Source organism: Peromyscus leucopus, chromosome 17, assembly GCF_004664715.2.
Source record: "Peromyscus leucopus breed LL Stock chromosome 17, UCI_PerLeu_2.1, whole genome shotgun sequence".
NCBI classification, from domain to species: domain Eukaryota; kingdom Metazoa; phylum Chordata; class Mammalia; order Rodentia; family Cricetidae; genus Peromyscus; species Peromyscus leucopus.
This window is the reverse complement of record NC_051077.1, coordinates 18082378-18137982: the sequence shown is the minus strand read 5'-3', so window position 1 is coordinate 18137982 and position 55605 is coordinate 18082378. Positions and strand designations below refer to the sequence as shown.

General features: G+C 46.9%; 2 protein-coding genes across 3 annotated transcripts; both read right to left on the bottom strand.

The window, feature by feature from the left end:
• Nucleotides 1-4065: 4065 nt before the first annotated feature.
• Rnf122 (ring finger protein 122) lies at nt 4066-22533 on the bottom strand. 2 transcript variants are annotated; one of them, XM_028877200.2, is made up of 6 exons: nt 22452-22533; nt 14537-14693; nt 8618-8663; nt 8328-8369; nt 5410-5492; nt 4066-5165 (listed from the first exon to the last, which is right to left on the bottom strand). In XM_028877200.2, exons 1-6 carry the CDS (start codon nt 22474-22476, stop codon nt 5051-5053), a joined length of 468 nt encoding a protein of 155 aa, XP_028733033.1. In that variant the 5' UTR covers nt 22477-22533; the 3' UTR covers nt 4066-5050. The 2 variants fall into 2 exon arrangements, with proteins under 2 accessions (XP_028733033.1, XP_028733036.1); XM_028877203.2 differs by having other exon boundaries at nt 5410-5489.
• Nucleotides 22534-40557: 18024 nt separating this feature from the next.
• Dusp26 (dual specificity phosphatase 26) lies at nt 40558-47998 on the bottom strand. Its single transcript, XM_037211675.1, is given in 6 exon segments — nt 40558-41421; nt 43632-43846; nt 45508-45658; nt 45661-45866; nt 47314-47452; nt 47717-47998. Coding segments are annotated over 4 exon segments (633 nt in total). The 5' UTR covers nt 45728-45866; nt 47314-47452; nt 47717-47998; the 3' UTR covers nt 40558-41221.
• Nucleotides 47999-55605: the final 7607 nt, after the last annotated feature.

Genomic DNA, 55605 nt, shown 5'->3' with positions numbered 1-55605 from the left:
ACACCAACTGTTACCACCACAAAGCCTTTCAACACCATGCCTTTGCACAAGGGTGGGCTGCATGCATCTCTCAAACCATGCAGGCAGAAATCATTTCCTCCTTTGCCATGCGTCTTGTTGGGCATCTGATCACAGCAATGAGAACCTGATAGAAACGCAGACAGGATGTGCTCTCACCATCTCAGAAAGGAAATGGGCGTGGCTTACAGCAAAAGCGGCTTGCGAAAGGCCCCCGGTGCTTGCTTGTTCTTTGGTCTTCATACCTCCAGATAGGATTCTTCAGTTTCTTGCTCTCTGGGTTTTTTTTTTTTTATTTAGGGGGCACTGGAGACAGACTCTAGGGCCTTGCTCATGCTAAGTAAGTGCTCCCTGGCCAAGGACACCCCCAAACCCTCCTCAGGAGTTTTAAAGCCATCCCTGGCGGTTTATAGACATAAAACCTGAGTCAACCCAACAGAGATTTAAATGTTGAAAGGAGCAAAGAAAACGATCCCGTGCATTTAATTTATTATTGCATTTTGGACTTGAGTTCCAAGAGTTTCTCTGCTTATCAGCCTCTTCATGCTTGGTTTTTGTTTGTTTGTTTGTTTTTATGTTCCAGTCATCACAAATGTTATATATGTTTTTGAGGATATCAACACCTTCTTGAGACACAATGCTTATTCATTGAACATTTAGAACTCGGAGACAGTCTCTGTGGGCATTCACACCATCATTTAGACATAAACGCTTAGCAATTCCTGTTTTTTTTGTTTGTTTTCCATTCATGGTAACAGCAGCTCATCTGGAGAATTCTACGATGAGATGGTATTCTTAGTACTATTAGACAATAGGCATAGATGAAGAAAAGTGTGCTACTTTGTAAGAGGTCATGACTGAGAACACTCAGTAGCCAAATGTCCCCCATGTCTCCTGGTGCTGATGCCGCTCCCCCTACCCCCAGGTATTCCTCCACAGAGCACAAATGATGGTCTCTTGATGAGCTGTCACAGAGGGAAAGAACCAAAGCACAAAGGTGACATTTGATGTCTTCCCATCAGAAAGGAAACAGCGCCTGGCTTTTAATGTCTTACATTGGATCAGTTGCAATCCAGTCCTAGGGAGTGGACCACTAAACAGCTTAATATGTTGCAAGTTTGGACACACATGTATAACTGGTCACTTTGTCCTTGTTTCCAACTCGATCACATTTGTCCCTCTGACTGAGAGTGACACATTGAGGGTGGTGAAGATGTTAGGATGATGCTCAAAGAGGAGACAATGGAATGGAGGGCAGATGTTGGGTAAGGAGGAAAAATGTCAAAACTGAGGAATAAAAGACTGGTTGGGGTTGGGTAGGAATTACCATGAGGAAAGGAAAGGCAGTACTTTTCTTTTAAACCAGGGTCTGTCTATATAGTCCAGCTATATATTTGGCTACTTACATGGCTGTTCTGGAACTATGTAGGCAGGCTGACTCTGAACTCAGAGATCTGCCCGCCTCTGCCTCTCAGGTGCTAGGATTAAATGCATGTGTCACTATGTCCTGCCCAAGGTGGCATGCTTTTAAACTCACCTACTGTCCCAATCTTCCATTGAATTTCAAATTCTGCCCTAAAAGAGCTCATTACTTCATTTCAGTGACCCATTTTGTAAGTGATGGTTTTATTTAAGACTTAAGTCAGCCACCATGGAATTAAAACACACAAGCCCCCAAATTAAAAAACAAACAAAAACCATAAATTGCAAGATCCTGCTATGCTCCTAATAATGGCGAGGGTATTGATCATGGGACTATGAGGTTTTTGTCTTCTCTGGCTGCATCAGGCTCGACAGCACCTTGTCCTTTGAAAGTCTTCAGCATCATCTGCTTTTGAAATGGTGTGGGCGATGCAGCTGGCATTGAACTTGGATCCATGCTGTCTGGGTTTTGCGTGTTAGCCTTGACACTTAAGTGTTTAATTATGGGGGCACTGCTTGTTTTTAACATCCTAATCCTAAATTCAGTGTGTTCAGAATGTATGCAGAAAAGCAAGCAAAATATCTTTTCTTGGTGGAAAAAAAAAAGCAAAATGAAAACCTTAGGTCACTGAAGCTGGTGTGTATGGTCACGACACAACTTCCTTTGATCATCTCCCTTTCAGATACACTCAGGGTAGAAGTTCTTTGTTGATATAAATAGGACTGGGCATGTTGCAGCTGCCTATGACTTTGCCGGACTCAGAGGAGAAAATAATCAGCTTAGTTCTCAGGTGGTGCTTAGTGGTTTGTGATTTTAAGTTTTATCTACATAAACCTGAGGGGGCTTACTGTATATCAAATCCTTTGTTACTGGCCTCCACCCAGTACTTATCCTCCCCACCCCCTGCTTCCCACCCCACTGTCCTTCCCCACATTAACTTCATACAGAATGTACTCTCTGGTTCCCAATAGTCTGGTGAATCATGGTAAATGGCCACATTACAACTCTCAAGGTTGGGCATCATGTCCTGGAACATACTCCTGCTGTTGCTCTCTCAGCTGAGTAAAGATCCCTGCCATATGCTCTACCCAAACATAATGCTCACACAAAATCCCCAAGGTCAGGATTTTCCTGTTAAGCGGTCGATCTGGGTAGCAGGTGTTCTAGAAAGGCTGAACTAAGTAACAAGGCTTCACCAGTGACTGTGTGAATTGGGGATAGATTCTCTGTGCTCAGCCGCTGACAATCCAGTCAGCTAAACAGTATCGTTTTCCCTTCTGTGCACTTGGGAAATACATACTACCGTACTGTACCTCAACGTAACTGAATGGAAGCGCTGGGAGTAAAGGTATCCCTCCCCACATCATTTTGACCTCAGAATAATGATTTAAAATCTGTGAAATGTGCATTATGCTAACGTATCCGGATGCTAACACTGACGAATCCTCCTGACCGCAAGGAGAGACGGTGAAGTAGGAGATGCAAAGCCAACATGGTCACTTTCCCCACCATATTCCCGCTTCCACCAGTGGCAGGATGGGAAGAGGGGCTGAAACGGGCTGAGAAAATAAATCTTATTTCTCAATACTTACACACTAACAGTGCTAGAAGAGGGTATGGTGACTCAGTGGAGGGATCAGGTCCCGTAAGGCTGGCACCACAAGCAACGGCTACTTAATGTGAAGAATAAGGGCACCTTCCTGCAGAGGACCCCATACTCAGGTACCCAGGTACACCTTGGTACTGTTCAGTCTCCACAAGACCATGGCTGGGTAAGAGGGTACAACACCCACTCTAGGTGGCTGGAACCTGATGGATAGCTCCTGTAATTTGGTATCAAAACCCTATACTGGGCTCAGCAAATGGTTTTCCTGTTCATAGCACCCAAGGAATATTGCCTGCTTGACTGGCATTGACCTATGCTACCAAGCAGCGGCAACCAAGGTGTAGCTACTTTATACTTAGGAAGGGCATTCCCAACATCATCCCATTCTGTATGCACTCACTGTGATGCAGCAGCCTCTTGGGGAAAGGACATAGCTAGACGATCAGGATGTACACAGGGCCCTAAGTTGCTACCATGTAGAATTCTAGGTGTTGTGTAGGAGGCTATGCTATGCCAGTCAGGGTGTGAGGGACAAGAAGTAGTAAACAGATGGGGCATTGGGTAGCTACGTGGACCTTTGAGGTTGCAAGGTCATGAGCAGTCAATTTACAGGTAGAATCCTATCAGTTCCAAGTCTTAGTTGGTGAATGGCACTTGAAAATATTGACTTTAAAGTGTTTCTAAACCTTCTGATGATTTTGATCCTGGCTTCATCGGGTCTTATTTCACACTGGTGTTCAACAGGTAATCCTTTGTCTTTTTCATTGCTGGAAACTGAACCCAGGTCCAGGTCCTTGAGCATGCTAACCAAGCATGCCATCACTGAGCTACATGCCCAGTCCATTTTTTTTAAAAAAAGATTAGAAACCGTGCTACATGCCCAGTCTTCAGTTCTTCCTTCCTTTTTTTTTTTTTTTAAAGATTAGAAATGTCAAGTACCGTCTGACTTAGGAAGGAGGAGGAAGCAGGTGAAGAGGTCTGTTGCCTCCCCTGGCACAGGCCACAACCACAAGCCAAATTTGATTAGAGAAACATGTTATTAAATTTAATTTTCTTTAAATACATAACCTTTGCCCACTCTCAGACACCGGGCTGAGGAAGGGGAGACTCCACCTCCCATCACTCCACCCCCTCCATCCCCGGGTGGGGGGCGCAGCATGTGTAAAGCCTGAGACAGTGATGATGAAGTACAAGAGAATACTATTTACAGAGGGGCAGCAGACATCCGCACTATGGTAACCTCCAGACACCCCCACCCCAGGTCCGTTCCAAAAAGAAAGCCCCTGGAAATGTGCTGAGGATAGAAAAAGTCCCTTCCCATTGAGTGGGGGGTCTCTTCAAAACCAACGAGGAATAGGAAGCTCTGAGATTAACCAGGTCATGGAGAGAATGGATAGCACCTCAAGATCGCAACAGGGGATGGTTGGTCCCATCACCCTGCGGTGGGCCAGGACAAGGCTGGCCTTTGTTTCCTGCATCCCATGTAAACATTGACTTTTCCCTTTTCTAGGCAGGTCCCTGACTTCCTTTATTTCATGCTGAGTCTTCCACCTTGGTTTCTTGATCTTTCTCCATCCTTCCCTTTAAACCATCCCAAGGCTCTGGCAGGATGTGAGGGATGTGGGTGGGGCAGAGCCACCTCATCCTTTCAAGGCCAGAGTCGCTTGTTCTCCAAAGGGAAGTAAGTGCCCATGCTCACAGTCACAGGGTTGACTCCTTCCCAGGGTAAGGATGAGGCAGGTGGATAGTGGAGTACCAGGATAGAGTTGTCTGGCTGGGTAAGGTCCCTGGGACTGGGTAACAGGGAAAGGCGCTCTGGGAGGCAGAGCCTGGGCGAGTCTGGCACTGGTCCGGCGCTGCTGGTGGAAGCCTGGCCCTGTCACCCGTGCCTTGAGGTGAGTGCAGAAGAATGTTACCACCCAAGAAAATCTTGTTCATTGTGTGGAGGAACCCGGTGCCCACAGAGCGAGCAGTCTTCTCCAGAGTCCACGGACAAGGAGCGCTCACACCAGTTCATCCAACAGGATCCCGAGGCTCTGCGAGGTCTCTGTGGGGCCAGCGATAGGCTTGTTGCACATGGGGCAGACACAACGCACTTCTAGCCACTTCACCAGACACCTGCGAACAAGAGGACCGTTATCTCCGAGGAGACATTCCACATGGCTCCAGCTGTCTCTGAGTCCAGCTGCTTCTGGGAACAAAGTACCCCTGTGCCTGCCCCGGGCTAACCCCTCTGGCGTGCTGAACCTAGGGCATCACTGTTGAACAGCATTGGTGGGGATTAGAGGGTTCTTAAAGATACTCCCTAATTAGTTCTCCTCTGCAATCCCCCCCCCCCCCCCCCAATCATATCCCCACATACTTTCGGTGAAAGGCATGTTGGCATGGAAGCACGCCTAGCTCGTCCTTCCCCTTGAAGTCTTCCAGACAAACTGCACACGTCTGCTATGGAGAGGGAGAGAGGGCCGATGAGAATCTGTGAGCTAGGAGTCCAGAGGCCCTCCTCGCCCATCCATCCTGAATATCCACCAACTAATTTTCAGACAAGGAAACCAAACTCCAAACCCCATCTCCTTCCTGCGTGAGCCTAGACGAAGCTCAGCCATATTTATAGGACTGTATCGACAGGATTAGTAGCCAATATGGCTGCTTAAACGGAAATCAAGCCAAGGAAGAAACTGTAAACATAGCTGCTCAGGAGCACTAGCCACGTTTCTTCAATTGTTTATTTCAATATGAAAATTTGGCCTGGGATGGGGGGTCAGTGTGGAGTTTTGCACATCATCCGTGAGACCCTGAATTGGATCCCCTGCCCCACAATCAGAAACACTAAATAAAGAGTGTGTGGTGGTTTTTGCTGTTGGTGATAGGGCCCTTAGGGGAGGAAACATAGATCTCTCGGCTCAACATCCTGGTTTTATTTTCGGTTTTGTTTTTTGAAGGACAGACTCTCACACAGCGCAAGTTAGCCTCAGACTCACTGTATAACCAGGGCTGTCCCTTGAATTTCTCATCTTCCAGCCTCCACCTCCCTATAGTGTTGGGACTATAGATTTGAGTTACCATGTTCAGTTCATTGTTTATAAGCATGCCAATTCTTCTCCTACAAGGCACGGTTTCTTCATGCTACCACCATTCCAGGTTGTTCTGGTGCTCGGTAGCTGCCACCTAAGGAATCTAACAAGTCATAATTCGGCCAAATCCCTACAGTACTCCTTAGACATGGATACAACTATTTAATGTCACGGATAACTGCTCAGGTATTCAAATGATGTATATTTTGGCTCAGGAAAGAGTTTTGCTCATGGTGCCTACTTAGTGGGTGCAGGCTACTTTGATATGAGTTCTAAGTCTCTCTTATACCTTGGAGGTGGCTGTCCATACTTTCAATGCTCAACAGCTACCTATGGCTGATGGTTCCCAGATTGGGAGAGTATAGACTCAGAACATTCTTATTAACACACAAGTTTTTAATTGACAGTTTTGGTCTCGAGTAGTTCTGTCCTTTCTAGCCTACAGCATGACTAAGGAGGCACACAGTAATAACGAGTAAGACCATAGGATAGATGTGATGGCTATTCTTGGTTGTCAACTTGACTATACCTGAAATTTACTAAAACCCAAATGGCTGGGCACACCTGAGAGATTTTTCTTCTTCTTTTTCTTTCTTTCTCCCCCCTATCCCCAAGGGTTTCTCTGTGTAGCCTGGCTGTCCTGGAACTCACTCTGTAGACCAGGCTGGCCTTGAATTCAGAGAGCCACCTGCCTCTGAGTGCTGGGATTAAAGGCATGTACCATCACCACCTGGCAGTGAGGGATTTTTCTTAAATCACTTGAAGTGGGAAGAGCCACTTCTAATCTGGATCTTTGAGGTGATAAGACCCACCTTTAATCTGGGCCACACCTTCTGCTGCTAACTTATGTAGAAGATAGAAGAAGAAGGAAGCGTGCTCTGACTGTGCTTTCATTCTCACTGGCAAGTCCATTCCTTCACTGGTGTTACAGTCTAGTCTATCTACTTCTTTGGGATTCCAATATATAATGAAGACCAGCTGAGACATCTAGCCTTGTAGACTAAACAACTACTAGATTCTTTTGGTAGACCACCATTGTTGGACTAGCTGGACCAGAGCCTATAAGCAATTCTAATAAATCCCATACATATTAGAATATATATATATATTCATATTCATTCTATAAGTTCTGTTCCACTAGAGAGCCTGACTAATACAGATGTATGTGCTCAGTTACATTCTCTAAATCCAGACTTATATCCCCCATTTATGAAACTCCAAGGTCTCAGCTTAACTACTGCAAAAGTTAAGAAACACCTGAACTTACTTTTTAAAAGAACCTGTGGTGTAGTAGCAACATGCAAAACAAGAGTAAAATGAGGCCACGTCTAGGGAGTCTCATGTTTGGTGAGGCTGGAATCCTATTCATTTCCAGACAACCACAAACGGCTCACTCTGGTTAGGGTGTCTGTGATTATGGATGGAAGCCTTGGGAGATGAGTTAGGTAACCTCAAAGGCTGAGGGAACTGATCTGGAAATGGTCCATTGAAAGAGGAGGTGGAGGGGGGAAAAAAAGGAAGGGTGGGTGGTGTAATTGTATTTTAACTGAAATAAAAAGGTCCAAGTTGAGAGACTTTATGGAATTGGTCTTATGTGGGTAGTGGGAGAGGCGTGGAGGGGAGGAACAGGCCAGAACCATTACTAAGGATACAAGTCACTGATCTGTTAGGACAATGTAATATACATGAGTAAAAAAGGTCCTTATTTTCTTTAGTCACAGACCAGAGCATAGGTATCAAAAAAAGGGAAAGTTAGCAGCACTCTGCCTATGGTACAGAGTGTGTGATACACTTATTGATTCTGCACACAATGCTGCCCAAGGCATAGAGCCTATGACACCCTTAAAGATTCTGCACAGCACACTGCCTATGACATGGAACCTGTGGCCACCCTCATATATTCAACACAGCATACTCCCTATGGCATACAGCCTGTCATACCCTTAGAGATTCTACACAGGACTGTCTATGGCATAGAGCCTGTCACACCCTTAACAGTTTCTGCAAGGTTCCTGCTCCATTTACCTTTGTTTCCTGCCTTATCTGACTCCAGACAAAATGCATTACCTGCTGGGATGAATTCCTTCTGTTTGGACACAGGTAATCTGAAGGCAGGGAACTAAAGAGCCTGGAGAAGGTCCAAGCAAAGAGCTGGAGAAGGATGCTCTAAGCAGGATTCTTCCAAGGGTTATCCCAAGACACTTACCCCATAGAGCTGCAACTTCTTAGCATCGCCTTTAAGCACCACCTGAGGGAAAGATACAGCTGATGTCTGAAAGGTACCAACCACAGGAGCCAGGGAGATTCACCCAATGGTGTGCATCTCTCTCTTCATGAAGGTGAAAAGTAAACCCAACTTGAGGACAGTGGCAGCAATGGGAAGCCTCTGGGGTGCCCAGGAGGTCAGAGAATATAGGCTATAGAAGCTTGGGCTTACTCTCCCTATCAGGGAAAGGGGCAAAGAAGGAAGTTTAATGCAAAGAGATGGCATTTTACCTCCTTGTAGCCATATCGCTCGCTCTGTGCCTGGTTCCGGAGTTTACTAGGTGGAGAAAGAAAGAGAAGAGCAGATTATCATGCTTTGTTTTAAGATACACAAGACAATGACAGTATGTGGGGTGGGCTGACTGCTCGGACATATTTCTGGAGCTGAGAAGGGTACTTGTTTCATAGACGCCAATAGGGGCATAGTTCAGATGCATGCAGGCCAACAAGAGATGATAAGGATTCAGTTTTTGTTACCAGGTCCCAGTCACATTCTGGGCTGTTCTCCAGTAGGGCATCCTAAATGGCTTGTCTGCTTTCTTTGCCTTCTCCCAGTAGGTAAATTCCTCCAGATATCCAAACAACGTAGAGCAACAGTATGCTTACCATGTGCAGAAGGAGTTAGATATTTTTAACCAGTGGCCTGCACAAAGCCACTCGATAGCCCCCACACAGCATGTTGTTACCCATAGCAATGGCATAATAAATAGTCCATCCAGGCTATGTTGTGTGTCCCTTGGAAATTGACATCGTCTCACTGAATCCAAACAACTCCAGGAAGGAGGAAGTTTCCATTTTATATATGGAAAAAAAAAATGAACCCCAAAGAAATTAAGCAAGTTGCCCAAACTTTCCAGAGCTGATGGGGAGCAGTTCCTGGGTTGTAGGTGAGCCTGCCCTCTTTAACACAGAACATGAACATGACCTCCCCCTGCCCCTCTATAATTAGGTGGAATACATCGGGGGCCCTGAGCTCTTATTTGATCTTGAGGTACACTGCATGCTTTAAGCCTTTGACTTTGGGTGACCCACTGTGCAGATGGCTGGAAGCATCATTATACACCAACTCTGTGCCATCTGACATCAGTGGGGGAATTTTTTTTTACTGAGTTCTACACACAGCCCAGACTGACTTCAAGTTCATGATCTTTAAAATGGACTGGGATCACAGGCATGTGCTACTGTGCCCAGCTGCAGGTGGGTATAAATGCCTCCTATATATGGGCACAGAACTTTCACCTTTCTGTTGTTGAGTGCTAGGGATTATTAACCTCAGTGCCTCAGGCATGCTATAATGATCAAGTGAATTTGATTAAGAAATACCATAATAGCTCAGTATTAAGTATATCTCAGGGTGTGTCTTTGATGTCATTTCCAGACACATTCCAATCATGAGAGTTTTGACCTAGTCCTTCAATGGATTCATGGTACAAGGCATTATGGAACATTCTAGAAAGAGGAATCTTGCCTTGGCCCCCACTGTTTTCCCTACTTTCTGTCTCTTGTCCAGTAAGAACTGACAAATAGCCTGTTACAACCCCCGCCACCCCAATTTTCTGCTTAAGCATTTGAGACTAAGTGACCATGGATGAGACCCTCCCCCTGAAACCACAAATTGGGTATCTTTGATAGCAATGATAAAAGTATATTTGTTATATAATACATCAAGCGCTTCCTAACATAGATCTGTCTGGAGTATGGGAGGGAAGCCTTGCCATACTGGAGGAGGGCCAAGTCCACCTTGCTCCTTGTTCTTACAGGGTCAGCTTAGAGTAACAGGTAACTCAGCAGGCTCCATCCCAGCATCCATGTCCAGATGCCCTCCAGGACCGTGGGTGCAGTGTGGTGGTTGGGACATAGGCTGGTGCCAGGCTGCAGGGACTCGAGGGACAGGCTAAGAACAGCTTTGTTTTTTTGTTGTTGTTGTTTTGAGACAGGGTTTCTCTGTGTAGTTTAGGTGTCCTGGATCTATCTGTAGACCAGGCTGGCCTCGGAACTCACAGCGATCTACCTGCCTCTGCCTCCTGAGTGCTGGGATTAAAGGCGTGCAACCACCACCGCCGCCGACCGGCTAAAAACAGCTTTTGTTTTTCACGAGTAAAGATAGAAGGAAAAAGAAAAAATAACATCTCATAGTACACACACTTTTTATCTCACGACCTGAAACTTCAGGGGTGTAGCTCAGCAATAGAGCACTTGTTTCCCACGCATGAAAGCCTGGGTTTGGTCCCCAACATGACAGAAGAAAAATTCATTTTTTTTTTTTTTTAAAACGCCACTGGTTCATCAGTTGATGCTATGGGACTGGCTACAATACTACAATGGCGTAGAATTGCTAGTCGGTTGTGATGGAGACTTTACAAGCCGGTAAATAAAAAGGTGGCTGGTCTGAGTGACAAACAGAACGTCTCATTTCAGTGGATGCAGCTCCTCCCGGAGTGGTGAAGAAGCAGAGGGGCAGACAGCCATGCCTGAGAGAGGTGGGTCAGGACAGATAAGATCTGGCCACCAGCCGCCTCCATCCTTCCTGATAGGAAGTCACGTGGTCTGGCAAGGCTGAATGTTCCTGGAGCCTCTGGGAAAGCCCCAGCCAGGTGGATTCCTGCCAGGGCTTGGGGCTGAGGCGTCACTGCCACCCCCAACCCCACCTCTGCTTCTCTCAACCCAGTGTTTTCTGCTCACTCTCCAGTCCTGAAAAGGTTTTCATACATAATGCAAGTGTGTCTCTGTCTCAGCTTCCAAAGGAGATGGGCTGGGAAGGGCGCGTCCAAAGCAAGAATGAGCTATTACCTGACCATACTGTGGGGTGGTCTTTCTTTAGAAGAAAACTTTCATTTTCTTTCCTGTTTTTTTGTTTGTTTGTGTGTTTTCAGAGTCTTACATAATCCAGGCTGGTTTCAAACTGGCTACGTAGCCAAGGATGACCTTGACCTTCTGGTCTTCCTTCCTCAATCTCTGAGATGCTAGGGTTATGAGAGAGTATCTTGCGTGCTAGGCACTTTCCAGCTTAGATCTAACCTAGTCCATCGGCACTCCCGAGCTCATTCTTTCCCCACCCTCTAAGCCTAAGGACCAAATGCTTGATAGGTCACTAAACTACATTCCAACCCTGTCTGGGGGTAGAAGTTTAAATGAGAGAATGCCACACATTTTTTTTTTTTAAAGGTTCAACTGCCTCATCAACAACACTGATACACTTGTGCAGTGTGTGTGTGTTTGCTATGCTTTATGACCACTGGGTCCTAGCGCCTGGGGGTCCTCTCACCTAAGGCAGGCTTCCGTTAACCGAGGGATCTAGGACCCTCAAAGCTCCATCTTCATCCTGCACGGCTTTCAGCTCAGGAAGGATTAGGTCATGAGGAGATGGGGCTCAAAAAGGGTTGCAAAGAAAACAGCAAAAAGCATACTCTGGGCTGTCCCAGCTGGGGATGCAGAGCCAAAAAACTCCAGACAGGTGGCTTTCTCAGCTGTTGGCTGAGCAAAGCCACTAAAAATACCACGATCTCAATGACACCATCGCAAGCCACCGCCAGCAGGCTCTCCCTTCCCTTCCCTCTTTTCCCTTTGAGAGCAAACAATGCAACCAGCTCCAGAAAATAATTGTTCCTTTCCTGCCGATTTGTATTCCACTGGCCCCTCCATCCTGTGTAAGCAGAGGTCAGCTCTGAGGGGAAAGAGGAGAAACAAGGGGCAGCTGGCCGTTGAGGCGTCCTTGGCTCACGAGCTCACCGGGTCAGGAGTGGCAGCCACGGGCCTATTTTGGCTGAGGTGGAAACTGAGAAGCAGAGAGAGGAAGTGGCCTATGTGCCTGTGTGTTTTTCTATATATAGACACATATACCACATGCCAGTGAGCCTTTGGAACCATGAGACCCAGGGGTCAGCTGGCTCTGGACAGGCTACAGGACACAGGGTAGGGTGATGAGGGAGCAGAATACTGCAGAAGGGACAGATGGCACTGTGCTGCACCGCAGTGGGGGTGGCTGTTAGTACCATGTGGTCACTACTCTCTGTTCTTCTGCTACAACCAAAACAAAACAAATCAGAACCAGACAGAACCAGAGCCTGTCTCCTGCAGGACCCTGACACCCAGCTGAAAGAGGTTGGCCATGGAGGTCTCATCAGCTCTACTTCCCATGCAAGGAAGAAGGCAACATAAGAGACAACTGTGGAGGAGAGCCCGAAAGGCTAAATCGTCAGATGAACCCACCTCAGTCAGCAACTTCCTGGACAAATTCCTAACCGTCTCGACATGAATGTCTTCATTTGTGCAGCTCCCTAACCCTTACATTGGAAACTTGTTCACAGAATTAGGTGAGCTTAAATGGTCTACCACAATGCCTGGCACAAGAAGGTCCTTAGCAAAGACTAGCCCAAAACACAAGGTCATGCCTATCGGTGGCAATTAGGAAATGAACCCCAGTCATCTACTTGTTGATCAGAGTGTTAGCCTCTGGATTTTCTTTTGTTCATCATCTTTGAGGTGTGTGTATGTGTGTGTGTGTGTGTGTGTGTGTGTGTGTGTAGAAAGGAGCCAAATAGAGAAATATAGGTGTTTTTTTTTTTTTGTAAAATTTTATAAATTTATATTTCTATTAGTCACATTCTTAAAAAAAAATCTGTGATACTTGAAACATGTATACCTTTACCCTTTACGAGAATTGGTTAACTGCTTGATAAAGGGGTTGAGGGAAAAGACCAATGAATAATAGTTCTGGGAGGGAAATCATAGGGATTATAGAATAGAAAAGAGGAAGTCCACATTCACTCCCACTTAGCAGGTAAATGTGAATGTTGCACTTATTGTATCAGAGGAATATTTAAAACACTATTTTCTCTGCACACTTAGGTGGAGAAATTCAAGTTGTTTTTATTTGTTTGTTTGTTTGTTTTTTTTTGTTTTGTGTAGCTTTGAGCCTGTCCTGGATCTTGCTCTGTAGACCAGGCTGGCCTTGAATTCAGAGATCATCCTGCCTCTTACCTCCCAAGTGCTGGGGATTAAAGGTGTGTGCTACCACTGCTGCCCAGCTGAGAAATTCAAGTTTTAAAGACACCTGTCTCTTAATTTTCTACATTTATTCGATTAAAGACTCCAAAGATTATTACCATGTTCTATTGGCCAGAGAGACGTCCTACTCTCTCCAATGTACAGGGCAGACTCATGGGATAGGGACCTAGAGCATGCACCAATCCAACACCCCATTAGAACTCTGCTTCTGTTTCTGCTCTAAGTACCAAGCATGTCCAACACGTTGCCCCATGTGCATGTATATTCCTATGTGTATAAGCACATATGTGTATGTTTAGGATACCGACACCAGCAGTCTTCCTCAGTGGCTCTCTACCTTATTCACCAAGGCAGCTTCTTTCCCTTGAACTCAGAGCTCTCTGATATGGTTGGTCTACCTAGCCAGCTTGCTCTAAGGATCCCATCTCCGCATTCTAGGACTGGAATTACCTCGGGTTTTGCCATGCTCACCCAGCATTAACGTGGGTTCTGTATTCAAATTCCACTCCTGATATAGGCTCTTTAAACACGACCATCTGCCCTGATTTTTAGCAGATAACATCCATAAGCTCCTGTGTCCTTCACCTTAAGGAGAAATAGCTCCTGGGGCTTATCTACCCCTGCCAAGCTCAAGTCCTTCCCTTGATCCCTAAGCAACTAAGAGTGTCATTTTTCCTTTCCACTCTTGAGTTTTCTACCATGAGCTTGCTAACATCAACACTGGGAGAGCTGGCAATTTCACAGAAGAACAAAAGAACTAATACCTACCTACCTACCTACCTACCTACCTATCCCTGGCTGTGAGTGAGAAGCCGGTTAAGAGCGCGGCTTTATGGCTCAGCCAACAGTCGTTCTAGGCAAACTTAGAATAACTAGCTGGCCAAGAGGTGGGACGCAGTCCAACCCTTGGTGACCTTATGTGCTCTGGGATAACTTGATAAGGCTGATATAAATAGAAACACCAGACCTCAAGGGTCCAAGAGAAGGGCGGGCTAATGTGCATCCTCCCACCAGAGGCCCTGGCACAAGGCTCTGATGTGTCTGTGTGGGAGGGTGGGTAGGAGGACCTTGCTCAATATCTTCCATGGCCCAGGCTCCTTCCTTCTTGAGTTCCCTCCCGAAATCAGCCAGCAAGCAACCAACCTGATGAAGTAGCAGCAGAAGATGAGGCTGAGCATGAAGACAAAGATGCCTGTACCGAAGATGACCATGTAGATGTTGAGGGGAAGGTCTTGGAAACTGATAGGTGGCATTGAGCAGGACTTGTTGGTACTAACCAGTCCCAGCCCACAGAAACACCCTGCAAAACAAGAGGCAAATAGTTCTAAAGTTAGACACTTACCACTGGGGCCCGTGGCACACTGTGTTATCCAGAATGTCAGGTTCTAACTTAAGCTTATATCCCGGCACTAACTATTAACCACATACATGGTCCTGAATAAGTCCCTTAGCCAATCTATGAAATGGAATGTTAGGCAAAGCACTTGAATGGATTAAGAATTTAGAAGCCTGGCGTGTGGCACACGCCTTTTGTCTCAGCTCTCCAGAGACAGAGGCAGGTGGATTTCTGAGTTCAAGGCCAGCCTGGTCTACAGAATGAATTCCAGGACAGCTACAGAGAAAATTATGTCTCAAAAAACAAGCAAGGAAGCCAGGGCAGTGGTGGTGCACACCTTTAATCCCAGCACCTGGGAGGCAGAGACAGGTGGATCTCTGTGAGTTCCAGGACAGGCTTCAAAAAGCTACACAAAGAAGTCCTGTCTCAAAAAACCAAAACCAACCAACCAAACAACCAAACAACCAAACAAACAAAAAAAGGGAATTTAGGCAAGGACAGAAAGTAGAAAAAAACAATAATAAAACTTCCTCCGGCAGGGCGGTGGTGGCACACACCTTTAATCCCAGCACTGGGGAGGCAGAGGCAGGCGGATCTTTGTGAGTTTGAGGCCAGCCAGCCTGGTCTACAGCGCGAGATCCAGGAAAGGCACAAAGCTACACAGAGAAAGCCTGTCTCGAAAAGCAAACAAAACAAACAAACAAACAAACAAAAACTTCCTCCAAGTAGGAAACACTCATTGGGTACATTGCAAAAAGAAGCGCCTAGGTGAGAAAATACATTGTTTGAGTCCTGACTCATGTCTCCTAAGCTAACTAGGTGATGTTCATGCAGTTATTACTATGGAATTAACCTCATCATAGGAAAACTAGCCAAATAGAGGAATAGAAATGATGATTTGAGAAATAATAAGCCGCAAAGAGGAATTAATTGCAAAGGTCATTTGTCACTCTTAAGCACCTGTTCTAGAAGACAAGCTGTGCCAGAACCAGAATAGAAATTGTTCACTAGAACTCCAGGCCAGCATTCCAGAAGGTGGTGACGAGGACTGGTGCCAGGGAATATGGGCTTCTACTCACAGCCTCAAGGTCTCATCCTTGAGTATATTTCCTAAGAACTTGGTAGAAATGTACAGTCTTAGCTGGCTTTGGTGGCACAAGCCTTTAATATCAGCACTCAGGAGGTGGAGCCAGGTTGATCTCTGTGAGTTCTAGGCCAACCTGGTCTACAGAGGGAGAGCCAGGACAGGCACCAAAACTACACAAAGAAACCCTGTATCGAGGGGGAAAAAAAAAAAAAGAGAGAGAAACGTGCAGTCTTAAGTCTATACCACACTAAATGAAGTGGATTAATCATTAGGAAGACCCATGGAGATTCTCCTGCACATTCAGCTTGGAAGCACTGGCTGGCCACTAGCTGCTTCCCTTCTCATTGGCCCTCCCATAAGGCAATCATCTTCCCTTGCCCATGCCTGGTGTCCAAGTGGGTGGGTGCTCAGACTCTGGGCAATAAACCAAAGAAAGTCTTCAGAGAAAGGCAAGATTTTCTTAGCTGGGCACAATATTATACTTCTAATTAACTGGGAAGTGTCTACTCAGGAGGCTGGAACAAGGGAATCATGAGTTTCAGGTTAGCCTGAGCTATGTAGGGATACTCTTGGCTACCTCCCACACCCTGGGGGAAAAAAAAAAAGCTGGGCCTTGGTGGCACATGCCTTTAATCCCAGCACTCACTCAGGAGGCAGAGCCAGGTGGATCTCTGTGAGTTCAAGGCCAGCCTGGGCTACAGAATGAGTTCCAGGAAAGGTGCAAAGCAACACAGAGAAACCCTGTCTCGAAAAACCAAAAAAAAAAAAAAAACAACAAAAAAAACCAAACAAACAAACAAAAAAAACCACCACAAAGAACCAAATTCCTTTTAGGAAATACTTTCTTCTTCTATCACCTCAGACATCTAGGAAGATAAGACAACTGGAAAGAGAATAGCCAAAAGCATTAAAGAGTGATCTCCATGATTAACCAGAATCTGTGTCCTACATACATTCCAACCACCTTCTACACTCCTAGCCTTTTTACTTTCCCAAGATCTGCCAGACCTCAGGGGCTAGGATCTCTCTTGGCTTTTTGGTTAGGAGCCAGGATTTGACCTGGTGATTACCAGGACTGAGTGTTACCTCAAGTCTGCAGCAGACCAACTAAGGACCACAATCAGTTGTGATACTGTATTATGGTCCAGACTTGAGGCTTCCCTGCAGCAGGCTTAGATGCTCCTCTCTGCTCCTTGGACCCCAGGAGGTAAAGCTACATCTTCCCCATTTGCCTGTTGTTCAAATCTCAGATGGGCTTTTAACAAAAAAACCCAGAGCCAAATATTGGGGTAAAAGCCTCAACAGAGAAGCAGAGCAAGCCACAGCTAACCTTACCTCGCCAACTCCTCAGTCAATCCCGTCTCCACGAATCCTCAGAATGAGAGCTTCTGAGTCTTCACCCAGAAGGGTCTCAGCTGAACTGCCTTCATTTCTGTCTCCTCACACCTTATATACTGTTCTCTGCCCAGCCACGTCACTTCCTGGGATTAAAGGCGTGTGTGCTTCCCAGTTTGGAGATTAAAGAACTGCCTGGCTGTTTCCAGTGTGGCCTTGAATTCAGAGATCCAGATGGATCTCTGCCTCCCAAGTGCTAGGATTAAAGGTGTGTGCCACCTCTGCCTGACCTCTATGTCTAATCTAGTGGCTGGCTCTTTCCTCTGATCCTCAGGCAAGTTTATTAGGCAAGTATATATCACCACACTTGATAGACTTCAACCTCAAAAAGCCATGTGCTAAAATTTTCTAAGTTGTGTATGATTATGATTCTGTCACAGTGACAACAAAACTAAGAGTCACACATGGTACATCATTCCTCTTTGTCCCTTATATCAGTGGGTGACCTAAGCCTTCTCCCAAAAGTCAGACTATGCCACATCCATTTTTATACACATTGCCTACTCCTGTCTTATTGATGTCACCACTGTTTCCTCTAATTATCCTACATGTCTGGCACATCTTCTGAACTCCACTTACATGCAATTTCCAAACTCTTGTCTGGCCTCGAGTCTACATGAACATGGCCCCTGCCCCCTTGCAATATCCTGTCAGCTTTCTCTACCTGGGCCAGTCTTATTTTATCTTGCCCAACCACAGTCATGTCTATCTCCACACCTTTGTCTAGGTAGCCTTCTCTTGCCTAGAATTCTTGCCTTTCTGAAGTCTAGTCTTGGTCCTGTGATAACTTTCCTTTCCGAGGTCAGGGCTGTGGGTTGAACTAGTTAGCACCTTGCATAGGCTAGGCAGTGAGTGACCTACTACTGAGCTGAATCCTCGACCCCCACCCCCACCCCAACCCCTGCCCGAAAGGTCTTTAGGATATTCCAGTGATCTCTGTCATGGAATTCTACAATGCTAAGTAGTTGCATCACTCGTCATGGTTTTTTCGCAGCATATCTTCTGTTACCCTGTTGTTGCTAGTATCAACTTCATTTGACTCTTGTTTCGCTCTGCATTGATTATTTGATAAGCATGGGGACTGGAGAGAGACGGCTGCTCAGCTCTATAAGGCTAGGCTCAGGCTCACAACTATAACCTTCGGAGAAGCATGAGAGTTGAGATTAAAAGAACACAGAGGAATGGCTAGATGACTTTCCACGTGGGAAGGAGACAAGACTCAAGCACCTTCCTGACCAAAGTTAGATGTGATCGTAGAGGTGAGTCTATAGTTCGGAGAGCAAAGACAGAGCCAGAGAATAAGGGTAGTCCTCCCAACAAGCCCGAGCCTTCCTAGGCCTGGACCATACCAACTTGGACTCCTAAACACTCTGCAGGGCCCTGAGCTAGGGTTTGGTCTGTCTACATAGCTAGTTACCAGGCAGCTCCCTGCTTTCTCAAAGCAACCTAGTCTCCCTGGCAAAAGCTCATACCTCAAAGTAGGAAGACTGATGTTTGGGAAAACTGCCCAGAAACTGCCCTCAGCTAATAAATCACCAGTCAGCCAACAGGTTTTGTTCTGGGTGTGTTTTATACACTGACCTAGACCTTGTGGGGAAACAGAAAGCGAAAGAAGTTCTTGTTCTGAAGGAATTTTCAATTAGGGGAAATTAAAGAAGCAATTAGCTACTAAAATTTGCTTTGCTCAATAGGATGTTTCTTGCTTCTACGCTCCACCAGAGGGTTAGAAAGACCATTTTCCTCACTGGTTCCCACTTTGAGAATTTGCTTTCCCGTGGATCTTTCACAGAGCAACTCTCTGCTAAGCTATCACGCTAAGCCTGCTCAGCATCCTTCACTCCACACCAGTAAAGGGTCTCAGGAACTCTCTTCCAGAAAATTGTACCTTCAGGACCACCAGGACCTTCTACTGCACCTCCTTTATTCTGCCACAGAAATGTTGGATGCTGTAAGAGGACCAGCATCCTCTCCACATTTGCCATGGCTCTCCTATGGACCTTACATAAGCAGGACCCTGGTATCTACTGGGTCCTAAAGAACCTCCTATTTCTATTCTGAAAAGCCGTTGTGTACAGAGGATATACTCTAGCACCCTTCTGGTACTTTGGTTCCAGCAGTCCCAGATCAATTTATCTCCAATCTTTTCCCATCTCCTAAAAGGGTTTCCCTGGGGCTCTAGGACTGAATCAGCGAACTTGGGACTTTTTGGACTTTATATAATAAGGAGGCACCTTCAAGAATAGATGTTCAAGCATGTGTTGAATAATAGTTTCCTCTGAGATTAAAAGACTTCATTCTTCAGGAAGCTCCTTAAGCAGGAAGGTAAACAACTCAAATAGCTTTAGGAAGTCCCTGAAACTGATCAGATTCACCAGGGTCCTCCCCACCTTCCTGCTAGAGAGGCTGAGAATCTGAACTCGGATAGAAGGAAGCTGAGCTGCAAAGACTCTTAAAAATCAGACCAGCTACCTAGAAGAGGTTTAGACCAGTCACTTGGAAAGGACACTCTCTAACCTGTTGAGCTGCAGGCTGTGCAGCGTGTTCCAGGTTTCCCAGCTCTTGTGAGCAGTCACCCATGCTGGAGTGGGCTTTGGTGATACAGCTATCTGAGTCATTGCTGCTTCTGTGAGCAACCCCTCACCCATATTCCCATAAGCAACCCCAGCAAAACTCATTGGTTCATCCAAGTTGGACTTCGTAGCCAAACTTTGGTCTGTCGTGGAATCCCAGCTAGTGTGAATAGACAGACATGAGTTGCATTTCCCCAGGAAAAAAGCTTTGTCACACAACAGCCTGCTGTCATAGGAGCATGTGTGACCCTGCAGTCTGAGGGGTGCAGGCAGAACTGAATTTTCCTGAGGCCAGCATGGGTGACAGTGAAAACCCATTGAGTATCATTCATACTTTTGAGAACCAAATTGGTTTGATTTCTTTTTTTTTTCTTTTGAGAAGGGTTTCATATTTTTTTTAAAGATTTATTTATTATGTATACAGTGCAGAACACCAGAAAAGGGCACCAGATCTCGTTACAGATGGTTGTGAGCCACCACGTGGTTGCTGGGAATTGAACTCAGGTCCTCTGGAAGAACAGCCAGTGCTCTTAACCTCTGAGCCATCTCTCCAGTCCCTCAAATATTTTTACTTTAGAATATTTGTACAGGGCTGTGGTGGTGGCACATGCCTTTAATCCCAGCACTTGGGAGTCAGAGGCAGGCAGATCTCTGTGAATTCCAGGTCAGCCTGGTCTATAGAGTAAGTTCCAGGGCAGCTAGGACTGTTTCACAGAGAAATCTTGACTCTAAAAACCAAAAAGAATATTTGTACATAGCGTGATTATCTCCAGGATAGGGCTCAAGTCTAAACATGAAATTCATCCTATGTTTTATACACCTTATTCATGCATCCTGAAGATGACTTTATACATTTTAAGTTATTTTGTGCATGAAGCAAAGTTTAATGCTGTGAAATTTTCTCTTGCTATATCACATTTGAATTTTATACAATTTGAACTTTCCAGGGATTTTTAATTCTCAGATGGGGAATGTTCAACTTGTCCTCTTGAAGAGAAATGAAAAAAAAAAAGTTATTGTCCAAATTGGACAGTAAAGTTTTCCCTTAAAATTTTAAGGTCAAAGACTACCCATCCCAGATATGAGGTTTTCTACGAGGTTTTTCAAGGGGAGCAGAAATGCGGTTGCATTCCCTCTGGAGTTGAGAGAGGGGATCTGTCAATCACTTTAAGAAACGCAAGATAAAGGGTGCACTGAGGTCAGTGATGGAGTGTGTTTAGCATGAGCAAGGCCTGGGTTCCAACACTATGGGCGTGGGGGTAGGGCAGCGAAAGATAAAACACTTTCGAAAGGGAGCAGCCCAGAAGAAGGTCGGGGATACTGACAGCCTAGTCCTCCCTAAGTGTCTGGTCCATTGTCTTAGACTTTGACACCAGAATGTCTCATCTCAGCTGGCAGGCTGCAAGCAGGAATGACGTCAGAGCAGGTCTGGCCGAGACCAGCGGATCTGGGAACTGCTTCTTTCCAGCCAAAGGGAATCTTTCCCAGATGCTGGGATACACCGTCAGACCTCAACCCCCATCCCCCGCCCCTCTCCATTACCCGCCTATCACACACAGCTTGGTTCATTTTCAGGAAATTAGATCCGACCAGCAAAAGGAGGAAGGGTGGGGGGGAATGGGGGCCACTCATACACATGCGGCCCAAACCCTGCCTTAAAACAAAAGCCTCTTGAAATAATTAATCCAAGATCTGGCAGAAGTCTACTCAAGAATGGTTTTTCCCCCGTCTGAGTAACCAGCCAGCCATACCAAAAAAAAAAAAAAAAAAAAAAAAAAAAAAAAGCGCCAGCTGCTTTCCACCTCGTCCAACTCTTCATGTTTAGAAAAAGTGGCCAAGATTCTGGGGGCCCTTCGGGGAAAGGGTGGGTGGTATTAACATCTAAAGCTTAAGAGACCGGCTCAGAAAGATCCAACGGGTAGCTTAAGACAGCAAATCCAGAACCTCTCCTAACCCGTAACACCTGAGCCACCCAAAAAGCCTCAGGTGAACTAATTTCACATCATTACCCCCTGGGGTGTGGGGTAGGGGTTAGTGGCGGGTGGCTGGGCCTGGAGGCGCTGTCACCATTTAGGCTGAAAGCAGACCCCACCGTCTGGCCTCCTTGCCAGAAAGCAAAGCTCTTGCCAGGCCAGCCCTGAGCTGGGGGCCCAGCAATCTGCAAGGCTTTATCTATTCAGCAAAGCGACGCTCTTTAATCCAGTCTTGCCCCCCTGGAAGCCGGTGGGAACCAACAAAGATGAGGAAAAGTCACCCCGCGCCCTGTCCCGCACGTTGCACTGTATACATATTTAAAATAGCCTGCAAAGTTTCAGGACCGGAACTTGAGCTCCCTCTAGGAGATCCTAGCCCGAGCGCGGATTTAATTCTCCAACCACCACAACAAAGAACAGAGTTTGAGAGCGCACAAAGGCAGGCGAAGGGGGTAGAAGAGAGCCGGACCACCACACAAAGGCCGGGAAGCCCTCGGCTCGCACGCCCCTGGCCCTCCACTCGCTTCCAGACCCTTTTTAAATCCCCAAACACTGAGAATGGGTCGTTTCAAACGGCGCGCTGTGCAGAGCACCGCAGGACGCCAGGATGCTTTCTGGGCCGTCCCAGAGACGAGAAAACTTGGCTGAGGACCTGGACCTGAGCGGTGTCCGCTCATCCGCCCATCCCGGGACTCACCGTTACACCACTGGAATGGGTGCATCAATGAAGTCAAGGTCGGCTTCCCGGAGCAAACGGAGACGGGGTGTTGAGACCTGGCCGGGCTGCGCGCGGCGATCGCCGGGCTGGAAGATGCAACTCCCGGAGGAGTCAGGGGCTGCAGAGAGGCCGGTGTGCAGAGCAACAAAGACGGCAGAGGAGGAAACAAACAAAAGTCTTTCTGAAAGGAGCCCCGCCGAGGGGAATCGCGGAGGGCCCCGGACCGGGTGGGCAGCGGAGTGGGCCGGGAAGTCCGGCCGAGGAGACAGCAGCCGGGGCACGAAGCCGGGCTGGGGGGTCCCACCGCGCCTAGCACTGCGCGCTGGGATTCCGAAAACTGACACCGCGAGGCGCACACCCCCTCCCTTTGACTGCCCCCTCCCGGGAGCCCGCCCCCTGCTCGTCACCTGCCCTCCGGCCAATGGGAGTCTTTCTCCTGCCCCCGTGTATTATTTACAGGCGGTTCCCCCCCTCTGGAAAGGGGAGCCTTTTTGCTGGGTAGGCTTCTACCCCCGCCTCCTAACCAGACCTGGGGAGTCCCCGGTCTGCAGAGAAGCGTGAGGGGCGACGCCCGCAGGGGGCGGGGACCACCGCCTCCCAGGACCGGGACGGGGAGTGGGGGTGGGGGAGTAGGGTAAGGGGAACGACCCGACGATTAGTGCCACTTTTGTTTTCCGCATACAGATCCGTGCCTGTCTCGAATTTCTATAGCTCTGTAGCAGCCAGTCCTGAAGCGTTGTGCGTGGCAACTAGCGCATTCCCAGACCCACTGCGAAAGGAGGGAACTCAAGACAAGAAGGCAAAAGCAGACGAAACTCAAAACCGGATCTTCAAAGGGCTATTGTTCTCACCTCACTTCAGGACAGCGCCTTCTCCGCCAAACAAGGATTTAAGGCCTCAAGCTGAAGATCATCACTTGCCAGGGTTCCAATCTCCCAGATTGTGACTAAAATCCAGAAGCTGGCTTTGTCAACGCAGGGGTCTTGTGTCGGTGTTGAACGAACAGCGAAAGACAGCCTCAGTTCTCTGTGCAGTATAACTTATTTTGCCTGACATTCCATCGTTTATTTCATTTTCTTAATAGAAATTTATTTAGTCCCGACTGGCCTCAGAGAGATCTGCCCTCCTCTGCTTCCTGATTGCTTGGATTAAAGGAGTATGCTACCACACCCAACTGGTTTATTTCTGTTTTTGTGTATCTTTCCACTTAAAGTATTACCATCAAGTGTACAGTATCATTCAAAGTACCTTGGTACAGGAGCCACATCCAGGGTCAGAGGCAGTGTGTGCGGAGACCCACAAATAAAGCAAACAAAATGTCCTGCTCTTCGTGTGACACTTTTTAATCCCTCTATTGATCTGTCCATTGGAACCCAGTACTTTCCCTAACTCTGGGGAGTTCCTGGCACCTAAGTAAGCTAATGCATGTGAGTGCTTTGCCATTTCAAAGTATAGTCGTTAAAGTATCAAATGTCTTGCCCAGCACCACAGAGCTGCTGGAACAAAGGCAGTCTTCATATCTCTGGGGATGGTCAGATGGTCTCCAAATTCAGAAGGCCCTTGTGGGCAGCGACATGGTGTTTGCAAGTAAGCTAGACATCCCTTAAGGTTAAAACGTCTTTCCCTCCTAATATTTGCATAATTTAACAATGTGGAGGGCTCACTGTAGTTTATCAACTCCTTCCTTAACAATTCTGTTCTTTCAGAGCTAGTCTGGGGGCTTGTGTCCCATGCAGATCTAATTGCCTTCTCCGTTTTTTTTTTTTTGTTTGTTTGTTTTTGTTTTTTCAGACAGGGTTTCTCCGTGTAGTTTTGGTGCCTGTCCTGGATCTCGCTCTGTAGACCAGGCTGGCTTTGAACTCTGCCTCCTTAGTACTGGGATTGAAGGTGTGCAGCACCACCACCCAGCCTTTTGTTTGTTTGTTTTGAGACAGGGTTTTAAGAATGTAGGTCTGGGTGAGCTGCAACTTACTATATATGACTAGACAGGCCTGGAAATCAAAGAGATCATCGGCCTGCCTCTGCCTCTGCCTCCTGCATACTGGGATTAAAGACGTCTCAGGAATGACACATTTCCTCTGGGTTCTTAATGAGATCACTGCAAAGACTTCCTAATGGCCTCTCTGATCCTCCTCTATGCCTCTGACGTCAGAGTCACAGGAATCACGCTAATGGCAGACATGTGACATCTACGGACACCCAAGCTTGAGCCCAGAGATTCTGTTTGAAAAATGTGCTCCAGAAATCCTTCTGATAGGCCTTGTTTCCTGTAACAATCCTGCAGTTGTTGAGAGAAATAGTACTCTGATTTGATAGTGACCCAGGGTTATTTTTCTGATTATTTCCTTTGCTTAAAAACTTTTACTGGCTTCTAGGGCTTACAGATTTGTGTAGCATTCACGTCCTTTCAGCTCTCAGTTTTTCTTGTACAGAAACTCTTCCCCCCCCAGTTGTGGGGTGCTGTACACGCCACTGCTTGAGCATTGAATCGGAGGACAACTTGTGGAAGTCACTTTTCTCCTTCCACTGTTTGAGTTCTGGGGCTCAAATTCAGTGTGAGAGGCTTGGTAACAAGTGCCTTGAGTCATGCCCACTGAGTCATCTCAATGTGTTTGTGTGTGTGTGTGTGTGTGTGTGTGTGTGTGTGTGTGTGTGTGTGTGTGTAGGTTACATAAGCCCGGGTTGGCCTCCAACTCTCTTTCTGCCACACCCTCCAGCTGGCGTGGACCCTTGCTCTGTAAACCAGGATAGCCCTGAACTCACGGAGATTCTGCCTCCTGAGTTGGTATTAAAAGTGGGGGCCACCTCATCTGTATAGGTTATAAACCGTTGTAACACACCTACCATTTTGGTGGGGGATATTGGTAATGGAAGAGGTTGTGCATGCGTTGAGACAGGAAGAAGATGGGAATTTTCTGATGCTTCCTGTCCATTTTTCTACGACCTAAAACTACAAAGTAAAACAACAACAACAACAACAAACCCTTAATTCTGATTGAAAATCAAATTCCAAGTGTGCACAACATGTATTATTAGATAGATGGCAGTTTCTACTCATGGGTTCCAGGTCAGGTGTGATAGTTGATCCTGCTTTCTTTTCTTTTTTTTTTTTTTTTTTTTTAGACAGGGTTTCTCTGTGTAGCTTTGCGCCTTTCCTGGAACTCACTTGGTAGCCCAGGCTGGCCTCAAACTCACAGAGATCCGCCTTTCCTGGAACTCACTTGGTAGCCCAGGCTGGCCTCAAACTCACAGAGATCCGCCTGGCTCTGCCTCCGGAGTGCTGGGATTAAAGGCGTGCGCTACCACCGCCCGGCTTGTGATCCTGCTTTCTTTGTTTGTTTGTTTTTTGGAGCTGAGGATCAAACCCAGGGCCTTGTGCTTGCTAGGCAAGCACTCTACCACTGAGCTAAATCCCCAACCCCTGATCCTGCTTTCTTAAGGATGTCAGCTAGGTGCCCCTAGCACAAAGTTGTGAAAGAGGAAGAGCCTTTGAAGGGGAAAGTGACAGGAAGGGAGAAGGGCCTTCCCTACCCATTCCCCTCAGGCTAAAACGGAGTCACGGCCTCCTCCGTGGGAAAACACCTAGAAGGCCGGGCCAATGGAGGTGCTTATGCAGATCACTTGCCTAGCTGAGCTGTGAATATCCCGGGTTATCCTTACAAAAAGCCTGCCACAGTGGGTACCACGTGGTCTGTAATTTATACTTCTGTGCATGCCATTTCAGCTCCCAGTAAATTCTCCCGAGGTGAGTTGCCACCCTTATCTTTCCTGACACCAAGGCTACAGTTCAGGGCCTCAGATGATGGCTGGCAGTGGGCGCAGCAGATTGGAGATGGGTTGGCCTTGGGCATTTTAATAATTTGGCTCATCAGAAACCAATCTGTACCCAGACGGCCAACTGGTTTCTAACGAAAAGTACCAAGAACAGCAGAGAAGAGACAGTCAATAAACGGTGTCGGAAGAATGAAAGTAGATCTCTCCTTATCATCAAACCCCCAAAGCAACTCAAAGTGAATCCAAGATCCGGATATTAAGCCTGAAATCCAAAGCCGGAGGTGGTCACTCACACTTCCAATCCTAGCACCGTCTGGGAGGCGGAGGTGGCAAAACTGCTGTACCGGGTCAGCCTGGGCTGCTGGGTGGGACCCCTGTCACAAACCAACCGAAACCCAGATAACAACAAAACAAAACAAAACAACAACACACACACACACACACACACACACACACACACACACACAACACAACAAAAATCCTGGAACTAGAATGTGACTAGAAGAAGGCTAGGGAGGGGTTGGGGATTTAGCTCAGTGGTAGAGCGCTTGCCTAGCAAGCGCAAGGCTCTGGGTTTGGTCCTCAGCTTCTGGAGAAAAAAAAAGGCTGGGAACACACTTCAAGATACTGGTTTAGGTAATGCAGCTTTAGATAAAACCCCAAAGGCACAGGCCACAAAAGCAAAAACACACCCATGGATTCTATGAAAAGATGACGCTTTGACACAGCAAAGGAAATAATATACTTAAAAGACAGTGCAGCATAGTGGCACATGCCTTTAATCCCAACATTCATGAGGCAGAAGCAGGCAAGTCCCTGAGTTCAAGGCCAGCCTGGTCTACAGAGCGAGTTCCAGGATATCCAGGGCTACACAGAGAAACCCTGTTTTGAAAAAACAACCAATCGCAAGGTGGTGGCACAAGCCTTTAATCCCAGCACTCAGGAGGCAGAGGCAGGCCGGCCTCTGTGAGTTCGAGACCAGCCTAGTCCATAACAGGAGTTCCAGGACTGCCAGAGCTACACAGTGAAACTCTGTCTCAAAACAAAAACAAACAAACAACAAACAAAACAACAGGAAAAAGAAAAATCAAACAAACAAAAATGTCTAATTCTTGGCCACTCTGGTTCTTGGGTCATTTGCTCTGAGGGTGAGTCACTACCATGCCATCAGGACACTTACCCGTGGAGAAACCACATGGTGAGGAGCTAGGTTTGGCTCTCTGACAACACTGGAGAGTGAGCTTGAGAGTGGATGTTGTTCACTGTTGTGGTGACCACAGTGCTGGCTGCCACCTCCTGAGAGATCCTGAGGCAGACAGCAGAGACTTGCTCTGCAGAATGACCCACGGAAATCACGAGACAATAACAGGTATTTGGGTTCGAATTATTAATTTGCTTGTTTTTGAGACAGGGTCTCAAAACTACAATGCAGTCACAGCCTCAGCCTTGCAAAACTTTGCCTGCTTCGGCTTCCCGATCATTCGGATCTGCTTCTCCAGGCAGCTCCACGAACCAAAGCAGATCCCATGATCCTTGGCTGTGCCTCCAGTCATGTCCCTCTTTTCTTGCAATGGAGGGATTTTATTAGTTTGTTGCAGTAGATCTTTGCCAGTCCTATGTCCTGTCCCCAAGGGGGAAGGGCAAGCCTTTTCCTTGGAAGAAACAGAGCCCTGCTTCCGTTCTCCTTCTGCCGGTGAGAACTTCGTTCCGTGGTTACATTTTCCTGCAAGATTATGTGGAACATTGTCTGTAGCTGGGCAATGATGTACGTGGCTAGACTCGGGGCCATTTCATTAATGTGAGGAAGATGGGGTGCCAAATGGGGTGCCAGATGCTGGGGGGGGGGGTCCTGACAGTGCTCCCACCTGAGCCCAGGCTTTGGTTTTCTTTCTCTTCCCTTCCTCCTTCTCTCTTTCCTTCCCTCCCTCCCTTCCTTTATCCTGACTCCATTTTATTGACAAAGCTTCATAAAGACCAGTATGACCTAGAACTCACGGTCTAGCCAAGGACGGCCTTGAACTCCTGATCCTCTTGCCTTCATTTCCTAAGTATTGAAATAACTTTTTAATACTCTTTTTTAATGTGTGTGTGTGTGTGTGTGTGTGTGTGTGTGTGTGTGTGTGTAAGTGCAGGCACACGTGTGCCACAGTATATAAGTGGAAGGCAAAGCACAAGAATAAATCTTAGGAGTTGGTTCTCTGCTGAGTCCTAGGATCGAGCTAAGATTGTCAGACCCATGTGCAAGGGACTGTCCACTTTGCCATCTTGCCTGCCCCCCACCCACCTGGCTTTTATATAGTATCTCTTTACCTTCTAGTCACTTATTTCTCTTGTTTCTAAAGGGGAGGGTTGGATATGATTGCTAGCTTACAGGTTTATCTTTATCACAGAATCTTGTGTTTGAAAAATAAATGGCAAGGGCTGGTATACCTCAGTGGCAGTGTGCGTCCTTAGTACACATGAGTTTTCGATCTCCTGTAATAAAAAGACCAAAATAAAGCCTGCGTGTATAAGACAAAAACAGAATTGTTTCTTTGAATCACAATGGGCTCCCTTACCCGTTCTCCCAGGAAAAGCTATTTGAAATACTAGGGCTCAGGGTTGGGGGTACAGCTTCCTGGTAACACACCTGCCTCCTGTGTGCCAGTTCCTGGGTTCAATCCCTAGCTCAACAAAGAAAAACAAAATCACTGACTTAACATCTCTCTTCAAAAAATATAGAAGTGTATAAATAAGCAAGAGGTTGGTGTCTACATGACATACATGCTTATAGGTTGCTTTCTTCTGAATCCTAGGTACTATGAATAGAAAAAAGGAACAGATACTGGAGCTAGAGAGATGGTCGATCATTAAGCGCTCTTGCTACTTTGCCAGAGGATCCAAGTTCGGTTCCCAGCACCCACATCAGGCAGCTCACAACCTCCTGCAATTCCAGCTCCAGGGTATATGGAGCCCTTGCCTGGCCTCCCTAGGCACACACAGATATACATTTACGCACACACATAAAATAATAAAAATATGTCTTGAAAAAGAGCAGATGTATTTACCCACAACATACCATAACTCATCCAACAGCATCAACTTCCTGCCGAGGCATTTATCTGTTGTTGCTGACTAGAACTCTCTCATTTGTGTTAGCATGTGGGAGCATACATTTTGTGGTCCTATATATACAAGGACCTTGAACTAATAACGTTGGTTCCAGATGGTTGTTTTCTTGTATTGTCTTTTTAAAGCATCGCCAGCTGAGAAGGGAAGCATAATGTTTACAAATATGTTTTAAAAACGTTTGCCAAAATTTTGGTGGAATCCTTAATAAAGCTGTTTGTCTCCTGCATAAATCTGAAAAAAAAAAGAAAAAGAAAAAGGAAGAAAGAAACAGAAAGGGGTGTGTGTGTATCACTGACCTTGACGTTCTCCTGGCTTCCTTCCAGCTGTGGTATTTTTGAGGTTGTGATTATTCACCTGTGTGAACCTACCAAACCTCTTCTGGCTTGGCAGCAGGGAGACTTTAGTACCAGGCAGGTATTGCCAAAAGAAAATGGAATGAGCCCTGCCTGAGTGTCCAGCTTCGCTTCACTTCCTCATACTCCTTCAGCGACAAATCTTGGGACATGCCTCTCCTTAATTCTAATAAAAGCGAGGGAGGTTGGGGATTTAGCTCAGTGGTAGAGCATTTTCCTAGCAAGCCCAAGGCCCTGGGTTTGGTGCTCAGCTCCAGGATAAAAAAAAAAAAAAAAAAAAAGCGCAGGGACTCTTCTCTCCCTGGTGCAAGGGTCAAGATGCATGGGGCTGGATGGAGTGTTGTGAGGGGTTAGTGTCTTTGAGCTTCTGCCAGGAAGCCTCCTGGCCTGGACTTAGACATTTTCAGAGCAGAGTGTGCTCTGTCTCCAGGTTAATATTTCTATTTACCCTCTGTGTCCTCTCCAGGCTGGGATTGGTCATTGGTCTCATTTGGGATTAGGAGCTCAGACTCTTTCAAGGTAATGGGCTGAGACTATGGACTCCCCCAGCTTTGACCCAGTTTATGAATAAACTCTGTGAGTAAGGGAGGAGGGGCTAGGTTTAATCTCTGTGTCTATTAACAACAGACTGGCCAGGGAAAGTTACCTGGGCAGGGTGGAGGCTCGCGTCTTACCCCAGACGCTGGCCCGTGGGAGCCGAGAAATACTCCCTTCCTCCTGGGGACAGGGCTGGGCTCCTCTCCAAGCTTTCTGCTGGGGAACCTCATAGTGCCAGCCCCCTTCTCCCAGTTGGCTGCCAGAAGCTGACTGGGAATTTGATTTGTTTGTCAAATCAGAGGGGGGAAATCCCAGGCTACATAGAAGGCTACAAACTACTGCCCACAAACCAAGGACAGCAAAGGTAGACAGGCATTAAGAGAAAGTCTGGAAAGGTAGGCTAATGGGGACCTCTTAGGATCAAGGGATCAGGGATCTCATATTTCTGGGTAAGATATTAGGCATAGGGCAGGCTGGTCCCAGAGGCTGAAGGCAGATTTTTTTTTTTTTTTTTTTTTTTGGACAGGGTTTCTGTGTAGCCCTGGCTGTCCCAGAACTTGATGTGTTGACCAGACTGGCCTTAAATTCACGGAGATCCTCCTGCCTCTGCCTCCTAGAGTCCCTGGTTTAAAGTTGTACATCACTTCACCTGGTTTAAAACCTTTCTGTTTTTTGAGACAGGTTCTCACTTTGTAGCCCAGGCTGGCCTAGAATTCACTATGTAGACTAGGATGGTCTCGAACTAACAGAGATCTGCCTGCCTCTGCAATGCTGGGATTAAAGACATGAGCCAGGGGAGTCAAGCAGGTCTGGTGTCAGGAAATGGGTAAAGATCGAGAGAGCAGGAGAGCAGATGCTCTCTCAAAGGGACAGCCGTGCCCCATGTAGTTGTTATGTGCACAGGGGGGCTTATCGTCCACTGTTTAACACAAACTGGAAGCCCAGATGTTATGACATTTTAGAGTTACTGAAGTATAGGACAGTGAATAAAATACCCTCTGCTGTTGGGCATATCTGCTCAGTCTCCAGTTCCTCCCTCCTCCTGCCTTTGCCCGGTGAATTCTTATCCTTATGTCAGAGACCATTCCTGTTGTTTATTTATTTTAATTATTATTTTACATTATGAGTATTTTTACCTGCAAGGATGTCTGTGCACCCTGCATGTGCCTGGTCCCCAAGAAGGTTAGAAGAGGACATTAGATGCCCTGGAACTGGAGTTAAAGATCATAGTAAATTGACATGTGGGTCCTCAGAACTGAACCCAGATCCTCTGTAACAGCAACAGGTACTCATCATTCCTGAGCCATGTCTCCAGCCCCTGGTTTTTGTTTTCAACTCCATTTAGCACAAGCTTCCTTTAACTCAAGATCTTTCTTTCTTTTTTTTAGATTTATTTATTTATTATGTATACAGTGTTCTGCTGCATGTACGCCTGCATTCCAGAAGAGGGCACCAGATCTCATTACTGATGGTTGTGAGCCACCATGTGGTTGCCGGGAATTAAACTCATGACCTCTGGAAGAACAGCCAGTGCTCTTAACCTCTGAGCCATCTGTCCAGCCTCCAACTCAAGATCTTTCTGCCTCAGCCTTAAAACACTGGGATTATATACATTCACCACTACACCTAGCTAGCTTTCTTTTCTTTTCTTTCTTTCTTTTTTTTTACATATATATGCAATGTTTATTAGTTTCTTTCTTTGATACTTTCATACACGTGTATAATACATTCTTGTTACTCTGACTCCCATCCCTGTGAAACTCCCATTCCTCTTTAAAGTCCCTTTCTCCCATTCATGTCTTGGTGTTTTGTCACTGTCTTAGTTAGGGTTTCTATTGCTGTGAAGAGACACCATGACCATGGCAACTCCTATAAAGGAAAACATTTCACTGAGGTGGTGGCTTACAGTTCAGAGGTTCAGTCCATTATCATCATGGCAGGGAGTATGGCAGCATGCAGGCAGACATGGTGCTGGCTACATCTTTGTTTGTTTGTTTTGAGACGGGGTCTCTCTGTGTTGCTTTGCGCCTTTCCTGGAACTCACTCTGCAGCCCAGGCTGGACTTGAACTCACAGAGATCCACCTGCCTCTGCCTCCTGAGTGCTGGGATTAAAGGCGTGCGCTACCACTGCAGGGCCTCTGGCTACATCTTGATCATAAGACAACAGGAAATTGACTATCACACTGGACATGGCTTGTGCATATATGAGCTCTCAAAGCCCACCTCTATGGTGACACACTTCCTCCAACAAGGCCAAACTTACTCCAACAAAGCCACACCTCCTAGTAATGCCACTCCCTATGAGTTTATGGGGGTCAATTACATTCAACATGACTGCGTTCCACTCCCTGGCCCCCAGAAGCTTGTAATAATATAATGCAAAATGCATTTAGTCCAACTGCAAAAGTCCCCACAGTCTATCACACTCTCCACAATGTTTAAAAGTCTAAAGTTCAATGTGGTAGTGGGGTGCCCAAAACAGCTTGACCACAGAGCTACCATGACAGGCAACACTAGATCTAGGAAGAGCCATAAGCTGACACCACCCAGGAATCCACTCAGAGATGGGCCAGCATCTAAGGGGAAGTACCCGACATCCCAAATATTCCAACTGTTAGATAAGATTCATTTCCCCTTTTTAGTAAGATACCTATAGACATATGTAAGCCAATCAGGGTCCCGAACCCTGGAAATCCCCTCACCCCAACCTCTGCTATGATAAAAATCCTACCCTGCTTGGGCTCAGCAGTCTGCTCTCACGGCTTCATTGAACAGACAGAGAAACCAAGCTTGAGCTTGAAATAAAGGCTCTTTGCTTTTACATATGGGATTCGGTCTCCAGGGTGGTCTTTCTGGGGTCCCTGAGATCTGGGAATAACATTCAACGTCTCTTCTGAGGTTCATGCAATCTCTTAACTATAATCCCTTGTCTTAGTTAGGGTTTCTATTGCTACAACAAAATGCCAAAAAGCGAGTTGGGGAGGAAAGGGCTTATTTGTCTTATACTTCAGCATTGCTGTTCATCACTGAAGGAAGTCAGGACAGGAACTCAACAGGGTGGGATCCTGGAGGCAGGAGCTGATGCAGAAGCCATGGAGGGGAGCTGCTTACTGACTTGCTTCCCATGACTTACTCAGCCTGCTTCTTATAGGATCCAGGACCAGCAACTGAGGGATGGTACCACCTACCATGGGCTGGGCCCTCCCCATTGATCACTAGATGAGAAAAAGCCTTACAGCTGGATCTCAAGGAGGCATTTCCTCAGCTGAGGCTCCTTCCTCTGATGACTCTTGTTTGTGTCAAGTTGACATAGAAAACCATGCAGTACATCCCCTATAAAATCAAAATTAAAAAAAATCATATACCTCCAACATATAACGGCACAAAATATACATTACCATTCCAAAATGTAGGAAAGGGAGCATAGTGAGGGAATACTGGACCAAAGCAAGACCAAAAACCAGCCGGGCAAACTCTAAACTCGGCATCTCCATGTCTGATGTCAATGGAGATCTCCATCTCCATTCAGCTCTGTTGACTGTTGACACACTTCTTTCTCATGGGCTTGTTCCACTCCCTGGCTCTGGCATCCCCAGCATCTTTGATTCTCCAAGGCAATCCAGGCTTCAACTTCACAGCTTCATGAAATGACCTCTCTAGGTCTCCATTCAGGGACACCCCTGACACATGCCTGGCCTCACCATCTGTCCCTAATCTTGGGGGCAAATTCCATAACCCGTTTCTTCTGTCCTTGACTGTAAAAGCTGGAACCAATGAACAAAGCTCTGAACCACATGAATGGCAGAAGCTGCCAAGTTCTGCTGCTTGCTGGAGCTGGAAAATGGCCCCCTTGTCCAGTTACATCTTCTTCACCGCTTTGTGTCCTTCACTGCCTAAGCTTGGCTGTCCTGAAACTGGATCTCTAGACCAGGCTGGCCTCAAACTCAGAGATCCACCCGCCTCTGCCTTCCCAGTGCTGAGATTAAAGGTGGGCCCTATCACACACAGCTCTAAGTTTTTCTTTTTTTTAAAATGTTTTATTTTATTTTAATGTGCACTTGTATTTTTGCCATGGGTGTCGGGGTCCCCTGAAACTGGAGTTACAGACAGGTGTGAGCTGCCATGTGGGTGCTGGGAATTAAACTCGGGTCCTCCGAAAGAAGAGTCAGCGCTCTTAACCCCTGAGTCATCTCTCCAGCCCTCTAAGCTTTTCTTTAGTTTCTTTCCACACATTGGAAACTTAGCTGGGTGGGATCTTGCCCTGAGGTCACCACTTCCTTTATTCTATTTTTCAATCAGTTTATCTCCTTGAACACAGGATTTAGCTCCATTCCACTTTCTGTTGCTCCTTTTCTCCTCAAAATTTACATTTTGTAATTTACTCTGTTTGGCTTGCTTCTTTCCGTTATAAATCTTCATTAGAGTGACCACTAGTAACCATACGACAGAGTCTATACTAGGCTGTTGTGAGATTTCCTCTGCCAATAGAATTAATCCAAAATTCTTTACTTTAGCCTCAGGCAGACTCTTCAGACAAGGACAAAAGGCAGTCACTTTCCTCACCAAAATATCCAAGAACAATCTCTAACCCACATAGTAGTATTCACCTCTGCTGAAAACTCTTGAGCCAGCCCCCCACTGTTCAAATTATTCTCAGCACCACCATCTTCCATGCTCCTACTAGCATGGCCCATGAAGCAGCGCTTAAAGCATTCTACTGCTTTCCTAAACCCAAAGTGTACCCAAGTCCAAATTCTTCCAAACAAAAGCATGGTCAGGCCTATCACAGCAATACCCCAGTCCCTGGTACCAACTTCTACCTCAGTTAGGGTTTCTATTGCTATGAAGAGACACCATGGCCAAGGCAAATCTTATAAAGGGAAACATTTCATTGAGGTGGTGGCTTATAGTTCAGAGGTTCAGTCCATTATCATCATGGCAGGGAGTATGGCAGCATGCAGGCAGACATGTTGCTGGCTACATCTTGATCATAAGATAACAGGAAGTAGACTGTCATACTGGGTGTGGCTTGGGCATATATGTGCTCTCAAAGCCCACCCCCACAGTGACATACTTCCTCCAATAAGGCCATACCTACTTCAACAAAGCCATACCTCCTAATAGTGCCACTTTCTATGAGCTTATGGTGGCCAATTATATTCAAACTACTACAGTCACCCACTGATCTATCAGATGGAGTCTTGTGGGCTCACTTGTGGGTACATAAGTGAAAACAATGATTGTGTCTATCCAGAATCCAACAGCATCCGATAGTTAAGCAGAGTGGTCCTAGCATTCGTAGCCCTTTTCCTGATCTTCTGGCTCTCACATGCTTTCTGCCCACTCTTCCTCAATGTTCTCTGACCTCAGAGAAGTTGGTATAGGTGCTCTGTTTAGGGCTGACCTCTGAACTGTCATGTATTCTCAGTACCTTGAACAGTCATGAGTCTCTGTATTGACTGTAGTTCATTGCAAAGGGAAGTTGGCTGAAAACTAGGTGTAGCATTTGTCTATGGGTATAAATACATCTGTTTAGGAGGCAGTTTGGCATCATGTCTCTTTAGCTAAACAGCTGTGATAAGTTCCCTCCTAGGGCCTAAGACCAACACACAGAGGCATACAAACACACACACACTTTTTTTTTTTTTTAAATCTAGATTGTGCATATGAGGAAAACACACAGCATTTGTCTTTCTGAGTCTGGCTTATTTCAGTTAGCGCATTTGTTTCTAGCTCTATTCATTTTCCAACAAATGTTACAATTTCATTTTCCTTTATGGCTGAAAAAAATTTCCATTGTGCATATGGACCAGTGTTGTCATTTTCAGTGAGGGCTATACACTGGGAAAGGTCTTCATGGTGAGTCCAAAGGCTTATATTAGTTTCCTATCAATGCTCTAAAGCTATCACCATCTTGATGGATTAACCAACACACATGGATTATTTTACAGCTAGGTGAGTCACATGTCTGACAGATCTCCCTGGATCTGTTTCTAGCAGGGGCCCCTGGGTGCAGCCATGTGGAGCCCTCTGGGAGCCAGCATAATTCTAAGGTAGCGACCCGTCTTGTTCCAGATGAGCCTGCCTCCCTGGGCTCCCAAGCAGCAGCTTGCTCTGAGCTGTACTGCTTGTGGTACCTCCCAGCTGGGATTAGTTACAGGGGTGAAGAATTGGGCAAGCATTTCTCTCCTTCCCCAGAGGCAGCTGCTAGGTCTCTTTGGCCTGCTTCAAGGGCTTGAGTCAACACCGCAGAGGAGGAGGCTGGAGATAAGAGACGGAACACAATGACTAGACAGATTGGAACCCGTTCCAGAGGGTTCCAGAGGGTTCCAGAGGGTTCCAGACGGTTGTGGCTCAGTCAGCTGGAGGCACAGCCTGCTGCATCTAACACAATTATTCTGAGGTTCAAATGGTCAACTGCCCAAGGAGAGGAGGGAGGAAGCTGGATATTGAACCTGTTTTCATAGGTTGGAGCCAGATCACTTATGATAAGTGTCACATGTCACATAACTGGCTTGGACGATGGAACTGTGTGATGATAAGGCTGTGGGCCTCTCTTGTTCCCTTTGAGCCAGATCGGTCCTTTTTAGAGAGATGGAATCTTTAAAAAAGACAGGGAGGTCCTCAACTAACAGCTGCCTTGGATGTCCAGCCAAGTCAGTAAGTGTGGGCTGCTGGTTCTTAAACATTGGGCAGTTGTTTACTAGCAATTCCTATTTTTACACCTGACAAAACACACACACACACACACACACACACACACACACACACACACACACACACACCCCAGCATGGGTAGGGGGTTAGGATGGGCTGGGGACTGAAGGCCAAGCATAGCAGTATGGTTGTTAAACACACAGACCCTAGAATCAGAGAACCCAGGTTCAAATGACAGCGCTGCCATTTTCTATTTGCACAACCTTGGGCAGACTAGTTAACTTTGGCTTCCCTGTTAATCAACATGGGTTAGTTCACAAGGGTTAGTATCTGTGAACACAGACTTAGGCTTCGGCCTAGCCATCATGTGGCTTTAATAACTATGCTGGTTAGTCTTTAAAAATACTTACTTATGGGTATGTGTGTGTCTGTATGTTCACATGCTGGAAGAGGTTGGAGTGATGTTGGATCCCTTGGAGCTAGAGTTACACACAGTTGTCAATTACTGTTGTGGGTGCTGGAGATCAAACTCAAGTCATGTGTACATGTACAATGTACATGCTGAGCGGCTGAGACATCTTTCCAGCACCGTATTGGTGAGTTTTAACTGTCCATTTGACATAGCTAGACTCAGCTCGAAAGAGAGTCTTACTGAGGAATTCTTTAGACTAGATTGGCCTGTGGCCATGTCAAGGGGTGGGAGGTGATTGCCGTCTAATTGATAGGGAGACCCAGTCCATTATGAGAGACGCTATTCCCTATGCTGGGCTCTGAACCATGAAGACTAGAGAAAGCTTGGGCTGAGTACTAGAGCAAACAACCAAGGATCCATGTGTTTCTTCTCTCTGTACTCTTGACTACAGACATAATGCTTTAAGTTCCTGCCTTGGCTACCAGGAAATCACGGGCTGTGAGCTCGAATGGTAAGCCAAATAAGCCCCCCTGACCCCTAAGTTGTCTTATGTCAAGACATTTCATCACAGCCAGAGAAATAAAGCCAGGACATTAACTCATGACAATATATAATCCATCCTGGAGGATAACCTTGAAGCCTGTTCCTCACGCATAAAGACTCCAGAAGCCATGCTTTTCTGCTGGAATTTAGAGTCAACGTTTCAAGTGATTCATCATGAAGAAAATCTAGGCCCCAACCTGGACTGAACAAATATGGTGGTGGCCAGTAGGACATGTTCCTAGTGAAGCACATTTTAGATGACCATTCTACTTCATGATATACTGCCGGAATCCTAGTTATAGTGAGTCCTTCTATGAGCTTCAGTTATTTTTTTAGTCATCATCATCATCGTCATCTTCTTCTTCATCATCATCATCTTCATCATCAACATCATCTATGGTGTTGGGGATTGAATACAGGACCTTTTGCAAAGAAAAATAGGCAACTATTCTGCCATTAGCCATATTACCACCCCTGAGTTACTTTTAATTATATTTATTTTTTTAATTAAAAATTATTTTGGCTGCTCTTTTTCATTTTTGAAGATTTATTTAATCATGTATAGACTGTTCTGCCTGCGTGCCACCAGAGGGCACCAAATCTCATTATGAATGGTTGTGAGCCACCACGTGGCTGCTGGGAATTAAACTCCCGGACTTTGGAAGAGCAGGCAATGCCCTTAACCACTGAGCAATCTCTCTGGCCCCCTGTTGTTCTTTTTCAAGACAGAGTTTCTCTGTGTAACAGCCCTGACCATCTTAAAACTGACTCTGTAGACCAGGCTGGCCTCAGACTCACAGAGATCCGCCTGCCTCTGCCTCCGGAGTGCTGGGATTAAAGGCGTGCGCCACCACTGCCTGGCCATGGTTTTCTTTATTGACTGTGACAAGTTCTGTGTAATGAGGCTGGCCTGGGGCTCTTAATGCCCTGTCTCCATGCCCAGAGTGCTGGAATTACACACGTGCACCACCACAGCTGGCTTTGGCTCATGGCTCTAACAGGGAACCGACCCATTTTGATTAGAAACAGCATTGCTTATGAAGGTTCTCTGTCCCTTTGGTAAATGTGTCCTCAGAGAAGACCACATTTTGAGTTCCCAGCTGATGAACCCGCTTTTCTCCTCATCTCCCACCCAGGTTTCCCTGGAGGTTCCAGGGTCTAAATTCTGAGATGAGAATTCTGCTTCCTACAAGAAGGGAGAGATGCCAGGATCGGTAAGGCCGGCGGGGCAAGTGGAAAGATGACGGACGCAGATGTTCTCGAACAAACAGCTCTTGGTGTGGAAGTACCAGGTCAGAAGAGAACCACGTGAGCTAGGCTCAAACCAGAGAACTCCCTCTTCGTCTCAAGAGATGGTGGAGTAAGTGTGAGCAAGAGATGGTGACAGATCCCATGGCCCCCTAGAAGGCAAGCTTGACTCCCCCCTGTTAAATGATCACAGTCACCCCACAGAGGCAGCCAGAACTAGCGCCAGTAAACGGGACTTAGAGATGCTGAGGTGGCGTGAGGGTGACGTGGTTTCTGGTCAACGGAGATGCTCAAGCAGGGAAAAGGTGAGACATTTGCGCCTCTTAGAGACTAGAGAAACACAGTCAGTGGAGGCACCTTCCAACTTTAGGATGCTATGCTCTGTAGTGGGATATACACTTCATACGTAAGTGACTTGAGAATCTTTAGGACATATATTTGTGTGTGACCGTGTGTGACCGTGTGTGTGTGTGTGTGTGTGTGTGTGTGTGTGTGTGTGTGTGTGTGTTAGTTACAGTATTCACACGAAAGGCAGAGGATGCCTTGCGGAACTCAGTTTTTTTTTTCTTCTTGCCATTATGTGAATCCCAGGATCAAACCCAGATCATCAGGCTTGCTGGTAACAGCCTTTACTGGCTGCTGAGCTGTCTTGCTGGCTCATTATTTCCCCTTGTACTTCTGTCTACCCTCTCTTCCCATTCTAATAGTTACTGAGCACACGCTTTTTTTTTTTTTTTTTTTTTTTTTTTTTTTTTTTTTTTTTTTTTGGCAAGAGTTGTGGTGGGTGTCTGGCAGTTGAGACAACATGCCATTTTTCCTGGTTGTCTAAGTTTTTTTTTTCTTTCTTTCTTTTTTTTTTAATGAAACTTACTAAGGTTACATTCCTCTGAGAAAACCCTGGAAGAATTAGAAAACAACTGTCCCTTAATACTTTGGCACCTGAAGTAGGACACTTAGGGCTGATCTTGATTTAAGATTAACGTTCTGGGGGCGGTGGTGGCACACGACTTTAATCCCAGCACTTGGGAGGCAGAGCCAGGCGGATCTCTGTGAGTTCGAGGCCAGCCTGGACAACCAAGTGAGTTCCAGGAAAGGCACAAAGCTACACAGAGAAGCCCTGTCTCGAAAAACCAAAAAAAAGAAAAAAGAAAAAAAAGAAAAACAAACAAACAAAAATGAAACAAACAAACGAAGATTAACATTCTGTTGTCTTGTCAGCCCTAGGGGACAGAGGGACCTATCCTTGGAAGATAGAAGCTAGCTGCCAGCATCCTGAAGTGGCTACAGACCTTAAGTTTTTGGTCCTCTGCTGCCTCCTTGTGGAAAGTTAGGAATAACAGCTCAAGATTTCACAGGGCTACTTAAGAATTGGTGGAGGGTTGTGAGCAGGTGAGACTTAGGTTTCCAGAAGAGAGGGGCCAAACTGTTAACGATGCAAAGACACTCTCCTCTTTTTCAACTCTTTATTTTTACTCCAGACACATGGTTTTCAGTGAGAATATGACCACCTAAAGACTCCCTCCTCGGACCTTGAGCAGCTCCTCTGGGGTGTCATATCAGTCTTCCCACACTTCCTCTTCCTGGAGTTGTACACCTGGAGGTTTCTTGCTCTGGCTTTGTGGCTTTCACACCACTCCATCACCGAGTCTTTTTCCACCGTTTTCTGCACCTGTACACCTTCCCTCCCATCCATGCTCCTGCATCCTCTACGCACACACCCCTCCCTGCACTGCTCAGGTCCTGCTCAGCGGCTGGGTCCTTTTTGTTTGGAAAGTGAGAGAGGGGAACACTTGAACACAATGAGGGGAAGGGGTTCTGAGTCACTGGGCACACCCTGCTGGAATCTGGTGCTGTCCTAATCACAGAATCGTCTTCTACCTATAGCCCAGCTGCTTCCTTCCCGGGTCAGCAGCCCCCACCTACCACACTGCCCGACGTGGCTCTCCATCCCCTTCCACAGAGTCACAGTGGCCTCGGGGGCCCTTCCCTCTCCTGCCAATGGGGGAGGATGGGTTGTCTGGCCTTTCTACTACCTGCCACCTGGGTCTCCTCTTCCCAGCTGGGAGCCAGGAAACTACCCAGGAACCTGGCCCGCTCGCTCGCTTTCCTGCTCTCATGCCTCCAGACCCTGCCGCAGCCTCCGGTCCAGGGCTAGGAGCTGCCTCAAGAAGCCCCGGTTGGGGATGATGCCCCGGTGATCCTTGACTTTCTTGATGGCCTCCACGAGGGTGAAGTGATGATAAAGCATGAGGTAGGCCAGCACCAGGGTGGCCGATCTGCTCACTCCCACAGCACAGTGTACCAGGATCTTCCCTGCGAAGAGGCAGACAAAGCGACATCTGAGACACTGCCGAGTGATGGCCTGGAGGGGCTTGGGAAGAGGTCAGCACGGGCCGCGTGAACGGAAGAAGGTAAACCGAGGCGCACGGCGGCAGGGATGGGCGAGGATGAGTGGTGTTTAGAATGCAGATCCTGGGCTGGCGAGATGGTTCAGTGGGGAAGGCATTTTCCACACAAGCCCAACGGCTTGAGTGTCCGGCTCCAGAACCCATGGAAAGATCAGAGACCCGACTCCACAACGTTGTCCCCTGACTCCCACAGATCCACCGGGGCACACATGTGTGCGTACCACACACACACACACACACACACACACACACACACACAAACACACACGCATACTCAGCAGCAGAGTGTGTGCTTAGCATGAGGTTCGATCCCCAGCACTTCAAACAAATAATGGAGGTCCCTGGCAAAGGGGTGAGGCCAGGGCAGAATAGAATGGAGAAGGAATTCTGAAACTTGGTGTTCAGAAACCTGAGCAGAGCTCAGGGGTGGCTCTCATTCCTGTTGTAAACCAGAGCCTTGAACAGAGCAGGGACTCCTCCGCCTACATTGGCCGAATGCATCCGCAGGAATCCTATGTTGAGTCTATCTAGCCTGTGTTAGGGCTTCTCCAACCCTTCTTTTGTGTACATGTGTATGATGGACATATGTGTATGTGGTGTGTGTGTGTGTGTGTGTGTGTGTGTGTGTGTGTGTATGTGTGTATGTGTGTTGGAGCCCATTTGGGTTTCCGGGTGGCTTTACCCAGCAGGTCTACATAAAGAGGATGACTGGACCACGGGTCTGAGTACCAGGTGCTTGGAAGGGTCTACCCTTGGCTGTATCTCACAATGGGGAGGTCTTTGCTCCTCCCCTTGACATTGTCATAAAGAGCCCTTTGGAGTGAAGTTCTGTCCTGGTGGGTTTGGAACCAGGCCCTCCCGAGGCTATCCTGTGTTTTCTGTCTTTCCTCTTGTCGTCTAGGTATCTCTTTCTATCTACATATTCCTCACTTTCCCTACTCAAGAGTACCCTGGGGGGATAAGAGGGAGCTGGTCTCCCTCATATGTGTGTGTGTGTGTGTGTGTGTGTGTGTGTGTGTGTACAGATGTGAGTGTTCTTGGGGAGGCCAGAAGTCAATGTTGGGTGCCATCTTTTTTTTTTTTTTTTGACACAGGGTCTCTTGCTGAACCTGGAGTCTGCAGAACAGGCTACGCAGGCTGCCCAGCCAGCCCCGGGAGCCTCCTAAACTTGGCCTCCGCAGTGTTAGGAGACAGTGCCTTTGCATGGCAAGATCTTTAGCACCTGAGTCATCCGCCCAGTTCCTCCCTAACTCTTCTGCTGCTGCTTGAATTTTTGGTATTTGAGACTGAGTCTTGCTATGTCGCCCAGGCTAAGCTCAGGCTGTCTGCCATTCAGACAGGGCTCCTGTCTGAGCCTCTGGAGTGGTTGAGATGATGGTCACATGGCATTACACCTTACTTTCTCACCTTTATATCTGTTTCTCTCAACCACTGACAATATTTTCATCTATGTATATGGTTGTTTCTTGATATTCAGAGTGGATTGATTCCTGGAAAACCTCCCCATTACCAACACTCATGGATGCTCAGTTCCCACATATGAAATGATATAGCACTTACATACCCCCCCACACCCCCTTGTATACTTTCAATCATCCCTGGATTATTTATGTCCATAATACAACGTAAATTCTCTGTAAATACATGTTATGCTATATTGTCCATGGAATAATAAAAGGAAGTCTAAACACATCTGTATGTACTTCTACACCCAAATATTTTCAGTCTGTGCTTGGCTGAATCCACTGATGCAGAACTCAGTTACACAGAGGGCCAACTGTATTTTTTTTTCCTGATAACTAAAGCATTTTAAAACCATGTTTAAAGTCTTGTTTTATGACAGGAGAGTATGGAAACAGGTTTTTTAAAAAAAGCAGAAAAGTTACGACACTCATAACCTCAGCATCTAGAAGTAGCTTTCCACTTCAAATGATGCCCTCATCACCTTTCAAAATACTACCTGGAAAAAGAGGATCGAGGGAACATTTTTCTTTCCTTAGCGCCAGGTCCTAAGCCGTTTGTCTTATTGCTAGACTCTTGCTCCATCCTTGGACCATGGGGCTTCTGAATGCTACACCCATCGTCCCCCCCCCCCGCTTCTGCTTTCTCTCCTACCTCCTGGCTGGCTCAGTGCCCGATGGATGAAGTCCGCAGCAGTCTGAAAGTGGATGCTCATGTCAAAGGCTGGCGAGTCATGGGCCTCGACCCCCAGGTAGCGGATGCCCAGTCCCTCGTAGGCCTCGGGGGTGCCCCTCCACCGGCTGTGTGAGGCATTGAGGACATGGGTGATGCCCAGGCGACGTAGCTCACGGCGGTTGTTGGCCATGTCCCTATGTTAAATAGAAGTTAACAAAGGGAAACGGGAATCCAGGATGCCAGGAAGCTTCGGCCTAGATGCTGTTGTTGGCTGCAACCTCCACTGCGCTTAACTAATGCCTTGAGCAGTGGAAGATGGCAGATGTGAGGTCTCATCCCGTGAGCAGTGTCTGAGAGGTAATGATGGGGCTAGGGAAGAGAATCGAAGGGGATGGGGTCAAGATGACTGTAATCAAATATTGGGAGTGCTCTGAGGAAGTGGAATTTTCCTCACAGGGCTCTAAAGGATGGAACGAGGATCAAGGGATTCAAGATCTGGAACACCGATGTTGATTTCATGTGAGGGAGGTGCACATTAAGAGAGAACTCTAGCTGGAGAGAGGTCAGAGGCTTCAAGAGTCATTCTCCTGACAGCAGGCTGTCCAGCCAGAGAGAAGTCCTCAGTGGACAGAGTCTGGGGTGGATGAATGTGTGCATCAGGAGAATTGCTGGACCCCTTCCTATGTTCAGGTCTTTGCTAGGGCTATGAGTGTAACTTCATGGTAGGGTGTGTGTTTCGTTTGTGCAATACTCTGGATTTGGTTCCCAGAACCAATAAGTGAATGCAGGGGCTGGAGAGATGGCTCAGCGCTTAAGAGCACTGGCTGCTCTTCCGGAGGTCCCGAGTTCAATTCCCAGCTCCCACACGGCAGCTCACAACTGTCTATAACATGTAGTTCCATGGGGTCCAATGCCCTCTTCTGGTGTGCAGACAGACACACATGCAGACAAAACATCCATATACATAAACTACACAAATAAATGAATACATAAATGCATGCCTGAGTAAATACATCCCTGATAATCTCTAGGATAAATGGGTCTGACAGTCATTCCCCAATCCTCTCCTGCTTTATGTTTTCCTTGATGTCTGGAAACCTCCTCTGTTAGCTCGTTCCTCTAGGGCTCTTGTTTAGGCTGATCTATAGTCACCTTCAGACATTCATATGCTCCATACCCTAGCAGCTTAGTGGTAGAAACCCCTCAGGCAAGATGGTCAGATGCCAGAGTAGACAAGCCATCTAGTGAAAACTCCCTACCTAGAGAGGCCACCGAACCCAATCCCCAAACTGCTGGCACTCCTGCTTCTAGGCTGTGTGACCCTGGTGCAATCACAACTTCCCCTTTCCTCATCTGTAACCCAGGGAGAGTGACCCCCCTACCTCCCAAAGATGCTATGAGGATTAAGAAAGTGAAAACAAAACAAAAAATAAAAATAAAAACAAACCCTCACATATTAGGGAATGCGCCCCTTTTGATGATTTTCTCTTCATGACCCTTGACTGTGGTGGCTTCCCTTGGTCCTCCCTTCTGCCTTCTGCCTACTGTTTCTACCTTTGGCTGGAAGGTCAGAACAATGTGCCTAGCCTATAGTGCTGACACTTCATCTGAGATCTTCTCCAAATGAGTACCACAAATTCCTAAACAGAGTTTCTCTGCCCAGAGTCGAGTATTTTAATAATTCCTCACCCCCCAAATCCCTCAAACCCTCTAGCTTCTACTTTTTGTTCATGCATCTGCTCCCTTCACTCTTCAGCCTGGAACCAGCAAGGTGAGTCAGTGTCTGCCTGCCACCTTTCTGCTTGTACACCCACGCACACACTCAGCCATGGGGTCCCAGCCACCCATTACATACTGGTCTCCGAGGTAGAGGCCTGGCCAGACCTCATCGGCATGGTTACAGGCTGTCTTGCCTGTGTAGAGGAGCCTCTCCAACTCAAAGACGTTGAGGAAAGGATGGTGCACCGCGTGCATCTCCTCCAGGCTCCCTCGAGTGCGAACGGGGACCTTGAGCTGCCGCGGGAGAAGCGGGCCATAAAAGTCATGGAGGCCCAGAGCCAGTTACCGGGGCACATCTTCAAGGTGTCGGGGAACTGTGGCTTGAGTGATGATGGGCTCCGTCACCAGGCAGCCGTTGCTGGAAGTGAAGGGGTGTCAGGCATACTTGAGTGAATCCAGAAAAGCGGTTTCCTTTTCTCCTCACAGGGTTGGGTCCTGGGGGTCCTTAAGCAATAGAAGGCAAGGCTAGCCTAAGAGCTCAAATGCCTCCTTTCTCTAGCTGCTGTGGGTCCCTCCACTAAGCTCTGGTTCTGCCACCCAAGGAGGTGGGAGTCACATGTCCTTGTTTACGGGAAGAAGGAGTTGCCCAGCTGCTGTTTCTCCTCCGTCGCCCTGCCCCCACTGCCAACCAACACAGAAACACTCGCACATACATTGGACACTCTGGTACTTCCACACACTGCCAGGACACTTGCCAGCCCAAATCTGGGTCTCATCTGGCGGGGGTTATAGGCAGAGTGTCTAGGGAGCTGGGATGGGGATGGAAGCGGGCTGTAGAGCCATCCAGAGAGAATTATCAAGAAGATAACAGCAGCTGGGCCCGTGGCATATGCCAGACATGCCTCCTGGGTGCCAGAGAGATGACGCGCCTTAACCCATGCCTGCCCCGCGTGTGGCCAAGATAAGCTTGTCCACCTGAAGGCTATTGGGAGGGTGAAGAGTGGGGGATGATGAGAAGAGGAAAAGTGAGTTTGGGAAAAGATTTGCTGAATGTAAGAGCTGGTGGAAGAAAGGCTTCAATCTATGCCCACAAGCCTGTGAGTGGGAGGAGCGAAAAATCCCCACCCCCCTTCCACTCCTTTGACTAAACCTCATCCCTCAGGAGAGAAGTCTGAGTCAAAGCAGGGTTGGAGCTTTGTGTCTGTGTCTGGTGGGGGCAGGGCAGAAGTGGAAGCAAGGGGAGAAGATGGGGAGGGGGAGATGAGAGATCCCGCAGGCCCAGGGGGCAGCTGAGAGGTTCAGAATTATCACCTTTGGTTGCTGTTGGCATCAACTGACCCTGCGCAGTCGTGGAGCAGGGTCAGTCGGCCCCGAGGGGCCTAGCAGGTGTGTCTCAACATACCTGTAGAGAGCAGGCCCTTGGGAAAGTGGGACTCCTGCTTTGAGCCTCACAGCTGGAACAGCTTGCCTTTGAGGCTTGCCCTAGGACACTGGGGCAGACAGACAACTATGGGAGACCCCTTGTTTTCAGTTCTAGGTATGGTCCTGCGTTTTTGGTTTTGTTTTTTTTTTGGCAAGGGCGGGCTAAGCTGCAGAATTCCCTCCCATTCTCTTTGGGGCCGTCTGTCTCAGGGACCTCAGCGGACTGTCCAGCGATAAGAAGCCATCTTGGCCCATGGCCATACAGGGATCCCATGCCACACTCCCAGCCAGGCCTAGCTCTCTCTTCTCCCAGGGTCAGGAGACACCAGTCTCTCAGAAGACACCACAAACAAGGGCAGCGAGAGTGTACTTATAAAGGATGAGTCCATATTCAGGAGTTCAGGGACAGATAGGTTTTCAAAGGCTGGGTTAGAAGAAGCACATAAATCTATCACTACAGTCGACATCACCACCACCACCACCACCACCACCACCACCACCACCACCACCACACACCTACCTCTCCTCCCCGGGCTCAAAGACCCATCCTTTCCCTCCAACAACCTTCCTCAGAATAGATTCTGCTGCCTTAGTGATGATGAAAGGTAAGGAGCTGGAAGGAGAGCCCAAGCAGCGAGCAGTGGTCCTCGGGACTGGTCCTGGTGTGGAGGAGCCGGGTTCGGTCCGGAATACACCCCTGGGCCTTCTCCAATCCCATTAAGCCGCCGCCAGAGGCTCTGGCCCCTGCCCCCCTCCCTCCGTCTGCTGTCGCGGTAGTAACAGGTTCGTGGCTGTCGCCTTAGCCCCGGTGACTACCCAGCCAGCCAGGCGCTGAGGGGTAGCGAGGCGCAGCGAGGCGCGTGGCAGTGCCCCTATGTCCCTGTCCCGCCCCGGTCCCCGTCCCCTCGCCCACAGGTCTCTACCTCTTGGTTGCGAGGGTCTCAGATGCCGGGTGGCCTGCGGGCTTCCGCAGTCCGGCGGCGCCCATGGCTCCTGCGTGGCCCCCCTCCGCCGCTGCGCCGCCGCCCCGGCGCGCAGGTGGATCGCAGCTATTTTTATGCCATGACACGCACATCGAAGCAGGTTCCTCTCGGTGTGCGCCCCGGTGACACCCAGGGACACCGTCTCACGCAGCGGTGGGAGCCGCCACACCGCAGCGACACAGCCCGCCCCTGTTTACAGCCCCCGCGCAGCCCCGCAGCCCCGCCTCGTCTGCACCGCAGGGCTGCTGCCCGGCAGGCCAATGGCAAAGCCTTGTGCAAGCCTTCCCAGGCAGGGTCTTCACACTGCTCGCTCTTCCCAGACAGAATTAGTGAATTATAGACAGGGCCTGCTCCCCTCACTTGTACACTCACTCTAGGGAACAATCCTCAGCCACCCTTGCTATTAATAGCGGTTACCACATGCTAAGTGCTTCACCTGTCGTAGTGGGTTTTTATACTCATCAGAGACATATAAGGTGGGCATCTCATCTGCATTTCACGAAGGAAGAGTCCGAAGCATATAGAGGCTAAGCCCAGGTCACCAACTAGGTATTGGTAGAGCCGAGCTTCAGGTGATGGTAGCGAGACTCTGAAGTCCCTGCCATGACCTGTCTCAAATGTGCTTCCCCACACAAGCAGTATGCATCTTGGGGTTCATTCAGAAAGCCATTTCTGCATGTTCAGCGCACGGTGCACTCCGTTTACCCCAGAAGGAATGACTCTTCATTTCTTTTCCACAAGCTGCCTTTTAGTGGTATTTACCAACATCTGCTTCGCTATGGTCAACACCAAGATCTTAAGCATTCTGAGTCAAGGGTCGGTATTGCCTTTCCTAAATGTCTCCCTCACTTCTTATCTTAGGATTTCTATTGCTGAGATCAAACATCACTACCAAAAAGCAAGCTGGGGAAGAAAGGGTTTATTTGGCTTAAACTTCCACATGGTAGTTCGTCAATGAAGGAAGTCGAAACAGGAACTCAAAACCTGCAGGATCCTGGAGGCAGGAGCTGATGCAGAGGCCGTGGAGGGGTGCTTCTTACTGGCTTGCTCCCTAATGGCTTGCTCTGCTTGCTTTCTTATAGAACCCAGGACTCCAGCCCAGAGACATCATCATCCACAATGGTCTGAGCTCTCCCATATCAATCACCAATTAAGAAAATAATCCCAGCACTTGGGAGGCAGAGCCAGGTGGATCTCTGTGATTTCGAGGCCAGCCTGGGCTACCAAGTGAGTCCCAGGAAAGGCGCAAAGCTACACAGAGAAACCCTGTCTCGAAAAACAAAAAAAAAAAAAACAAAAAAAAAAACCCAAAAAAAAAAAACAAAAAAAAAAAAAAAAAAAAAAAGAAAATGACTTATGGGCTTGCCTACAGGCCACTCTTATGGAGGCATTTTCTCATGTAAGGATCCCTCCTTTCAGATGACTTGTGTGGTAGTATTGTGTCCCCCAAAATATTATGTACCATAGTAAACTTATCTGGGGTCAGAGAACAGAACAGCTACAATATTAAACATAGATGTTAGGCAGTGATAGCACATACCTTGATTCCTAGCATTCCAGAGGCAGAGATCCACCTGGATCTCTGTGAGTTTGAAGCCATACTGGAAACATCCAGGCATGGTGACTCACACCTTTAACCCCAAGAAGTGAGCCTTTAATCCCAGGAAGTGAGGGCAGAAAGCAGAAAGGTATTTAAGGCATGAAGACCAGAAACTAGAAGCTTTTAGCTGGTTAAGCTTTCAGGCTTTTGAGAAGCAGTTCAGCTGAGATTCATTCTGGATGAGGACTCAGAGGCTTCCAGTCTGAAGAAACAGGATCAGCTGAGGAACTGGCAAAGTGAGGAAGCTGTGACTTGTTCTGCTTCTCTGGTCTCCAGCATTCACCTCAACACCCAGCCTCAGGTTTGATTTTATTAATAAGATCATTTAAGATTCATGCTACAATGACTTTAGCCAGTGTCAAGTTGACACAAAACCATCCAGCGCACTGCACGGAGAGACCCAGGATGGAGAACAAGAATGAAAGTGATCAGATGGTGCTGTTGAGAAGCAGGCAGAGCTCCAGCTGCCTAGTGGAAGGAAGGCGGGAGATAGGTAAGCAGGGGCAGGGCAGTGTGGACTGTGGTTGAGGTTCGAAGCTGGAGCATCTCCAGCCGTGAGACTAGATGAGACTGTATCTGAGGGACAAAGGAAGCATCATCAGCCACAACACCAACCACCCCACGTCTTGGGGACAGTCAGGTACCTCCCCATTCGCTGCCCTTTGACCCGGCAGCAGTTTGTGTCCCGTCTTTTTCTTCTCTGAAGGAGCAGGATTCCATTCCACCTTCCTTCATCTCTCCTTGTCCCTTTTGTCATGGTGCTTTTTCATAGAGATGAAATCCTCACTATCTGCAATTGAGATGCCTGAGATTTTAATTTTTATGTCTAGGAAAACATTCCAACAGTTTACCATGAAATACATTGTGAAAGAGCACTTAGTTTGGGAGTCAGAGGCTAGAAGATCAGGAGTGTAAGGTGAGCCTCAGGCATATCATGATTTTTTTGAGGTCACCTTGAGCTACATGAGACCTTGCCAAAGGCAGGGGGAAGATACCCTAGTGATGTAGCTTAGTAGAGTGCTTGCCTGGCATGCATACAATCCTAGCATTTAGTAGGATCAGAAGTTTAAGGGGTTGTTTTTGGCTCCATCGTAAATTAGATGTTTGTGGATAAAGCTCTTCTCAATTTTGTTGCTGTTGCTTGTTCTGATACAGGCTCTTGCTTTGTAGCTTAGGCTGTCCTTGAACCTTAAAGCTTCCAGTTCTGTCCGTTCAGGTATGGGATTGCAGGTGTATACCACTATGCCTGGTTCCATGACCCCAGGGTTTTTACTCACTTGTTTTACAAGATTTCTGCTTCAACCTTGCATTGCACTTTCCTCTGAAACACGCTTCAAAGCACAGAATGGATAATCAGGGCATCTGATGATACAAGTCACCAGAGAAGCTCTTCATGGACCAGCATCTCTGTGAAGGTGATTTTCATGAGTTAACCCAGACGGCTTGCATACCACAAAACTACAGGAAAAGTGGAGAGGAGAAAGAAGTGGGAGGGTTAGCCAGGAAAGATAAGGGAGAAGGGATGAGGAAAGAGAAACAGCAGGAGTCATCTGTCAGTCTCTAGGGCTTCACATGTCGGATCATTGAACCCCACCCCCATTTTAAGCAAGTATAATCCTCAGTGAATATTCCAGGAGACTGATATTTACTGTGGTAAGTAACCCATTCACAGCTAGTTGGTGCCAGCACACAGGTTCAAACCCAGACCATCTTATTTAAAGCTGTACCTTTTCAAGATCAGACTGAAGAACCATTCTTTTGTTGTTGTTGTTGTTGTTGTTAATGCTCTTCCAGATCTGCTCTATTCCTGATTTCCTTGCTTCATGTCTATTTCTGTTAAAGGACCTAGGTTTACTTCATGTGCTTAAACCCCTGTTCCTTATAGTCGAGGTTATGAGTGAGTATATGAACAGAACAGAGGTAAAATAGAAACTATTGAGAAGGGGATGGGTGGGGCTGGTGTCTGGTTCAGCCTGGAGTGGTAGCACACACTTGTACGGTGGAGGTGGAAGGGTAAAGAAGGAGTTCAAGATAGCCTTCGGCTACACTGTAAGTTTTATTGCTAGCCTGGGCTATGAGACCCTGTCTTAAAAAAAAAAATCTCCAGTACTTGCAGGGCAGTGGTGGTGCATGCCTTTATGTGGGAGTCCAGCTCCCATCTTTGGAAGGGTTCTTAGGTGGGTGGAGGAGAGAGGAATGAGGAAATATCAGATAGAAAGAGAGACCTAGCTGATGAGAAGAAAGACAGACACAGGATAGCTTCGGGAGGGACTGGGTCAATACCCATCAGCCAAGTTCTTTATTCCAAAGGGCTTTTTCTAATATGCCAAGGGGATAGGCAAAAGATCTTCCCTTTGCAAGATCAAAGCACATAGCACAGCCAGGTGTAGACCCTTCCAAACACCTGGTAACCATGCCCATGTCCAGATCATCTCCTTATGCAGCCCTGCTGGGTAAAGCAAGCCCAGATTCTCTGACCCTGAGTAAGTTCTCATCAGCAAGCCTCTGTGGACTCTCACACCTTTAATCCCAGCACTCAGGAGACAGAGGAAGATAGATCTCTGTTTTTGAGGCCAGCTTAGTCTATAGAGTGAATTCCAGGACAGCCAGGGCTACACAGAGAAACCTTGTCTCAAAAAACCAAACCAAACCAACCAACCAGTCAACCAACCAACCAACCAAACAAACAAGCAAACAAACAAACAAAAAACACAAAACAAAACAAAAATCCCCAGTACTGGAATAGATAAATAAGGAGATTTTTAAAAGATTCTTGAAATAAATGATCCCCTGCCTGCATACTTAACTATTTCACATACAGAGGGAGAAGTTCAGTGAGAGTAGACTGTTAAAAAACACATACATACACACAAAAGCAGATGCTCAAATATATATTAAATAGTAATCATTTCCGCAGTTGTCTAACAAATTTAATCTTCCTCCCTCCCTCTCTCTCTCTCTCTCTCTCTCTCTCTCTCTCTCTCTCTCTCTCTCTCTCTCTTTCTCTTTGTGTGTGTGTATTTTTGAGACAAGGTTTTTCTGAATAACAGTCCTGGCTGTCCTGGAACTCACTCTGTAGACCAGGCTGGCCTCGAACTGAGATCCACCTGCCTCTGCCTCCCAAGTGCTAAGATTTGCATCACCCCGTTTTCCTTCTTTCTCAGTCTTTCTGGTAAATCCCTTCTCCTTCTCCTCCTCCTCATTGATACCCATAAGATTAAACACATCTTACCACTAAGGATCTTAACCTTCTAAAGACCAAACACTAGTTAGTGCAATGAGCATTGTTTTCCTGTTAGCACGCCTATGTGCCTCTATCAGAAATCAGGCAGGTTATTGTTTGCAAATACAAAGGTATAAAAGGATATGAAGTAAACCCATCTCAGCATTAAGAAAAAGAAACACATGTATAATAAACATTTTGGAAAATATGGAAAGGAAATGTTCCAAATATAGAAAGAGGAAAAGTCTAACCAGAGTGGAGTTACAGAATTAATTTTGTCTTGTTTCTTCTAATTATAATTCAAAAAATCAGCCTACAGTTTGTAGCCAGTTTTAATTGCCAGTTTTACGAAATTGCTTGAGACTGCCTTAGTGGCTTCATGTGTGGTCAACTTTAATAAATGAGTCATACATGCTTGAAAAGAATATGTGTGTGTATATACACATAAAATATAATCTATTTTTGGATTTCTATCATATCTTCCATCTGAGAATTCAAAATGCTATGGATCTTTTTATTTTTGGTTGGGAGAGTGTGACCACCTAGAGGTCTTGGTCAAGTTGGTTTTCTCTGCCAATTAAATAATCAAAGGACAGGAAAGATCTCAGACACAGCCAGTAGCCATCGGTTCTCAGCCTGAGGGTTGTGACCCCTTTGTGTGTGCTGAATGACCCTTTCACAGGTATCGCCTAAGACCATCAGAAATATCAGATATTTACATTGTGATTCACAGCAGTAGCAAAATTACAGTTCTAAAGTAGCAACAAAAATAATTTTATGGTTGGGGGTCACCACAACACGAGGGCCACAGCATTAGGAAGCAACCACAGTAAGCTATAATAAAGGTGAAAAAGCACACAGAAACACACACATAACAAGGCACACACACACACACACACACACACACACACACACAGTGAGCAAGTGAGAGAAAGAGAGAGAGAGAGAGAGAGCAAGAGCAAGAGAAAGCAAGAGAATGAAAGAGAGAGAGAGAGACACGGAGACACACACACAGAGAAGCATACAAAGAGAAGACACATCCATTTTTCCCCTGGAAGGCTCAGGGTTTTAAATGTTTTTGGTGTCTTGGGATGGGTCACCCTCCCCTTGTTTGGGGTTGGTCAACTTAAACAGAAAAAGGAAAGCTGAGAGGCACATAGTTTCAGGTAAACACATTCAAGACCAGCTCTGAACTTATTTGACCAGCTATAAACCTGGGACACACACACACACACACACACACACACACACCACAAAACACACACCTACAGGGAACAAAAGATTGCCAACCTTTGTCTCAGGTCAGGAAGGAGAGAAAGAAACTGGACATTTGCCATTTTTATTATCTATGGCCTGTTTTCCTCTCTGTCTGTCAGGGGTCTATCTCACTCTTAGTCCTTCATTAGAACTAAATTGTGTTATTAGATAGATGAAATTCACATGAATTATTTATTTTGATATTGAAAGAAATTTTAGAGAAGTAGCAGTATGGAATTTTTAATGTTAGATTATGAAAGCGATTGAGTTTTCATTTTGGGTCTCTCTGTTTCTCCCTGTCCTCTGGGGAAAGCTGGCTTTGGTATCATCTGGGCAGTCACATAGGCCTCTATCAGATCATGTGAAGATTCTTCTTTGTACGACTGCAGAGCAGCAAAGATGGAAAACTGAGCAGTCTACTTTCACAGAGCTCAGGCACTGAGAACCTCACCATCCAGCCACACAGCCCTTTGTCTTAGCATAACATTTCCATTCCGGGAGACTCTCCTGGAAGAAAAACAACCCAAATCATTTTGCTTTTCATGTTAAGAGCATATCTAATGACCTAGCAATGTTAAAAAGCATCAACTTAGAGTTCGTCTGAGACACTGTGAACATCACCTCAAAATTCCTACCTGGCTGTTCTCACAGATCCTTGACCATTTATCCCCATCCTCCAGTCTTAATCAAGGATGCACACAGAGGGGCCCACCTGACAGGAAGCTTCCAGTTCAACAAATGTGACTTCCACAGCTCTTCCTGAGAGATCTTGGCCTCACCTTATTACCTACCCATACCTTGTGCTATGGCTAAAGGACGTTTGACCCTCCTTCCAACTCAGAGAGTAGTCTAAGTCCCAAAGTTTCATGCTAATGGAAGAGGGGGGAAACTTAATTCCGTTGTGGTGTTCAGAGGTGGGGCCTCTAAGAAGTGATTATAAGGCCCCCGTGGTAGAGCTCTTATGACCGGATCTTGAGGCTTTCTGAGGAAAGATGAGCGGCATGGTACAATGCAGCCAATGGGACCTCCTTACCTGTATGTGAAATTTATAATCTGGTATCTGGTAGTCTTTGTGACATTATCAATGAGATTTGGTTAAGATGAAGGTTTCCAGTGGACCTGGAAACAGCACTTCCTGGCAGCCGATGAAGGGCTTTTCAACTGTGGACTCTCATAAAAAGCTGGGCACTGACTTCTTGGCACTGAGCTCTGTAAATGCAAATTTTTTCTCCTTTAAGAAACTGATTGCTGCTGGGAGGTGGTGGCACACTCATTTAATCCCAGGATTTGGGAGGCAGAGTTAGGCAGATCTCTGTGAGTTCAAGCCCACTCTGGTCTCCAAAGCGAGTTCTAGGACAGCCAGGGCCACAGAGAAACCCTGTCTCAAAAAACGAAAAAGAAAAGAAAAAAGAAACTGACTGCTTATAGAACTTGATTTAAAAAATATTATTTGCTTTATCAAGGTGCGGCGGTCCTTTAATCCTGGCACCTGGGGGTAGAGGCAAGTGGGTTTCTGAGTGTTCAAGGCTAGCCTAGTCTACATAGTGAGTTCCAGTTCAGCCAGAGCTATGTAGAGAGACCCTGTCTCAAAACAACAACAAAAATATTTTATGTGTATGAGTGTTTTGTCCAAATGTTTGCATGTACACCATATGTGTGCAGTGCCCTTGGAGGCTAGAAGAACATACAATGTGGATCCTGGGAAGTAAACCTGGATCCTCTACAAGAGCAACAAGTGCTCTTTACCAC

What these genes read in the sequence shown, in the direction of transcription:
- Rnf122 (XM_028877200.2), bottom strand. Translation starts at nt 22,476, where the DNA reads ATGCACCCATTCCAGTGGTGTAACG. An exon ending in AGAAGTTGCAGCTCTATGGG is followed by an intron (nt 5,493 to 8,327) that starts GTAAGTGTCTTG and finishes CCCTCTCCATAG; the next exon opens with CAGACGTGTGCAGTTTGTCT. An exon ending in CAACATGCCTTTCACCGAAA is followed by an intron (nt 5,166 to 5,409) that starts GTATGTGGGGAT and finishes TCTTGTTCGCAG; the next exon opens with GTGTCTGGTGAAGTGGCTAG.